This window comes from Cimex lectularius, unplaced genomic scaffold (assembly GCF_000648675.2).
Source record: "Cimex lectularius strain Harlan isolate CLEC.00 unplaced genomic scaffold, Clec_2.1 scaffold2, whole genome shotgun sequence".
Taxonomy (NCBI): Eukaryota; Metazoa; Arthropoda; class Insecta; order Hemiptera; family Cimicidae; genus Cimex; species Cimex lectularius.
The window spans coordinates 2,956,919-3,029,007 of NW_019394219.1; the positions used below are offsets into that span (position 1 = coordinate 2,956,919).

The 72,089-nt window shown below is 33.9% G+C and overlaps 7 protein-coding genes across 10 annotated transcripts in view; 2 read left to right on the forward strand and 5 right to left on the reverse strand.

Moving 5' to 3' along the window:
* The first annotated feature begins 23,875 nt into the window (after positions 1-23,875).
* On the forward strand, positions 23,876-31,489 carry LOC106666820 (neurogenic locus notch homolog protein 2). The gene is made up of 8 exons (XM_014394289.2): positions 23,876-23,916; positions 27,129-27,195; positions 27,265-27,402; positions 30,070-30,243; positions 30,301-30,563; positions 30,621-30,846; positions 30,905-31,100; positions 31,224-31,489. Exons 1-8 carry the CDS (start codon positions 23,911-23,913, stop codon positions 31,399-31,401), a joined length of 1,248 nt encoding a protein of 415 aa, XP_014249775.1. The 5' UTR covers positions 23,876-23,910; the 3' UTR covers positions 31,402-31,489.
* A 2,453-nt stretch (positions 31,490-33,942) lies between these two features.
* On the forward strand, positions 33,943-34,695 carry LOC106666737 (cx9C motif-containing protein 4). 3 transcript variants are annotated; one of them, XR_002910925.1, is made up of 4 exons: positions 33,946-34,079; positions 34,161-34,270; positions 34,327-34,438; positions 34,503-34,695. XR_002910925.1 is itself a non-coding variant. In XM_024230246.1 (4 exons), exons 1-3 carry the CDS (start codon positions 34,022-34,024, stop codon positions 34,354-34,356), a joined length of 198 nt encoding a protein of 65 aa, XP_024086014.1. In that variant the 5' UTR covers positions 33,946-34,021; the 3' UTR covers positions 34,357-34,398; positions 34,503-34,695. The 3 variants fall into 3 exon arrangements, 2 of the variants coding, with proteins under 2 accessions (XP_014249610.1, XP_024086014.1); XM_024230246.1 differs by having other exon boundaries at positions 34,327-34,398; XM_014394124.2 differs by lacking the exon at positions 34,327-34,438 and having other exon boundaries at positions 33,943-34,079; positions 34,503-34,688.
* A 424-nt stretch (positions 34,696-35,119) lies between these two features.
* Positions 35,120-36,510, reverse strand: LOC112126107 (GPI mannosyltransferase 1). Its single transcript, XM_024230245.1, has one exon. The coding sequence runs from the start codon at positions 36,494-36,496 to the stop codon at positions 35,318-35,320; it is 1,179 nt and encodes a 392-aa protein (XP_024086013.1). The 5' UTR covers positions 36,497-36,510; the 3' UTR covers positions 35,120-35,317.
* LOC106666734 lies at positions 36,311-38,904 on the reverse strand. Its single transcript, XM_014394120.2, has 2 exons — positions 38,783-38,904; positions 36,311-36,973 (listed from the first exon to the last, which is right to left on the reverse strand). Exon 2 carries the CDS (start codon positions 36,751-36,753, stop codon positions 36,556-36,558), a length of 198 nt encoding a protein of 65 aa, XP_014249606.1. The 5' UTR covers positions 36,754-36,973; positions 38,783-38,904; the 3' UTR covers positions 36,311-36,555.
* Positions 38,905-46,052: 7,148 nt separating this feature from the next.
* LOC106666735 (lysosome-associated membrane glycoprotein 5) lies at positions 46,053-50,370 on the reverse strand. Its single transcript, XM_014394121.2, has 8 exons — positions 50,230-50,370; positions 50,031-50,137; positions 49,577-49,670; positions 48,162-48,292; positions 47,960-48,076; positions 47,802-47,889; positions 47,534-47,728; positions 46,053-46,331 (listed from the first exon to the last, which is right to left on the reverse strand). Exons 1-8 carry the CDS (start codon positions 50,270-50,272, stop codon positions 46,171-46,173), a joined length of 936 nt encoding a protein of 311 aa, XP_014249607.1. The 5' UTR covers positions 50,273-50,370; the 3' UTR covers positions 46,053-46,170.
* Positions 50,371-53,285: 2,915 nt separating this feature from the next.
* LOC106666736 (mitochondrial fission 1 protein) lies at positions 53,286-55,957 on the reverse strand. Of its 2 annotated transcripts, XM_014394123.2 has the most exons (5): positions 55,879-55,957; positions 55,709-55,812; positions 53,774-53,983; positions 53,601-53,706; positions 53,286-53,521 (listed from the first exon to the last, which is right to left on the reverse strand). In XM_014394123.2, exons 2-5 carry the CDS (start codon positions 55,751-55,753, stop codon positions 53,424-53,426), a joined length of 459 nt encoding a protein of 152 aa, XP_014249609.1. In that variant the 5' UTR covers positions 55,754-55,812; positions 55,879-55,957; the 3' UTR covers positions 53,286-53,423. The 2 variants fall into 2 exon arrangements, with proteins under 2 accessions (XP_014249609.1, XP_014249608.1); XM_014394122.2 differs by lacking the exon at positions 55,879-55,957 and having other exon boundaries at positions 55,709-55,874.
* An 8,987-nt stretch (positions 55,958-64,944) lies between these two features.
* The window catches only part of LOC106666733 (insulin-like growth factor-binding protein complex acid labile subunit), a 178,966-nt gene continuing 171,821 nt past the window's right edge, over positions 64,945-72,089 (reverse strand). The window contains exon 3 of the mRNA XM_014394117.2: positions 64,945-67,142. Within this exon, the coding sequence (XP_014249603.1) occupies positions 65,622-67,139 (1,518 nt within the window). The 5' untranslated portion in view covers positions 67,140-67,142 and the 3' untranslated portion in view covers positions 64,945-65,621. The remainder of the gene's footprint in view (positions 67,143-72,089) is intronic.

A 72,089-nucleotide genomic window follows, 5' to 3' on the forward strand; every position in this document is an offset into this window, starting at 1 on the left:
TTCTATTTTACTTTTATTATAAATTGCAAAAAATTGTATTAGAAATTATTATGTTTTTTCCTGAATGAAAAATTAATTTAGGGATTTTGAAAAATAACAAAATAAAAGGTTTCAATTTCATAATTTTGTTTATTGGACACAATAATTATTTTAAACAATTAATACTTTGTATATAATGCTCTCTGTTAGCTAAAACATCTGTTCTCCTGTTTGGCATACTGTTAATAAGGTTGTCACTAATTTTATAAGGAATTTCATTGACATTCCATAGTAGTTGCAGGTCAACTGGCTGCAGATGGTGTGAGAAAAGCCTTCACTACAACGCATCCCACATGTGTCAATGGAATTGAGGTCTAGAGACAATGGATGAAGGGGCAGATGGTAAATTTCCAGGTTTTCTAAACATCGATGAACAACTCTGCCTCTATGGGGTCTGGCATCAGAAAATATCTGCCAATGAAATCCCTGGTTTGAGGGCTGTATTCCTCGATAGTTTCTTGGACATAAAGGACTGCGGTGACGTTGTGTTCAACAATATCTAGTTCCGTCTCAGACCTTTACACAGCCTCCAAGCTGCACTGAAGCTGCAGGAACTGGGGCGTGGTACGCATTCCCTGTGCTCGGTAGACTCTTCCGCGCCCGCTCTCACTATACAGACAGAAACGCGACTCATCAGCAAATTTAACAACATTCCAATAGGTGTTCTCTTCTAGGCACTCTGTGTTGATACAGGCCTTGCAAAATATCTTGTACTTCAACTTAGATTTGGCGGGTACTATGGAAAGGGTTCCGTCTTGCAGCTAACACAATATCCTCCCTTAGGGTCATAATGCGCTGAGATTCACTACCAGGCCTCATATTGGCACTTCCAGCCTCTCGGAATCGGGCTAAAGCCCGGGGTCGACGCTCTGAGAGAAACCAACTGCCTCCTCTACAATATCCACTGGCCGGTGACCTCGATGGCTCCTTCTCATAAAATAATATTGCGAATTTATTAAGAATATTGCGATTGAGTGGATACTCTCAAACGACACACAAGAATGACACACGGAAAACAAACACTTTGAGCCCTGAAGATGATCTCAATAAAGATCGAAACGTTGGCACGATAAAGAACATGTTTTTCTAAAACCTACGTCACTCCAGACCGCATCTCACGATCTCCAAATAATCATTTTTGTAACTGTTTGTTTTGGTTTGTATTTTCTGTATTGTTTTATCCAACTACAAGAATATATCGGTTAATTTAATGAAAATTAATAGAATAAATTACAAATATCCTTATTCATTTTTGAGCAGTTTAGAATATACTTCGCGCATTGAATTGAATATTATAACGGTTTCTTTTAGAACCTTCAAGTGATATTCGTAATTTTCATTAATGAAAAGTGACCTCTTTTATTCATTTTGACCAAATGTATTTGGATTCCGCTTTTACATTTTTTTTAAATCTACCACCTGCGATTAATCATCTTCCTTCTAATCTAATAAGAATATTCATCCTTGATTGGAACTTGACTGATTTGTCCAGCACGTTCTCCCATTCACCTTCTGTCACCATGTAAGGCCGTCGCCTTTCTTCCCTACGAGCCGGATCTTATTTATCTTTTCTGCTCCAAATAAACGATGTTCTGAACCAATTTAATACTTCAGTGTCGGTATGAGGTCGTCCTTGCATAACACGGCGATCACGTTCGACTTTAAGGCAGAGCCGTTAAGTCAAATCGTATCATCCTAATAAGTTACCAAAGTGAAGGTGTATGGCCATTTATCTTGTTTACTTAACGCGATGGGTGAAGGCAGACGTTAATATGCGGAAAAAACAGGCCTTTTCGGGCGAGTATGTTAATTAATCATAAGTAAAAGTAACTTCTATTGATAAAAAAAAAAGAAATAAATAAATCAGTGTATGTCACTGCAATTTCGTTGCAGATCCTTGATGTCGGTTGGATTCATAAACCAAATGGTAAAGGATGATTTCTATATACGTTTTTAATATTATCTACGATAAACGTTTGTTTAAAAGTTTAATTAATTTTTGTGATCTAAATGTGTTGGTAAGTTACCACGTTAAAAGGTGTCTACAATCGTGATCCTGATTCTTAGGGAAGAAACTAGAGAATACAATAAGTCAGAATGCTGCAGTGCTTGAAGAACCAAAACCCCCATCTCGAACTATGCATCCTCCTCCTCATCAACATCGTCATCACCCAATTGGTTTATTCTTAATCAGGTGATTAGATAACGCTGATTTGTATGTAGAGAATAAGCTAGGAATCGTATTATAAACCACAATTGTGGCGTCATAGAAAGATAGTAACTAATAAACAGATAAAAGATCAAGGATGAATATGTAAGGAGAGAAAGGCAAGGCCTAATCTCGAAAACTAAAAAGCATTCGTTTTGTTAATCGCTCTGGTTTTCACAAGTTGTAATTAACTATGTCCAATATCCAAAAGGTACTCAGAACTGGAAAACTCAAATTGTTCTATTTATCAAGAATAATCTGCTTTCGATTATAAGGCCATTTTGCCTTAATTAGAAGGTACAAACTATCTAAAATATAATATCATGTGAATATTGTATTAAAAACCCTTGAAATTTAAATCAAATGTACGTGTTACGTTCGGTAAACTTCTGTATAATGCAGATTGCTGCAACGAGAAATAAGCGAACTCGTATTATATGGTAATACAAAAGTCCTTATGCACAGATATCTTTTTATTTTAAGTAAAACATTTCAAATCTTATAAAACATAACTCTTACCTTGAAGTATAGCTCATTGTTTTCGATTATTTTCACCCATTTTTCTGCCAATGGTTTGATCTGGCACCGATACTTCTTTGTTTTCGATGAAAAAAGTCCTGTCCAGAACCAGTTTGACTTCTTAGTAGTTTTCGAAGTGATTCCCTATTAAAAAATGAGTCGTCGATCGAAACATATCAAAATCAAATTTTTTCTATATCTGGACTATATGCTAGGTGAGTCAAAACGGAAAACTCCTTGCAGGTCCGACAATTTTGCTTGGGCTTCAATTCAAAAGATGGGCAATAAGCAGTTTTGAAGAATGCGCAGTTCACGTTAACAAAAGCTTAACGGGGTACTTTGCTCTCAAAACTGGTCTAGCTGTTGTCGGTAAAGTTAGATTCCATTGGCTGACCATCTGGAATGCCACGAATCACAAAGGACTACTTTTACAAAAAAACAATATCGGCAAACCTCCAATATTGAATCTTCACCTCGCCTGTATCCACTGCTTCCTTCACGATTTCATACAACGCGGAATTTATTAATAGAGTGCTGTACGTGCGTGTGTGTCATTTTTAAAAGAAGGTCCTTAAAAACACAGTGCAACTAATTAATTATTCAGTCGTTTCAAAACACAGTTTTTGTTAGACGCGTTTCGACATTTTGTCATCCTCATTGTTAGATCTGCCATATAAAAACTTCTGTTATATCCTCGGCTATCTTACGATAAGTTGCAAAATAAGACTGACGTTCTGGGTTTATTAGCTTGCCTCATCCTGTAAGCACTCCTCCTCCTGAACGATCAAATATCAGATTCATCATCACACAGATAACATGAAAAACCTCACATTCTAATTTGGTCGTTACTGATCATTTTGGGTAGCCTATCCTCGCCGTGATGTAGTTTCGGAGATTCGATATCATATTAGGCCTGTGTGATTTTTGTGTAGTCCAGCCTCCTTTATAATCTCTTTTTATTTTTATTTTTTGTTCCCATCTGTCTTTACAATCGTCAGTGTTTTTCTGTTTAATCGTGTAAATGTGGTCCGAAATAATTCTGTGTATCTTCGGAATGGAAAACTTAATATTACGGATTAAAATTAAAATTAAAGATTATTTGGAGATCGTGAGATGCGGACTTGTGTGTTAAGAAAAAACATTTTCTTTATTGTGCCAACGTTTCGATCTTTATTTAGATCGTCTCCAGGGCTCAAGGTGTGTATTTTCTGTGTAGATGTGTCAGGGTTGTGTGTCGTGTTGCGAATGTGACGACACACGACGATCTACAAATAAACAATAATTAACAATGTGTGGTGATTAGTGACCGTTAATCAATATTTATTTAGAAATCGTGAGATGCGGTCTGGTGTGATGTAGATTTCAGAAATTAGATTAGAAATACTTTGATTGAATGTAAAAAAAAATAAAAAAAAAAATAAAAAAATATATATATATATATTGCATTGTATAAATTCACTTTTCCACATCCAAAATGTAATTGTTATATGTAAACAATGTCTGTAAATCCCAGGCCCTTAAGATGATCTCAATAAAGATCGAAATGTTGGCACGACAAAGAAAATGTTTTTCTGAAACCTACATCACACCAGACCGCATCTCACGATTTCTAAATAAATATTAATTAACAATCACTAGACACTACACATTAAAATTAAAAGTAAAATTGACTTAAAGCTTAAAGGAAGATAACTATTCAAGGGTTTGGAATATGACGAATTGTTGTTTCTTTATTACCCAAGAGATTAACACTGTATTCGACTTCATAATTTAGAGTATTAATTAATTCCTAAAAAATGGCAAGATATCTTATAGTCATTTACGAATTACAAATGTATATTTTACAAATAATACTTTTCCTAATTCATGTAATTACTTATTTTAATTTAAACAATATGTAATTTACATAATTATAATCAGTGATTACAATTAATTAATGGTTAGTCGTGTTTTTAGTACAATAGTGGAATATTGGCTTGTACTGTATAAATAATCAACATGATTATTATTTCGCACGATATAGCATGTAATTTGCATAAATTAAAATATGAATTCAATTAATTAATTGTTTATCATATTTATTTAGAAATCGTGAGATGCGGTCTGGTGTGATGTAGGTTTCAGAAAAACATTTTCTTTATCGTGCAAACGTTTCGATCTTTATTGAGACCATCTTCAGGGCTCAAAGTTTTGTCTTCTGTGTAATTGTGCCATTCTTGCGTGTCGTGTCGAGAGTGCCCAACTTGAGCCTTGAAGATGATCTCAATAAAGATCGAAACGTTGGCACGATAAAGAAAATGATTTTCTAAAACCTAAATCACACCAGACCGCATCTCACGATTTCTAAATAAATATCGATTAACGGTCACTAATCGCCACACGTTTATCATATTTTTATAATACTAGTGCACATTTTTTGTATATGCTATAAATAATCGACTCGTAATTAATTTATTGTTTAACATTGCATTTATTTATTATGATATGTTTCCAATGTTTACAGTGTTTTAAATATCATATGTAGCTTTGGATAAATAATCGTCTATGTACTGCAGGAAAATGTTAAATTAATTGCTTTATATTATTAACCTAAAAATTTCATTTTTAATAAAATTCAAAATACAAATATTTAATTGTTTTCACAAGGTTTTAGTATCTTATCTATTGCAGTTTTGTCAAACTCTTCAGAATACAAGCAATTCATGAATTGTTTTAACATGTTTTAAAGTTATAATAGGTTTTAGTGAATGTACGTAATAAATATGAGAGTAAAACAAATAAATAACTAATTTTTGTTTGTATGGATGACAGGAGAGATAGTTTAGTATCCTATGAGTTGCTTTTCGTTACGTGTAAAAATTTATTGTGAATTAATTAATGTTCGAAAAGGATTGTTGGTTTTTGCATTGAAATATCAAATGGTGGTGGATAATTTTATACAAAGAATTGTAATGTAAAACTATCTGAATATTTATTATAGCCAATTTAACCAAACTAATTATTAATGCTTAAATGATGTTTAATTAGTGATTTTGGCATTAGGAAAATATTTATAAAAGAAGAAAAAAATTTTTAAAGAATAGTATAAAGTCTACAACATTATTTTATTGTTATCTTTCGTTAAGGTTTGAACTCGAAAAGGTACGAATATTCATTTTGAAGTTTGTCAGTAATTTTAAATTTTTAAATGTATTTTATAATTGTAATAAGATCGATGAGGGGACTAGCATCTGAAATGTGTAGCCAAAAATAAACTGATCAATGGTTGGACAAGTTCAATTAAACACCTAACTGAATCCAAATCACACAACCAAGAAAAACAAGAATCTAGAAATTAAATAAATAATTGTTAAACAACTTTTAGTACACCAATGTAATTATAATGTCTATAGATATTGTGCAACAGAATACAGATAGTTTATTATTACTATATATTTTATATGATTATATTTTTTTGTTGTGAACAGCTTTCTCAATGAACATTCACGGTGACAGTAGACAATACGGTAAGTTAACCTGTTCTAAGACCGACGAACGGCAGAAAACAAAAGAGGAAATTTGATAATGTGTGGTATTAAACTTCCATCATACTTACAGAATGAGACAAAGGAAATATTTAGGTCACACCAATAGACGGACCATATCTTTTAAATAGATCAAGTTTTAAACCAATGATAACGATAATAAACAATAATGAAGAACATTGAAACGAATATTCTTGTTTTTAATGTACAGATGAATTTGCAAAAATGAGAAATGGAAACAATGAAATACTTCTAGAAATGTGGAAGTGAGTAGCAATGCCACCCGATGTAATAATTGTGCTTGAGATGGCAGCAAATATTTGGGTCCCATTTTCAGATTTTCAGAGGAAACAGAGCTGTTTTATTGTACAGTACTTGAAGTTTATATCTCCATTTGTGTTTCAAACTTGTATATAATCTGCACGTTACAAGCCATAGAAATAAACTGCTCCAAAATGAATAGGGATATTGCCCGTTTTGTAATATTCACTTTTATTTTTTTTAATTTATTATAGTGAAAAAAATTTAATTAAGGGAATTTGAAAAATAGCAAGATAAAAGATTTTAATTTCATAATTTTCTTTTTGGGGCACAATAACATTTTTAAACATATAATATTGTGTTTCATGTCCTCTATTAACTAAAACCTCTATTTACCTGTTAGGCATATTGTTAATAAGGTTGTCACTAATTTTGCTCTCACACATTTCACTCCATAGATGTTGCAACGCTGCACTTAGTTGTTGCGGGCAACTGACTACGGATGGTGATCGAAAAGCTTTCTCTACAACGCATCCCACATGCTCTCAATGGGATTGAGGTCTGGAGACAATGGGGGAAGAGGCTGATGTGAAATTCCCATGTTTGTTAAACAATGATGAACAACTTTGCCTCTATGAGGTCTGTCATTGTCATCCAGAAACCGAAAATCTCTTCCAATAATATCTCCGGTTTGAGGGGGTGTATTCCTGGGTAATTTCTTGGACATAAAGGACTGCGGTGAGGTTACCTTCAACAATATGGAGTCCAGTTCGCCTTTCATTGTAAATCCCAGCTCAAACCATTACACCGTTTCCTCCGAAGTGCACTGAAGAGAGCATGAATTGGTGCGATGTACACATCCCCTGTTCTCGGTAGACTCTTCGGCGCCTGCTATCATTCTACAGTCTTTCCCGTATACTCCGTCGACCTAAAAAGGACAATGAGGATCTTTAACGTCCGCACCTAGTATATTCGGCCTTATCGAACGTTTTGATTCTCAAGATGAGAGCTGACTCATATCCACATACGACAGAATAGTGTTACTGCCGCAGCATGGGTGTAGAGGCAGCTCAGCCCGAAGGGCCAAGACAACCTCGCTCCACGCTTGCCCATTCCGAGTGGTCGGGTCTGCATTAAGCATCAGACCGTATGCCGCGCGCAAAGGGCTACGTAAGCCGAAATACATCAGCCCGGTCTCCCGTGCACTCCCTAGATAGAGAAGGCCAATCTATCTCCGAGTTTAAAGTGGAATTGCTAACCACCCCCTAGCACCGCCTACGGTAAAAGCTATCATTATACAGACAGAAACGCGAATCATCCGTTAATTTAACATTCTATTTGGTGTTCTTTTCTTGGTACTCGCTACACCATATTCTCCTGAGTCGCTGGTGGCGAGCTGTTCCTGCAAGTCGTCTCAAAGGGGCATTCGATGTAAGTCCAACTTCCCTCAAACGATTACGAATGATGAAGGCCCAAAACCTCTTATACTTGATTTAGAATCTAGGTCTTAATGGGCTGAGATCCACTTCAGGCCTCCTATTTGCACTTCTAGTATCATGGAATCGGGCTAAAGCCAGGGGGTCCACGCTCTGAGAAACTCCAGCTGACTCTGCGATATCCACTTGCCGGTGACCTCGATGACTCATTCTCACATTAATATTAAATAATATTGTGAACTTCTGGTTCAAGATTTTTTCCGTGTTTAAAGAGAATACAACTGGATGAAAAATGGAGAAAAGGCGAGAAAATGTGTTTGCTTACAAAATTAGTAATCCTCATGTTTGCTATTCTTAAGTAAATCCGTTATTAAAAATGAGGAGTAACATTTATTCGTGGTTTGTATTTTCTGTTTTATTTTATCCAACTAACAAGAATGTATTTGTTAATTTAATTAAAATTAATAGAATAAGAATAAATTACAAATATACCTATTCATTTATTAGCAGTTTATATAAAAATAGGCCAATTACATTCGTTTTTTAATTTAATTTTCTATATACAAATTATGTGACGTCAAATATCATACCAAATTGCTTATTTGATATATTATTTTGTAATGTAGAGGAGGTTACACGTAAATTACTTATTTTTTCAAAAATTTATGCGGTTTAAGGGATAAATTAATTTTTAATTAATTAAAGGTGTTAAACTGTATGTAGTTATAAATTACGATAGACTGATTATAGGTTTGAACGATTAATAAAATAAACGTGTCAACGTTTTAACAATCAATAAAATAAAATAAGATTATTCCTGTCGTACAGGAGGGTTTGACGTCCAACTGTCCGTTGCCTATGGAAGACGAACGTTGTGTCAATTATATTGAGAAGCTCTCTTTGCTGTTTACACACGTGAAATGGACATTCCTTTAAGTTATGAATGTACTTTCCATGTACTTGTTTAGTTGATATTTCTAATTTTGTACGTTTCGCCTGGTCGGATGTCGATTGCGTCTGTTTGCTAAACAGCTTATAACAGTAATAAACCGTTTCCACCATGCCAAATTTTGTAGAAGTAGATATTTCAAAAATAATTTTTTAAACAAGTAATATGTTTTAATTATCATATGTTATTATTATAGGTTCGAAGGATTAAGAAAAAAAGAAAATCCTAAATGAAATTAACTCCCTAATGTTCGAGCCATGTATGGGAATGGGGTAAATTAGCGACGGTCGTTAAAGGCCCTTGTCTAAAATAGCAAGTCGTTAAAACCAAGAGCCCAGTATTAAAAGGAAAACGCCCCTCCTCCCATGGTAAAATGTATGGGTTCACATTATAAAAGTCGTGACCGGGATGCTCTGTATTTGAACGCAATATTCTCCCATTCACTGCTGAACCAACCCAGGTCCAACACGGCATGATTTATGCGGCCGGCCCGAAATCGATCACCTGCTTGAGAAATGGCGGTTTAACGAATGCCCAGTTGGCTCAGTCTTTTGACAGAATTGTAACTTATGCTGAATCAGGACGCCAATAATATCACGTGGGATAAATAAACTTTTAATAGTTGATGTTTCTTAATGGCCGGATGACGGATGCATGATTGGAGAATTTGTCAGGTCGGCAGGCAGAGAATGAAAAATTCGACAATCTATGGCTTTTTTAATTTTTGCGACTTTTCGAACTTATTGTAGTCCTTCATCAAGCAAAATATTTAGAATGTGGCGATTGTGAAAATTAAATGATGTTTGTGCAAGGTACTAACTAAATTTAAAAATTAAAGAATTAAAAATATTAAAATGGTTAACCCCGTGTTATTGTTTCAAAAACCCCGTGTTTTTGTTGAAATAATCAAGTTACCTTTTGGACAGTTATGACTTAATGATGAGGGCGTAAAAGGTAGAACGCCCTTGATTTTCCAGAATAGACCCAAGAGCCAAAGAGTCCCATTTCGCATCAGTAAGCTTTTTAGCGCCTATCGACTTTGTACCAAGAGCTTAGTCATTCAGTCAGAAAGGCTCTTTTTCCCCACGTGGGTGTTGCCAATTAACTTTGGCATTGCCTCAACCGTTCATTGCAAGTCCACGAGCAGTAGGGTCTGAGTTTGGTCATTCACGTTGCTGTATATAATGCCCATTGTTGGACACCCTGAATCCTAGTATACGTCTATTTTCATAATATACATATTTGCCTGCGTTGTAACTTCTGACTACTTGTACTACTCTCCGGACAGTACCTGATTAGTACGTGATGTTCGTACATCCTGGTAGGCTTAATCTCACAAGCCTGATTGGAAACGAAAAAACTGCAGATTCTTTATCTTCTAAGAAAATAATGTTTTTAGGAAATTTGTTCTTGGAGTCATTGGTGACCAAAGTCTCCCCTTCTTCCATCGTGACCTCAAAAATCTATTGCGGAATTGTCCCTTCTTTATTTTCAAGTCTTGTAAAGTGTACAACCCCAAACGTAGTATAGCGCTTTCGGCAGTTCCACTTCGCTTATTTAGAAGAAGAAGAACGCCCATTGATCTATTTGTAATAAACCATCGAACTATTTAAACATTCCTAATAATGTAAAACAGAGAAATAACCAGGAAACTTACCAAAACATTTTATTTTTAGTGTTTGGTGCAATTTAAATTTGAGTTGCACTGGCTATGATTCAGAGTCAATATGATATGCTGTTTTCATCACAAAAAACGTATTTTTGATAAACTTGAAAAGCTTTCTCCAGCAAAATCATAGAAATTAATTGAACTAGAATTTAAATTTCTCCACAAATATACTCACAGTCCTTTGGATTACTTTTCCATTGACAACATTAATTTAGGCTATTGATGGCACACAGACGGTTCAAAGATTAGAAATGGCAAGGGAACGGGCGCGCAGGGTTCTAACAGTACCACATGTCCATGGGATCCAACTATATTTAAAGGTGAATTTCTATCTATAGAAACAAGTGCACATGAGGTCACAATTTTAAGAGCCAAGCAGTACGTAAGTCTCTCAAAGCCCACGAAATCGACTCAAAACTAGTCTTGAACTGCAGAAATACCCAATAAAAGAATCCCTCAATAATTTAGGGTTTCAGGCAACGAGGTAGCAGGCATACGGGTACAAAGGCCTTTGGAACGAAATACATTCCAAATCCCTTTTGTGGCATAAACAAGAGTGACATTAATAAAGAACTAGAATCTAGTTCCTAGTGAACACAACAATACTGGAAATGTATGCCATAACAAACACAAAAATGTATGATGAAAGCCGCTCATGGGCAATGAATACGATATATGAATGAAACGATATCACACCCCTAAGAAGATATTTGGGCTTTATTAAAGAAATGAAAATTTGCCAGGAAAACCATAAGCAGAACTAACACAAAAAACGAAAGTTCAAAAGGGGGAAATCCCTATGACTCAAACAGAAGGAAAAACAGTAATAAGTTTAAAATATTTATATTTCTAAACATAAAAAAAGTACACAAAATTGTTTAATAATACAAACTGATAAATGGAATTATGACAAGAAGAAAATTGATAATATATTAGCTTATATTATTTCAAAATGGTCTGTTTAAATTTTTTGGTATATTTTTGGTATTTATTTATTATAACTTATTTATTTTTCCCATATTTACATTACAGCCATTATCAAAGTATTAAGAATAAAACTCACTAATTTTGAGACAAAAAAGATTACAATTGTATCGACGAAATTTGTGATTAAACTTCACGAAGAAAACAACTATGTTTACATTTAATTGATAGTTTGCACAGCAATGTAAGTTAAATAAAGTAATTTATTAACTGTACACTTGAGAATAGTCGCAAATTTCAGTTGGGAGGTGCGAAATCCATCTTTTTATCAACTAATAAATAACTACTGTATTTCTCGATAGTGCAACTATGTTTAAAAAATGAATGTCCCATATATATGTAAAATTTCAGTCCAACAACAATATGAAAAAAATTTTTAGAACGTGAAAATCAAAAGTAATGATGAATTTATGGTATGTTCTTGAATAAATAATATTATGTTAAAAATTTACATTATTATATTTTTTTATTTCACCACTGGAGTGGAGTGGGTTTTAATCACTAAATTTATTAAAAATGTTATTGAAAAAAAAAAAGTATAATAAACGAAAACAGTCTTACAAGTAAATTCCTGTGGAAAGGACGAACGACGTGCTCGAGTCACCATCTGTTGGTTTAAACACAAAGCCCAAGGCCCAAATTTGATATTCAGAAATGTTCATGGCAAAACAATGTTCATTTCTCTTTTTATCGTCAGATTTCACTTTATACAATTTAATCAAGAAATGTAAATGGTAAATAATTATTAAATAAAAAAGAAACTATAAAATGCTAGTGTGTTATATACCAGCAATAAATTGTACAATACTAGAAATATATTACTGAGTCATTTAAATTGAATTAAATTAAATTTCAATAGAAGAAGAGGAAAAATATAATAATATAAATATCAAAAAATGAACAAAGTTTTTGTAATAAAAAATCATTTATTATTATATTTATTTCTGCTTTAAAGAAAGTCAACATAGCTCAAAAGCCGAAGGACTTGGGTTCGAATCCCCCAGTGACTCTAACTTTTTCATCTCAAATTAGATTTAGATAAAAAGTAGAATTAATTGAAATAATTAATACGATCAATTATGTCCACTTAGCATAAATGGATTGTATTTATCATCAAATTTGAATATATGATGATTATTACTTAATAATGATTCTTAATGCATAAAAACAATTTTATTTTTAATCTTTCAATTAATTAAGGTTTTTAGTTGAGATAAAAAAATCAGTGTCACGAGCGGGATTCGAACCCACGATCTTCGGCTAGATACGCCGCTGCTCTACCACTTGAGCTATCGTGACTTCGATCCACTAGGACACCAACTTCCCATCTCAACCCCACCTTTTGAATTTTCCCTCCTTTTTGCCATTTTTCAAATGTCGTGTAATCGGATTGGATTCTCGGCGACAAATGAAATGGCCACGGAGAGCTTTAGTGAAGATATACGTCATTTAACGCTCGTGACGCTGACTTTTATATTATATTATTTTATGTTAATTGGTCAAGCGGACCACAAAAATAGTGAATTTATTTTTAATTTAATAAATTATAATTAAATGTTTGCTACATATGTAATGTATGAAGGTTCAATTTTTAGTTTTTGTTTAGTTACGTTCTTCTAAATATTTCAGTGTTTGAATTCAGATTTTACTCAAAGTAATTCTGTCTTACTTCATATTATCTTTTCTAATTAAAATCAAATTGAATTTACAAAGTTATCATTTATTACCACATAGTAGTTGTTAATTGGTAATCAAAGCGCGGTTCTTCCGAAAATTTAGCAATTGATCTGAATAGTTATCAAGAATCTCAGATGAAGAGATGTCAGGTTACTAAGAATGGTGAGTCAGGACGCAGACTCCTTTCTTTGTTTTATCACAACTTTCTTGACTTTTTAGTACTTTCCTTTTAGGTATTTCATTATTTCATAAATTTCAGCGATCAATTGTAAAAAATGTAATATTAAACTGGTGATAAGGTAGGTTGATGAGAGTAATAAGGATAATGAAGCACATTGCATTCTCTTTCCATTTCTGTATCATTACTTACTTTGCTTGGAGCTACTTCATTATTTCTTGTTTCTTTTTCATTATTGCACAGATTACAAAATGAAATTTTATTAAAGAACGTACTATTTATTGGAGATAATGGTGTTCTGATGAGGTCAGGTTAAGTCAGCAACATAAAGCTGGTGAGGCACGTCGTAAACTTCTTTCATTTCTGTGCCTTTACTTACTTTGTTTTGAGCTAATTCGTTGACTTTTTCATTATTCCAGACATTTCAAAATGAACTTTTATACAATAACGACCCCTTGTTTAACATCTATTGATTGGAGGGGTATGGTAGTGTGATGACACAAAGTCAGTGTTATAAGGAGAGTGAAGCACGGAGCTGACTTACTTTGTTTTTAACATGCCTTCTTTCCTTTTTCATTATTCCGTATATTTCAAAGTGGCCTCTTGCAAAAAAATACTATTTACTGAGGCTAAGGAAGGACTGAACGATTAACCAGCGTTATAAGGAGGGAGAGGCACGATGATGATTCTGTATCATAGCTTACTTGGCTTTTAAGGGATTTCCTACACTTACTCGTTGTTTTATAGTTTTCAAACAACTTCTTGTGAAGAAAACCTAGTATTGACGGATAATTTGATGACGCACTTTCAGTGTGTTTGTCTGCTTCTATATTCGCACATATTTCCTGTATCAAACACGAACGAGTTAAGGCGTTTCTTTTTGTTTATTTGTTTAAAATCAGGCGAAAATCCGTTGTACTGACTATATGGGCATAAAAAGGTAATATCACTGACATCATAATCTGTGATCTTTTTGGTGTTGATGCAAAGTTGTACGTAAGCCACTGAACACAGAATGATACGAATTTAGGGTTATAAGGAGGGAGGCGTCTATTCCTTGATTCCTTCTCTCGACGCGGACCACTCGAACCACATTGCCTGGGACAGCCTACGGGAAAATGGTTGAATTTTTCATTACACATCGCAATACGATTCTCCCCCCAAATTTGGATCTTTTAGTATTTAAAATTTTACCTTTAATCATGAAGAATTTGGTATTTTCTTCCAGAGACCGTTTTTCCTTGCGAGCTCTCTAGGAGTAATTCAACATAATTAAAGCAAAAATCGAGTGTTTTCATGATTGTATAAGATTTTATGAATGATTTAAATTACAAACCCCGACGACATCGACTACGAGGTCTCGAAGTACATGAGGTTGGTTAAGTTAAAATCAAGACAAATTTTTTCAGTTTTTTTCTAAAATTGATGTAAAATAGGAATACAATAGGATGTATATTAAACCAGCAATTTCAATAGTAAAATAGGTCGTTTTTTAAAAGGATTACCAAGGATAGTAGTCTCCCCAAAATTTATTCTTTTAATTCTCGAATATGAAGCTTTGTTTTATATCATACATAATGAGGAAAACATATGTATTATCAATTTGTTATATGAAATACATTACACATAACTAAAATAGTTGTGCATTATGAAAAACCAGATTTGTAAGATTTGACCTAGAACTATAACAAATGAACTACTAAACACCAATAATTATCAAGCCTTGATGGTTGGGAAATGATCGAGATGTAAGGAAACAGATTTTTAAGCACCGATTAAAAAAATTACAATGCATCAAAGGGCCTGAGGAATTATGATGACCAAACGATGCGAGTGCAATGTTCCCATTTCTAGATCCCTCGACAATAGATTACTTCATATAAACTAATCAACTAATATTTAAAAAACTAAATAACGAATAACTTCTTGCTGCAATGTTCTCTATTTATTACCTATTTCTATAAATTATAAAAAACGAAAAATATTCAATCTAATTTATACTAATTCTAAGCAGGTATGCTAATGCTATTTTAGATTTATGACAAATTTCTACGCTTAGGAGAATGTACATCACAGTAGTCATTAATATTTCAGTTCGAAGTGTTTCGTGTTGTAAATTAAACTTAGCTCTTAGGTCTATATATTTAAATCAATTTGTTACCAAGTTAAAATTTCATTTTGCATTAATTACGCTTCAAGTTATTCGTCTTTTGTAATCCTCCCCCGGACTGAGTCACACCCAGCATATCCCCCTTCCTCACAATGTTTACCTTCCTCGGCGAGCCCACGCCGTGTATTAAACTCTACCAAGGTTGTTCTGTTAAGGATACAGGCTGAATATCCAAAATGCGTAAATACCAATGGAAATAGATAAATAGGTGGGGAAAAAACACTGCACCAGTTCAAACGGACGTTAATCCTCAAACCGGCAGCTCTACCGAAAATGGATCAGTTGCTCAAGAACTGGTTTTTTTTGTCCGATCAACCCAAGTTCAAGGACGGTTTAAAGCTTTGACATCGGAATAGCGGCTCGCCCAAACACCAAATTAATCCAGAAGACCCTCCTGTTAGTTTCTATTGTCATCCCCGTTACACAACTACATGTTTCAGGCGCGTTGTCCTCAATTATATCACGTTGGCAGCAATTGTAAGACCGCACAGGGTTATACGTGATGAATCAACAGAATCTAAAATCCGTGGCCATTTCTATTAAAATGGTTCTATTGGAAAAGTCGTTGAGTCAGCATTATTATCAAAAGCATCCCGCATCGGTTCATATGGTTCAATCAAACTGCTGCAGTTAGGCAATTTGCAAAATACATCTTCATAACCATCTTATATTGTCATTGAAGAATGTCAGTTTGAAATCTGGTCATAACGCGTGACACACTCCTGAAGATACACAATCCAACAAACAGGGATGATCGCATTCGTTCATACATGACATCATTCGACTTCTTTGTCGACCTCTATTAGAGGTTTGGTCATTAGTGTCATCACCCTTCTTTTATGTTACGATTTCACAATGTGTTTCAATATTTACATATATGTATTTGTAAATTAGGATTGTAGAAAACCAGGTTGAAATGAAAAGATGAATCGAAATGCGTTTGGTCCACCAAAACAAGTAGCTTCATGGCTTGATCAATTTCGGCGAATACTTTTATAACAAATTTATGCACTTCTTGATCAAATATATTTCTTATATTCATTACAGTTCGTGGTCCGATTGAGCAATTACTTTTTTCAATTAATTAAAATTTATGAAAGGTATTGGTTGAGATAAAAAATCAGTGTCACTAGCGGGATTCGAACCCACGACCTTTCGGCTAAATACGCCTCTATTCTACCACTTGAGCTATCGTGACTTAGATCGCTAACTTTTCATCTGAACTTCACCTCTCGAATTTTCCCTCCTTTTTGCCGAAGTCACGATAGCTCAAGTGGTAGAGCAGCGGCGTATTTAGCCGAAGGTCGTGGGTTCGAATCCCGCTCATGACACTGATTTTTTTTATCTCAGCCAATACTTTTCGTAAATTTTATTTGTTATGCTCATTGTGATTTATGTTCATCAAAATGCTGGTCAAATATTATCTATGTTTTCACAAGGAGAGCATGGATCACCGATTTTAACGAAACCTTTTTTGTGACATTAGATTAACATATAATATAACATACGTATCCGAGCGTTCTCGGAAAAAAATTAAGACGGTTTTCTGTATTTGCTGTGTATATATTTTCTGTTATTCGTTTTTCTACGTATGATAAGAAAATAGTATGCAGGTTCGTATTAAATGAGATAATATAATGTACTTTTGATGTGTTATTTTATCGGCCTTCTGTTACATATGTTGTACGAGTATTTAGGAAAAACTAACACTCTGATCAAGGTATGGTCTTGAACTATTACTGCCAAGCTTTCGACCTAATTTAAGATCATCGTCGCAAAACAATCTTAAATATTTCTATAGATTGCCATATAAAGTTTTTAATTTTTAACAGGCGATCTAAAATTTTCTTCAAGTCCGACTTAGTCCTAACATTGCCAAGGAGTCCTTACTAAAAATAGAGGAGGAAATCCGCAAGGAAGAATCAAAAATTGCAGTCAAGCTTTCGGTCTATTTAATGCCTTAATCAGGACTACCAACTATACCTTAAATTAGAACAAATAGCACCAAAAGAATTGTTTTAGCGATCTTATGGACCACTGAGGAAATTTTTTGAATGTTTTTGCTGGCCTTCCCCGATACTCGCACAACATGTGCGTGATAATATATGTATGTACAAGTTTAAAAAACCAAAAGACGTTTCCAGTACAGTAGTTCCAAAATCATTTTGGTTAAAGAACCCTTAAACACGAATTTTCATAGTATTTAAAATTAGATATTTATTTATTTTATTTTATTTTTTGGCTGGATTGTCTCGCTGATGTCCTGTGTTCCACTTAACAATTCACGTTAAGTTTAAACACGTTCGGATTTAATCCAAATTCAGCGTTAGTGAAACTGTTAAAAAGCTTCATCTTCTTCTTTCATACTTGTCATTAAGCTTTGGATTTTTACGGCAATACTAGTAAGAAAAGTAAGATGAAATCAGCAAAAACTCCTTGCCCCTTTTGTTTTCTTTATTCCTTTTCTAATTTATCGATGGAGACCCTTTTTGTGCCATTATGTATACTTTATAGGGTTCTAAACTACAGTAATATTGCGTTTCGTTGGACTTGTTTCCAAGACATCACCATCTTTTGATTTTTCAAAAGCATTTGAAAGGCAAAATTTGAAAGGGTTAAAAAAACTGTTTTCTCAAAAATTTGTATTCAGGGGTTATTCACGAATAATTAACGGTTAAAACAAATATCAACTTTGTTTCTTGCCAAAAAAATATATATTTTAACCTACTTTGCTACGTCAATAGGTCACAGATTATGTTATGTTGTGTTATCTACGGTACCCATACTATGCCTAACTGCCAAATGTGATTCGTAACCGATGATCGAGGTTTTAAAAATATGGTTCAAAAAATCCAAACCTTCGAACCTGGGTTCGAATCCCGCTTGTGAAACTAACTTTTTGCTTTAAACCAAGACCTTACATAAAGTGAATAAATAATTTAAAGAAGTAATTTGGTCAATCAGACCACTAAGCAAAATGGTTTAAAAAAGTTTCGTTAAAATCCCCGTCCGTGGGGCCCCTCTTGTACTAAAGATTGAAAGAGTATGGCAGTGAAGAAACGTTTATCGTCGACTTCAAATTGATGTTCTTGTTTCTTGTAAAAATTGAGAAAGTTTGGCATTTTAGTCATGAACGCATTTCAATAAGGGTTTAAAACAAAATCTGAACTACGCATAACTATTGAATATGAAAAAGAGGTCTCCGAGGTATTGAAGTCCAAACATCGATAAAAGCTCCGATATCAAGAAGTTTTTTTCTCGACTGTTCTTCAATCCTCTGTCCCTTTACGTAAATACCCTTGCGCCTCAATAGGGTTTCATTTGACGAGAAATTTTATGTAGATGTGACTTTAAGATTGGAGAGGCATGCGCTCCCAATAAGAGGACCCCTTGGATTTATTATACATAATATCTCGATAACGTAACTTAACTAAACACTAAATGAAACTTAAATCGATTGCTGAATAATTATTGTGTAAGCACTTTCGATATTTTTTACAAATCCATGACAAATAAGCGCCAGTGTGTACGGCTTTTTTAAAAAGTCGTTCCAACCAAAATTTTCCGCTTAAAATTTTCTAATCTACGAACCAAACTTAAAAATTCGATACAAACACTGACAGGTAATCTGCTCATAATTTCTCATACGTTTATCAATACATTCCTCCCCCCAAACAAGGCACAAATTTCTTTTTAAAGTATCCTCAAAACGTTTTTTTTTAATATTTATTAATTGATCAACCTAATTGGATAGCAATTGAAATAAACTTTAGGGATAGATCATCCTTAAAAAGTTCAACAAATTTGTGGTTAATTACTGACAGTTGTATTTACAGTTAAGTTAAAAGAGAGTGAGAGTAATAAACAGGGGGATAATAAAAAAAAGAGTGCGACAAAAAACGAGGTAACGAGACAAATATGCAGTTGAAGTGACCAAGAAGAGTATGAGAATACAGAAAAAGACAACGTAAAAAATAAAGAAACAGATGAATGAAATATATAACAGAATAGAAGAGAAGAAAAGAGAGAGAGAGATAGTGAAGGTATAGAGAAAGAGATTGTGTAGGCAGAGATACGTGACAAAACTGGTGGGATTTCTCTTTCTCTTTCTCTTTCTCTTTCTCTTTCTCTTTCTCTTTCTCCCTTCTATGTAGAGATTATAGAAGCTTCAAGAAAAATTCAGACTGAGATATAGAAAGATAGGTCGAGAAAAAGAAACAGAAATAGTTAGAGAAAGAGAGACAAAGCTTGGATAAAGAGACAAAAAGAGGGTGGGGGAGATACAAATAAGAATAAATGAATAAGAATAAAACAGAACGATAAAGCGAAAAAGAAAAAATATAGGTATAGGGAGAAAAAAAGAAAGTGTGAGAAAGAATAAATTATACAGACAGACTGATATTACTATTTTTTCTTTTATTTATTGTAATCATATATGACAATTTATGTATGATGATTTACAAGTAATTTAAAACGTAGAATGCTACACTTGCTAGGGTTTAATTGTTTTTGAAATAATATAAATACCTTCAATAAATTTTGTTGTGATTGGATGGGAAATGTGGGCCGCGCGAAGCTTCAGAAGTCCTTGGCAGCCGCCAACGTCAGGATGATCCGGGTGTCGTTCTCACGATATTGAAAAAAAGGATGAAATCAAATTCACTGGGCGTGTCTGCAGAACTTTGTTGACTTGCGAATCAATCATTTATGGTAACGATCAATTTTGTTCAATTTATCTGATATTTGATCTCACAAAGAGAAGATTGAAAAATCTTGTAACATATTTACAGTTTCCCTTGCTTTAGATATATTAAAAAAAATTGAAATTAAATTATTATTAAAAACATGAGTGAAATCTTCTATAAAACATATTATACTATTACTATAAAGAAAAATGTGGAATCCTTCACACGAAATGTCGGTAATTCATGGTCCTGGCCTAAAAATTGTCACAGCGATTCGTTTAACACTACAATACTAAACAAGAACGTTTCATCAACAACAATAAATACTTAGCACTATCTAAAGACATATCCAAACTAATAGAATGTGCTAGCTGATTAAATATTTGGAAAATATTAAGGTAGTCGTTTGCCAGATAATAGTAAAAGTTATTAAAGTTTTAAAATGTAAATATATATTTATTTTTTGACGGTGAGCCTCCTATTCAAGAAATGTATGGCATCATGGTACCATCGGCGTTTCAGTCGAGAGAAGAGATTATCTGGATGGTAGTGGAACTAAGCTGACCAAGTCATTGGGATGTGTGGAAAGGGATCGATGGAATTTATTGTAATATTTGCAGAATTTGGAATTTTTGGAGAAAGGTCTCGTTGCAGGGTGAGGTTTGATACATAAAAAAGAGGGTTAACCATTTATCTTAGGACTTTTGATTGGAATCTTTGGCTGCGTTGGATGTTGGAATCATTGTTTGACCCCAGATATGTTCACATAGGATTGAGGACCATAGTGAATATCAACCCTTTATAGTAGTTCATGTGAGATGGGAAGTTAGTGCGCGAGCGGATCGAGGTCACGTTAGCCAAGTGGTAGAGTAGCGGCGTATCAAGCCGAAGGTCGTGGGTTCGAATCCCGTGGCACTGACTTTTTTATCTCAACTAAAAACCTTAATTAATTGAATGACTTTTATAGTAAGTTGAAGTTTGCATCGTCTGCCGAGTAGTGGTGATAACAGTTTATAACGTATGGTTTAATTCGTTTCGTTTTAGTCTTGTATGCGGATTCGAAGTAAGTAATTTGTCCAGGTGAAGTCCTAACTAACGTTCGCGAGATGTTAAGTTAATGTATTGACTCTTCGTGTACTTCTTCACTTTTTGGACCAAACAAACATGTGGAGTGACTGTGCCTTTATGTTGCGAAAGGATTGCTGTATCGTCAACAAAAGTGTAGAGAATTGTTTCTGAACGATAGAAATATCATCACTATATATATATCGTTTTAAAAGAAGTTAATAGACGTTGAGAGAATTTTACACATTACGGGAAGGTGACCAATAGGACGGGTGATTCTCTCTTTAGAGCAATTTTCAGTGAAATGAGCACCCACACATTTCTCGCAGTCAGGCTCATCATGACAGGATGGCAGTAGGCCTTGACTGACCCATGACCGTAATGACATCGTTTGCACTGAACCATTTCTTTTCTAATACGAGGTTCCCTACTCTAATTTTAGTGTAAAGGAGCGTGTTTAAAGTGTTTAATATTTGCATTATTGGGCTGAGAAGACAAATCAACGAAGAACAGAGGCAGAGCCTTTCTACTCACCGGATGCTGATCATTTGTCACTTTCCTTGCTGAAAGGCTTAGTTTCCTCCTACAGCTCCCTCCTACATGATGAGGGTTGGTGGTGTAGAGTGGCGTAAAAATCCGAACGCCATTCTGTAGGTTGAGTCTTTCTTCAGCTAATATTAATGGTAGTCAGTATTTCTATTTTTTAGGGATTCAGCGAGCTTTCTGTAGTTTTCAGACGATGCAATTTAAACCTACAACTTTGATCTTAAGTTACACAAGAATTCAGTACATACTATTAAGGTTCAAGGTTCTTGCATAATTATATGCATTTTTCGAATAAATAGGCAGTGTCTTACAAAGGCGTGATAGGGGCTGAGACAACCATCTCGTCTGCTTCATTTATAGCCAATGGAGCAAAAGGGGTTGGAGGAATTAGAGTAATTACTCCTGGCGGCCCCACAATATCATGTTTTTCACTTGTCGGTGGCACATGATTTCCACGTATGAAGTTGACGGCTGAGAACATGAGGAGGCCGCATTGAACAGCATTGACAATACTTTAAGGCGTTGTTTGTGAAGCTGATGTACCTTCTTATCATTTAATCGTGGCTTGGTCACCATTATAGACGGAGTTTTTTTAACAGGCTAGATTCAAACCTCCCTCTCACTAAGGAAAAATTTCGGTAGTACTATTATCTTAAATAGTTTACCAGGATTTCATCGTCTCCTAGTGAGTTCTTCGATGTAAGTCAGCGGTAATTTATAAACCACAGGGAAGGAGTCACCCCGAAGTGCCTTTGCCTTACTATACGCTTGCTCATTTCCTATCGTTCCGACGTGAACCTTTAGCCATTTATCTTCCATTCTGCTGTATACTACTTGCTTAAGTTGGTACAAAATTAGCCATATTTCACCGGCAACTTCGTAACCGGTGCTGTTGGACAGATTTTTTCTGCCCCTCAAATTTCATTTGAGACCTTGACAAGGTCCCAATTTTTAATTTCGTATTCATTGTTCCAAACACAATTAATTAATTTGAGCTTGTATATAAATAAATAATAATCGTAATAATCGGTGAACAGCAGTTTTTTTATTTTTCCACTACTAGAATTGCAGTATACTTCACTTAATTTATATTCCAACAGTTTCAAAAACCGAATAATTTTCTTGAGTTAAATTCCAGATTAACATTGCGTTTCATAGAATTTGTTTGAACGAGGGTTCGCAACAGCAGAGATTCTTTCAACCCTCAGGGTGCCGGTGTTTTTGAAAAAAAGCGAAAATTTGTAAGTGGGTCGGGTTCGAATGCAGGGCCACTGGATTCGAACCCGGGACCTTTACGTTACAGTGATGGGCGCCGTGTCAACGCCTAAACCGTTGCGGCCACCGACGCCCCCTATATGTGTTGTTAATCACTATTATTATGACAGTTAATTATTAGGCTTTTTGATTATCTTTAATGTAGTTTTTCTGTTTCTCTTCTAATAAAATAGGTGTGAATCTTTCATCTTTTCCGTTTAATGAACAAAACGCAATACATAAGCAAATTTTAATTTTTATATTCCTTTTCAAGTCATTAAGTCCCATTACGTTTTTTATCCTTGAGGCTCATGATAAATTTATAAATTAACATTTTCGCAGTTTAGATGATCAGATTTTATACTTAGTCATGAAAATCATTAATGAATAAGATCTGAATGAACAACTGAATGTTTATTGAGTCTATCATCAACCCTTCAAAATTATGGAACATATAACATGTTTTTAAACTATTTATTTAGCGAAATGAAAAATAGTTCTGAAAAATTTATTATTGACAAAGTGTCATTAATTGTGGATTCAATTGTCCCCGGTAGTCTATCCTGGTCCGCAATTCCAGCAAAGTAACCGGTCTTGAAAAGAAAAAAATCTTGCCAAATCGGAACAATTAAATATTAAATATGAACCAAGTCCTTGTTTGCACCTCCACGCTCGCCGTCGGGAGAGGGCGAGCTATAAAACCAGGTAGCGGATATCAGAACCTGACCAGTCAACATTCAACGACATGCAGGTAAACTTGTATATTCAAACCAACTCACTATGTATTTTCTCTAAATATATATTAAAAAAATTTCTAAATCTCCTTTTAGTAACAGTATTAAAATTTAAATTTAAAAGGCAAAATCAATAATTGAGACAGAAATCACTTTTGTTAATTGCTTTCACCTTAATGTTTCATGAATGTTTTATTATTTAAACAAAAATTAATTGTACGTTACGAACTTTTGATTGGAGAAACCCAGAAGAATCTTAGAATGTTATTTGTAAACATAGAAGTAGATTGGTATCACTCTGGATGTACCAACTTCATTCTGGTCCGACCATCCTTGTATTTTTCTATATTTGTATTTAGCGTTCTGCTTTATGTGCAACAACGTTGAGATCTCAAAACTAAGAGAAACAACGAGAATTGGACCATCCTGACCTGGACATTCCGCTGTCTTGAACCAGAACACACACAAAAACTTCAACATTTTAAATTATCGTATTGTCCAACTAAGTTATGTATAAGTGAGCTTAATATTACCCAAAAAAAATTTTTAAGTCTCTCCATAATAGAAATAGTTTAAAATTGGTCCCACCCTGTCTATTACATATTTTATTTGCGTTATATTCTTTATCGGCCTTTGTATTTTTGTTGTTTTATTTCACTTAATTTTAAATATTTTATGCTGTAAGTATTAGTCAATTGGCGTAATTGTTACTGAAAATACTTCAAGGGCATTAAGGCAACGACAGATACCCTTATATGATCGGGACGGGCCCGTGCTTAGTCATGTCACATGATTCGATTTTTTTCAACTTTTTACGTTTTTTAGTACATGGCTTGAATTAATCGCATGGGAGAGTGAGAAAGAGTGAGAGAGAAAGAGAAATAATGAAATTGAGTGAGTGTGTTAAAGAAGGAGAGAGGAGAGAGAAACAGACTTACAGACAAATAGAGAGAAGACAAAGAGAGAGAGAGAGAGAGAGGAACAGACAGACAAAGAAAGGGATAGTGAGTGAGTGAATGAGAGAGAGAGAGAGAGAGAGAGAGAGAGAGAGAGAGAGAGAGAGAATTAAATCACATTAAATAAATTAAGGTATTCGATGGATAGGATAGAAAGAAAAATAAAGAGGTAGACAGATGGGTGGAGGGTTAAGAGTGCATAATGTTTGTACAGATTTTATGTACATAGATTATCTAATTAAATCATTAAATAGACAAAGAGAATCACATAAAGAAATGCACAGAATTTCATCAGTAACCAATAAAAGGAGGATGACAAGAGTCGAAATGCTAGCATATATTGAGAATTAATACATAGTGTTATGTTTAAATGGTTAAATACTGGATTTTAAAAAATTACCGCGTAATTGCATATTTTAAAATTAATATATTTTTCCTATGCTATTTCTTCTAGTTTTTTGAAGTTGAGATATCAAGCTTTTGTCGATTGTTTGTTGATTGTTTTAAAATGACAATATGATATTTTTAGAGTTCAAAATTGTATTAGTAAACAATGGCGTCTTGGTACAATATGTAGGGTGGTTTTCATTTCATTTAACGATATTATATTATATAATATTTAACACAGCGTTGGCTTTGTCTATTTGATAAAATTATGCTGTAAAAAACTGTTATGAAAGATAAATGACATTGATTCAAATGTATAAGATTTAATGATTATTTTGAGATCGTGATAATTAAACACATTTCTTCCGTATGATAACATTAACATAGCCTTCAAAAACTATGAAACTATTCGCACCCTTTTTTCCAAAATTAAAGGTCCCACACGAGTAACAAATAATTCTGATGTAATTTACAAAATCAATTGTACAAATTTTCCTACAACATATCTATGAATGCAAAAACCCAAATAACATCCAACAGCAATGGCTGTCCACCATTTTGAACACCAACACAATTTCGATTTCAACAATCATAAAATTTTAAAAACAGAACAAAACAAACATAAGCGTAACTTTTTAGAAATGGTTTACATGGTGAACAGCCACATGTAAACTCAGCCGCAGCTACGCTAATATCATAAATCAAATTCGATATTAATAACATACATATAACACACAAAACATAAAATACAACACATAAAACAATGATTATTCGGAGATCTTGAGATGCGGTCTGGTGTGACGTAGGCTTAGAAAAACATTTTCTTTTTTTCTGCCACGTTTCGATCTTTGTTGAGATCATCCTCAGGGCCGGGGATAATTTAAACAATTTTTATAAATCCCATTTACTGTATTCTTAGCATTGAAAATATTAAAGTTGAATTTAGGTTAAAACATCAAATAAATATCCAAGCAAATTTAAAATGCGATTTCCTAGATAATAACTGGTGAATTCGTAATTAGCAAATTCGACAATTCAATTACAGGGTGATTGTATAATCGCGAATTTCCCCGTTGCAAAATTTTCTCTCCTGGCCAAAAAAAGCAAATACGTGGGCAAACAAAACGGCTTTTGGAAACATATTGTGAAAATAGATTTAATATTCAAATTGAATTTATTCTCTTTTGGGCGGGCCTGTGGGAAAGTCAAATGATTGCATAACGTACGATTTATGAAGCAATAAACTTTTGTTTTAAACTGTGTTAATTATTTAATATAATTTTCTGTTTTTCCTTTAAATTAAACTGTTTTTATATATTTATAAACGTATCCATGTTATATGATCTGTAACAAAATGGTAAGGTTTTTTGTGATGGATCAGATATACGAGTATTATTTCATGAAATAGACTTGATCCATCATTTATATAAATTATATATATTTTATATAATTTTGTATATTACTTTTATTTAAAACAACTTTAACAAACTGAAGGTCTTATATCATGACTAAAATTGATTGTCAAGCTACAATCAAGGAGTGGATAAATCGGGCTCACAAAAAAAAGAACAAAGCTCAGAATTAAACCGTACTAAATTATCCACCTCCGCCGATTTCGAAGGCCGGATATATTTTTTTTTATTTCCTGTTCGCAGGATCTTACTATTACGCATCTTTTATGATAATAGTTTTGCATTATTTATTTACTAAGTGCGCGTGGGTGGCAAGGGCAGGGTCGAGCCACGGCCTAGACCCTCATCCAGTTTTCCGTGTATGGGCAAGGATATTTATAAACGGGTGACGTTTACGATGCAACGGGCCGGTTCGATAAACTAATAAAAAACCTTCTAAATTTTTTATACTGATCCGAACGTTTATTTTTCCAGAATTTAAAGACGTTGCGGGACGTTTCGCTTCTCGCTGTTGGCGTTTTATACCTAGTTACGAAAATCCGTAAGTGCCATACTTTAACCAAAGTTAATGAGACATTTCTTGAAAAATTGGTCTGTTTTTGTTTTTCAGACGCCGACGATATCTGTCGCCCGAATCCCTGTGGATCCAACACGCAATGCCTCCCAAGGGACAACCGACCAGTGTGCGTCTGCCTTCCAGGATATTGGGGCAATCCATTGACTTACTGCCAACGTGGTGAATGCGCAGGTGAATAAATTCAAATAGAAAAGATAACAAGAAGGTCCGAATGTGTCGGGTAAATTTCATAGAATCGATATAGCCTCGCTCCCACATGTGGTATATGTGTCGAGGAGAAACTCGTTCGCAGAAGACCTTTGCCTCCAATCTTCTGCCAGTTTTATGTTCCTCCTTATAGAGAAACGGTTGCGAGGTCACCGATTGCGTGGGATCACACTCCTTATCAATAAAAAAAAGCCAATTCTTGTACTGATTGTTTTCAACATACAAATTGAAATAAAACAGCCACTTCCCTCCGTCTGTGAGTTTATTCAGCTTGTTAGACAGTTCAATTCGTCAAACTTAAGTAAAGACTTCACCTTCATCAATACCAGCAAAACAGGTAGCTTTTCAGTATGAACATATTAGAACAAAATAAATAATAATTTTGAATATCCCAGTAAATCGGAAAAGAAAGTTGACGATTCAATACTTGAAACCCCACAAAAAGCTACTCAGTATTACAACCTTAGCTAAAATGGCCAAGGTGAGTGAACCCACTGTAAACTGTTTCTGGCGTATTTTATTAAATAGCCAATTCCCAAATGAATAATTACACCTTTTACACAAGTATCTCAACACCCGACAATTAAAAAATACTTGATTAATCAAATTGTTCTTAATGAGATTTCATCCTGGAGTCTTCGAGGTGATGAACTATAGTCTGGTCGTTTCCGATAATTTGGATATCGTGACTGTTAGCCAATGATTATTTGGAAATCGTGACGTGTGGTCTGGTGTGACGTAGGTGTTAGAAAAACAATTTCTTTATTAAGCCAACGTTTCGATCTTATTGAGCCCTGACGGTCACTAAACACCACACTTATCCAAATTATCGGAAACGACCAAACTATGAGTTTGGATGATGGATCCTACCCTTTTTCGTCCTGTCTAACTCGTTTCGGATACGTGCTATTCTGATGGTGGATTCTCTTGTCTGGCTTCACTATGTCTTTGAATTTGACTTTTGACATCTTTACTATTATTATTTGGAGATCGTGGATATTTTGTGTTGATATCGTGGAATAATTTGGATAAGTTTTGTTCTGTCAGACACATTGGCATGTCGCTATCAGTAAAGATATAAACATGGTGAAGCAAGACAAGAGAAGCCACCATCAGAAATGGCAAATAACCGAAACAAGTTAGACAGGCCGAAAAAGGAAAGGATCAATCATCCAAAGTCATTGGAAACGACCGAGCTACAAATTATATCTTTATCTATAAATATGACATAAAGTGGCATTAAGTTTAAAAATGAATTTCTTGTCATAGGGGCCAACGCGTTCAATCTACACCAAATCGTTCATCCAATTTTCATCCTATTTTACGAATCGGTTAGGAAAATAATGATAATCAACCAAAACTCCTCATACTTTTGATTTTGTTTCTCCTGTTACAATTTTTTACAGAGATTCTATCAGAGCCATTACGTACATTTATTGCGTTTCAAAATTACTGTAAGGTTTTGTGTGAAACGTAGGTTTCAAAGGTGTTGGTTCACCATTTTCTAAATAATTCGGCTGCATGGAAAACGAAAATGTTAAAGAAAAATATTTTTAGCAAAAAAAATCAGATTCAGTGGTTATTTGTGATACAAAAATAAATCACCTTTTTTTCTTGCTAAAACAAATATTTTAGCCTACGTTCTAGATAGGTCATAATTGTGTATTTCAATGGTTCGTTTTGGACGTGATGATCGAGCGATTTCTTAAAACGAGTTAAAATATTTTTGTAGCAACAAACGGAAGTTCATATTCGTTTTTTGAACCCCCAAAAACCCCTGAATACAAATTTTTGGAAATCCAAAAAACAATTTTTTTCCTCAAAATTTCTCCTCCAATTTTTTTTTTATCGAAAATCATATAAATGGCGGTGACTTTGAAACAACTTTACCGACTTACTGGAAACTTTACAGGGGCTTAGAACCCTACATACTACAAACAATGTTATAACTTTGGCCTCTGTAAATAATTTACAATCGGAGATATAAAATAAGGTGTTGAGGTGTTTTTTCTTATTTGATTTTTCTCACTTATAATGACAGAAGAACTAAACGTTATTTGGCACAGACGAGCAATCCAACTTTTCAATTGTCATAACGTTGAATGTGTATAAAATTCCGAGAAGTTATGACTATTTGGTATGTATCAGCTTTACAAGGTGCTTAACATGAATCTGATTTTTAACGATTTTTTACTTTCCTTACTCCAATCTAATTTTGGTTTTTGTAACTTTTTATGTTTCACCTCATTTATTCCAATCCTTCATATTATTTTCTTATCCGAGATTAAAAGCAAATCTACTTATATATAATAACTTTAAAATCCATACATAATGAAGGCAGAAAACATATTTTAAAAATTGCTTAATTTTTTTTCTCTCGACTCCTAGAGCCCATGTGTCTAATATTTTTCGATCTAGTATGACGAATAATGTTTCATCAAAATCGTCTATCCCACGTCCTTAGCCTCCTCTTGTGAGTTTCACAAGCAGATAGCCAAATTAATATTCTGTTGGCTGCAGCAGAGTTAAGGTAAAATGAACGATAAACTAGTGTACATTTGCTATGCCTTATGGTTAATATTTTTCATTCTAAGGTACACATCTGATATAAGAAAATTTGTCAAATTTCAGAAACTGCCGACTGCGGAGGAAACAAGGTATGCCGAGATTACAGGTGCGTTGACGTATGCACAGGTCAATGCGGTACAAACGCTCAGTGCACACCAAGGAACCACGTACCGGTCTGCACCTGCCCTGCGGGTTACACCGGTGATCCTTTGACTCACTGCCGTCCATTCCATCCACGTAAGCTAACACCTTACTCTAGTAAAAACAACAGACGGTAAAACGTCAAATTCGCAGAGGAACTTTGCAACCCAAGCCCATGCGGGCGCAATACTCGTTGCGAAGTGGTCAACGACGTGCCTACATGCAGCTGCTTGCCGGGCTACGTCGGACAACCTCTCTCCGGTTGCCATCACGAATGCGATTTGGACAGCGACTGCGGCCCTCAGTCTAAATGCGGAACTGATTACAAATGCACACCCGTCTGCACAGCCGGAACTTGCGCCAATAATGCACGGTGCGATGCATCAAACCATAGGGCCGTTTGCACTTGCCCTCCGGTCAGTATACAACTTCTCTAAGTTTACATTTTTTTATTTATAAATCTTACACTTAAGGGTACTTTCGGTGATCCTTACACATCTTGCAACCTGGAATGTGAAAGTCATTACGATTGCCCTTCGGGCCGTCCGGCCTGCAGCGCTGGAAAATGCATCGACCCGTGTGCAGGGCAGTGTGGTGTCAACGCAAATTGCAGAGTCAAAGACAGGACGACGCCGGTTTGCAGCTGCCCGAGACACATGACCGGCGACCCGTTTGTGTCTTGCAGGCCATTTGAAAAATGTAAACTAAGACTTAACAGAAACATATTTGGATAGTAAAAAAGGATTTTTGTCTCCAGCGGATCTGTGTATTCCGAACCCATGCGGTACCAATGCCCAGTGCACTCCCGGCCACGACAGATCTGGTAACGAACGTCCGGTCTGCACCTGCCTTCCGGGATACCTAGGAGATGCTTTGACATCCTGTAGGAGAGGCGAATGCTCATCCGACAGGGAATGCTCGCACGATAAGACATGCGTGAACTATATGTGCAGGTGATTGAAATAAACGCCATAAAACGTTGAGGACAACTAGCTTACATTAATTTTTCTTTGTAGTAACAATCCATTTGATCCATTTTTACAAACGTTAAGTTAATATGTAATCATTTTTCGAAGATCAACGTGCGAGGTCGGCTCGTGCGGACATGGTGCGCAATGTACTCCGAGGGACCACACTGCCGTTTGCACCTGTCCTCCAGGAACGACAGGACAACCTTTGACGTCCTGCAGAACCATCCCAGCACCCGTGGCCGCCCGCAGCAGGAACGGCCGCCTCTACTACCTCCGTCGATGATCTTTTCCATCTTGGAACATTTAATAAATGTGAAAAAAGTCGATGTAACAATCATTTATAAGTATGTAATATAATAATTAGTACAAAAGCTTTATACCTTTATGTAGTTTTTATAATTTTTAGTGTGTAAAAAATCCTTTTAAAGATAAACAATACAAAATATCAAACATGCATACTTAGCACTTGCAATTTGATCCTTACCGATCGTCTTGGTCTACCTATCCTCGCTGGATTACCAGTGTTAGACGTTTCTTGGCATTACGCCATCTTCAGTATAACAAGTCTACTATCAAACAATATCAATTATTTTGACTATTGTAGTATTGGATTGAAGCCCAGTTTTGAAATTGCTTCATAATTAAATTAAAGTAGTTTGGATGTTTTGGTCATTCTGTCGCGTCTCGTCTTCTAGCCTCTTCTATGGAGGGTCTAGGGATATAAGCAGGCTAAGGCATAAAAAAATAGTCCATCAGGTTCGTCCCCCCCATAGACCTCAAAACCAAAAAAAAATCATAGTAGAAAAACTATGTTCTGACTGCCCTTTCCTCCCATAAAATCCGAAATTCTCAAGATAGCGCTTTAATTCATGACCTTTATGGATATCAAACCGCTGACATCCATACACATCCTGACACCTTTATTTTTACCGTTGCTGATGAGTGATGACACTCCAATCTAACATGCAGCAACACCTTTACCTAGTCGAACAATGGTGCAAGAAAATAGAATCAAAATCAACACAGAAAAATCCATGAAAAGCCCTCCGAACCTATCTTTCGCTTTCACAAATCAGGTGCCATATTAAAGGATGTACGTCTGTCATATTAAGGGACTAAGCTGGAATCAACATGCTAATTGACAAGATCTGATAAGACGATAAAGGCCCTTTCAACGTTACTACACTAAAAATCAAACAAGCCTTTAAGAAACAAACGACTTACTTACAAAACTATGCTAAAACTTACTCGGACATATAGACTGGGACTTTGAGGCACAGCCAAACGTTCCATCATTCAACGAATTCAAAAAGCTTAAACGAAAATCCTGAGAAAAATCCTCAATGCGCAATTCTACGAATCTAATAAATCAATGCACAATGACCTCAATATCACAATCTTGATCAAATATCTTAAATTCCTCAAAACTCTACCAGACACTCTTAATCCACTCATCCAACAGCACTCATACTGTTACACTCTACAGGAAGGTTAGAAGCAAAGGCCCAGTGATCTTCTGCCCAATGAAGACAGCGAAACAAACTAAGTTTCAGACACACCGAAGATAGCGAAATACCAAAACACGTCTTGCAGATCAATTCAGGGCACACTAAAATGATCGGGAGGGATCAGTTGTACAAAAGTAAAGTTTGTTCCTACTTAAGTATTTTCTTACTATTTAAGTAAATAATATGAAGTGCTACCAGTTACTAGCTTTTCAAATTTTTTGTTCCTATAGTTCCTTTATTTATTTTGTTTACCTCTGAGCACTATTGCTTGTTACCCACAGAAAGTAGGTACTTATAATATTTAACAAAAGAAATAATAATGATAATTATCCTTAAAACCTAATTATAAACAATTAATTAAGGTTTTTAGTTGAGATAAAAAAGTCAATGGCACGAGCGGGATTCGAACCCATGATCTTCGGCTAGATACGCCGCTGCTCTACCACTTGAGCTATCGTGACCTCGATCCACTAGGACACTAACTTCCCATCTCAATCGCACCTTTTGAATTTTCCCTCATTTTTGCCGTTTTTCAAATGTCGTGTAATCGGATTGGATTCTCGACGACAAATGAAATGGCTACGGAGAGCTTTAGCGAAGTATACTTCATTCTAAATCATTAAATTCGCTAATTTCGTGGTCCGCTTGACCAATTAATATATTACAATTAATTAAGGTTTTTAGTTGAGATAAAAAGTCAATGGCTTTGACATTTGAAAAATGGCAAAAAGGAGGGAAAATTCAAAAGGTGGGGTTGAGATGGGAAGTTAGTGTCCGAGTGGATCGAGGTCACGATAACTCAAGTGGTAGAGCAGCGGCGTATCTAGCCGAAGATCGTGGGTTCGAACCCCGCTCGTTCCATTGACTTTTTTATCTCAACTAAAAACCTTAATTAATTGTAATATATTAATTGGTCAAGCGGACCACGAAATTAGTGAATCTAATTATAAAGATGGTGGCAAGTCGAAATCTGGCAGATCAAAACGTTCGTAAATGACCAAACTACAGGTTCTTCACCTCGCAACTATTTTAGGGTTAAAGTGCAGCAAAATCGGTACTAGATTTTTGAGAAGGCAAAGGCCCCAAGGACTTTGTACCTTTTATCAAATATTCTTGCAATAGCTTTGTCGTAGTTCTTGTCTTTTAAGTCTTGTGGGTTAGTCAGTTGTCTAGGTACATCCCTCATGGATCTGATTTGCGATAGGGAGAGAGAAACAATATGTAAAGCATCAGTCAACAATCATGATTTTCATTGATTCACCAATATTGCTGTTGATGACGTAACAGTGCTTGACTCGCTCATGCTCAAAACCTTTTTTTTTTTTATAACCATGTTTCACGCCTTCTCTACGAATATATTTTCTCCTGTCAACATCTACAAATGATTAGCCCTACATGAAACCTAAAGACCCTTGCAAAGCATATGCATGCAAAATACAGAAATGTTTACACGGTAATTTAATTTTTTGTTTATTATTTTTAAAAAATATGAAATTTTCTAGTAAATATTAAATACATATTTATATTATTTTAGAAAATAAATTCCAGGAGAATAAATGTCAAGAATTCATTGAGTATTTAAGGGAATGCTGTGTCATTTGGAAAGACCAGTCAATATCATGTTCTGGCATAGACATTTCAAAGGTAATGATTTATTAGAATTTTTTTTATTATTGTATTTTATGTTTCATTTATTGTAGGCTGTGAAAAACGAAACGAAAAAATCCTAAACTGCCTACTGTCTAAATAGCACTCAAGAAATGATAAGGGTTGCAAGTATCTCTTCTCATAAATAAATCATTTAATACAATTGTATGTTTTATTTAACTTTTTTATTTAAATAAAGTGAAATAATAAGCATTACTTTTTTTTTCAGGTGTTGCACATTATACAGGATGAAATTTGGAGAGTAGGCCTGTCTGTGATAGTATAAATGTGTAGAATAATTAAAAATGTGAATAAATAAAGTAATATTGCATCACGTTATTTAAATGTTTTAAATTTTAAATGACTTACAACAAATGTAATCATGGAAATAAACTCACCTTGCTTACAAAGCGTAGAACCGATAAAACTAAATTCTTCATAACACCGTTTCAGTATTTCTCATCTTTCAACTCTGGTCAGTTGCTTTTTTTCTCTTATTTTTATGATCTAAATAACCTAGTAATAGTTTAGGTAAATGAAGATATTCATACAAGAACATTAAAAATAATATAACTTGTGTGGTAATATGATGCGTGTCTGATACCAAAACCAGCAAGAATAGATCAACCGGGATGATCGCAAGAAATCTGGTTCATCTTATTGAGCTTAAGACAATTTTCATTAATGTTTTTTTATCGTACATTTTAATTAAAATCAGCACTTTTAATTTCGAAAATCCTTGGTTTATTTAAATTCAATACTTTCACAAAAAAATGTCTTTAATGAACATTTTCTACAACAGAAATTTATTAAACAGGGCAGGTTTGTACATATAATTAAATTACATACGTTTTTCAAATTGTTTCTTCGTTTGCTTTTTCTTCCATGCAATTTATACACATTCAACTCTTTAGTAAAAAAGATTTCTTTGTTGCTTACAATTTACCAATTTTCTGTTGGCACTGAACTTAGTTTTAGCACTTGTTAAAACTTCAACACTTCAAGTCCATTCTTCAGGAAAAAAATTCCAAACAAAATAAGTAATTATTTAGATTTAACTTTTTTAACATCGTAACTCCTTATAAAAGAAGTAAGTACGATAACATTCGCCCAGAAAAAAACAAGGCACTGGATCCAAATGTACAGATATGTATCCATAGACTTAAACTCGAGCAGATAGGCTGGGAGGAGCCAAGCGGCTTGTGAGGCGAACCAAAAATTGCTGACGAGGAACAACTCTTTCCATGAGCAGGTCATCTTCGGCAAGCACAACGGTAGGAGTGAAAGGTACCAAATGAAATACTGGCAGGTCACGACCGAATTGAACATGACCAAAACGAAAGCCATGCTCATTTCACAAAAAGCCAGATGCCTCGGAGTACTGTAGAAATAAGCCAAGGCTAAAAGTAATACCACTATTGGTAAAAGGGTTATTACCTTATTGACAAGAATGGGATCAGATCCATAATTCAGGTAGTTCAGATAGAAATATACAGAATAGTTGTGACGGATGTCAATTCTTGTGAGATGATACAAAAAGCTTTCATATAGAAATTCATAACCATACAGTAAATAACAAAGGCCTGTTTGACCAGCAAAAGCTAAGGCACAGGAAGCAACAAATAAGATACGAGATTTGTTTGGAAATAACATCTGTATAAATTTATTCTCATGGGAGTCGATAATTGAAATGTAAAGGGGTAAACTGAAAACAATAGGGTAAAGTCGAATGTGAACTGCAATTCCATGTACAACTCCAGCCCAGCTAAACCATTTTCTATTGAAAAAATACAAAGTCAGTATAACAAAAAACGCAGAAACGGAATCAGCATTGCCTCTTGTCGTAATTACAATTGACAAAGGGTTATACAACCAAACTAACGCAAATCTTTTACTTCTTTCTTTTGTCAAACCTTGCAAAGCTAATATTCTACATAACAAATAATAAACGGCTAAATCGATAAAAGACAGCAATATCTTTCCGAAACAAGGATGATAGAGAACATTAGGAATCATTAAAACTGCTATTAAGGGAGGATATCTATAAGTGGCTGTATCATAAGGAGAACCACCTTTAATAATATTTCTAGCTGCATCTGTAAAAACTTTGTAATCGATATCTGTAAACTGTACTTCAGAAATGGAATCTTGAATAATCCCATATGTAATAAAAATTACCCTAATTGTAAAGCCAAAAAATAAATGAACATATAAGCTATCCATACTACTTTTTTCTTTAAAAACTTGTGTTTAAAAGAAACAAACACAATCTATGTTTCAAACTACAATCTGATTTTTCTCTTTGCAGCACTTTTTTTCATACAGCTGATAAAATCGTTGAATTCTAGTTGACAGTCACTGCGTTTCAAATCGTTCATCTTTAAAACACAGCTCGCGTAAGTAGATGCTTCAATTTTGCAGTCATTGACGATGCTCGGGTAGCTGCTCATGCGAAATTTTGCCCTCCTGACCGCCTCCATTTTGTCATTGCGTATTATTATTTTGGCAAGTCTTTGATCGGCTCTGGTCTCCTGATAATGGAATAAATGTCGTAGATAGGCTTGCTGAAAAATATTAATAAAGCCACTGTTGTAATCGTAGTCGAAAAAAGTAGCGGATTCCTTTGAGGCCAGGACAAATCTTTGTGCAACTTCCTAAATTTGTGCTTGTTTATGTTTTCCTTCCACATTATGATATATCCTAAAACAAGAAATAGCCAATTATTTTCACACAATAAATTAAATTAATAATTAGAATAATTGAACAGTGGGCATATCCAAAATGTTACTTTATTGTGATAATGTTTATCCAAAGATTAACACCATCTTTCCCCTTCCTTTTAATCAGCAATAAAAATCCTATAAAGGGACGCACCCTCAAGGATGTAAATCTGCCTGACTTATTACCCAAAAAACCATCCAGTTGTAAAATAAATTAGTATTAAAATAAATACTTAAAATACCAAATATTGCTGGAAATAATGGCTTATTTCATTGTCCTGATGGTTACACAGTAAGCCCATAGTGTTTTTGATGGAAAATTTAATAAAAATTTAACGTCATTACAATCTAAGAAACTACCATTAACTAATTTAAACAGCAATATTTAAAACATTTTGTTTTACTACTGTTACACAATTATATCTGGTATGTACGTGAATCATGGGTCTATGTTTTTCTTCATTCTTTTAAAAACATTTGGGAAATATAAAATAAATAATATCAATAATAATGAAAAATATAAAAAATTAGTAAATCCTCTTTTGACTTTTTGATACCTCCAAATTTCAACACTTTTTACATGCTACAAAGATTTATCGATAATAACTGAAAAGATCAAAAACTAAAAGACCAACTCAGTCCTGGATGGTGTAAATGTCCAAACTTAACAAATTCATAAAGCAATAAACGTAGAAGCCAATTAATTGGATGAAATGTTCAGATATAATGAACTGTTCACTATAACTGATATATTGCTTATACATCGCTTATAATGTGCAAAATTATATGATAGTATTGTATAGTAGTAAATGGTTGTAAATTGTATAGTAGTACATTATGAACTATTTATTCTGTATTTCCTGCTGCAAGTATGTTATACATGAAATGTGTGGTGATTAGTGACCGTTTGTCTATGATTATTCAGAAATCGTGAGATGCAGTCTGGTGAGATGTAGGTTTCTGAAAAACATTTTCTTTATCATGCCAACGTTTCGATCTTTGTTGAGATCACCTTCAGGGCCTGGGATTTACAAACATTGTTTAAATTTAACAAACATGTAGGATATGGAAAAAAGTGAATTTATACAATGCAAATAAAGATTTTTTTTCATATTCAACCAAAGTATTTCTACTTACACAGAAAACAAACACTTTGAGTGAGTAGAAATACTTTGATTGAATATAAAAATAAAAATAATAATAATAAAAAAAAGATCGAAACGTTGGCACGATAAAGAAAGTGTTTTTCTGAAACCTACATCTCACGATTTCTGAATAGTTATACATGAAGTTTTGCAATGTTGTGTTTCAAGCCTGATGAAATGATAAGATGACAACAAATTCATAAAGCACATAAACGTAGAAGCCTATTAATTGAATGAAATGTTCAGATATAACGAACTGTTCACTATAACCGATATATTGCTTGTAGTGACTACCGCTTATAACATACAAAATTCTATGCCCCCCTGAAGTATGTTATTGATACTGTTATTTCCTGCTACAAGTACGTTATATGTCTTTTGTAATGTTGCATTTCAAGTGTGATAATAAGATGACAACAAATTCATAAAGCACACTTTTAACGTCTGCCAAAAGTTCAATTTGACGAAAATCGCTCTCGTTTAGAGCTTTTTCAATTCTTACGCCATTGAAACAATTGATTTAAGTTTATTTATCTAGGGATAATTTTAGATCGAACCATCAAGGGTGGTTAGGGCGATTTGAAATAAAAATTGAATTTGTCAAACGTTTCACGATTATAATTATAACTTATTTGGCCTGTTACCTCAGAGTATGTCAGCATAAAAATACTCCGCCCGAGTCATTATTAGAAATCAGTGGCTTTCAGTAATACTCACAAAAAGCTATAAGTTGAAAAGCAGTCGGTGAAAGCTGGTTCACGGTTCATCTAAGCGGGGAGGTTGCAACGACGGTTACATCCACCATCTCCAAATAAGAGAATTATACCGTGAGGCTTCGGCCGTTTTGGCCCAGAGATGGTGCGACAGTCGCCTCAAAGGTGGAGTGGTTAGGGATGAATTGGAAGTAAGCTCATCTTTAATTAGTTTTTTCCCTAACCTAATAATGACGTATTAATTACCTATTCATAATAATAATAATAATCGTCCGCCCCGAAGTGAACATTGCCTGCAGAAATTGTTAAGCTCGTGAAGGCATCGCGTACGCCACCAGAGCCCCGACCTTCTGAAGAAGAGGCATTCAAGTAAGAAACTTTAATTCAAGTTCCTAACAACTGATTGGGAAATACGCTAGCAAGTTCTTAATGCCCTCGAGCTAACAATCTATAATGACCATATTTTGGTAAAAGTAAAAAAAAACCTTTTGAAAGGAAGGAATCAAGCAAACTAGGTAAAAACATTTGTTAAGCAAATATCCATTTTAATCATTATGCATAGGACCGATAGACAAAAAACATGGCCACCCTTAATTATTCAGAAATCGTGAGATGCGGTCTGGTGTGATGTAGGTTTCAGAAAAACATTTTCTTTGTCGTGCCCTGAAACCTACATCACACCAGACCGCATCTCACGATTTCTGAATAATTATCGATTAACGGTCACTAATCACCACACATTGCCACCCTTAATATTTTTAATTATCTCTTAGACAATCCTACATCGATTATCATTATTATTATCTATTATTACTATCTATTACTACTATCTATTATTAGTATCTGTTACTACTATTTATTCATTTTTCCCCACCCGGCTAACTGCTTCGATCATTGCCGGTACCACACGTATATCTTTCTCACATTTTGAAAAATCTGCTCTTTCTACTGACAACTTCTTTCTAATTGGCTACTCATCGGACCTTACGGTTTCTGTTGCATTTCTCTTTGTATCCCTCCACATGTGGTAAATTGAAGTATTTGACCATTTACATACATACACATTCATAATACACATCTATACTAATAAACATAGTTTCCTAATATTACAACTAAAGTGGAGGTCGGTAAGATGGTTCTAATCCTGCCGACCTTCTTCCATTCACGCGAATAAATACATTCAAACGGTATGTACAAATTCCACTCATTCATAAAACTAATCCTAAGGTTTTTTGACGGGCCTGTCTCGATATTCCTCGACAGCCACGTCCATTCACACATAACCTGTCACGCTAATAAATACGAACATACTATAAAGGACGCAGCATCTCGGTAGTATTATTACAACCAAGACGCTGTCGACCCTTCCCACAATCATACTACAAATGTATTATCACTAACCTAAATCGGTTGGCCTGTGAGTTACTCGATATTCAGTCACAGTCGCACCCATGCATGCTAAACCACTTGGGCTAATAAATACGTTCGTACAATACAAGGGGGTGAACCACATGTGGGGGTTATATGTGGCTGTAAGCGTTTATTGATTTTAAATATGTCATAAGTCGATTTTTATGGTTGCTGTTATGCCTTAGAATTTTTGAGATATCGGAAGGTAGGTCGCACCTCTTTCTGTGTCGTTCCAGCTGTTTCATTCTTCTAGGATGTGCTTCCCTGTCACAACTGCACCACACAGAGGACATACCCCGGGTCTCTTTCTAATTAAGAGGTGGCCATGCGTCAGCCTCGTGTGACATATCCTCAATCTTGTGAGGATAATTGTCTTTCTTTTCCATTTCTTCCGGGACCCAGGGTTTTGTTTTTGGTTTCACTATTTTCAACTTTTCGGTCATATTGTCCCAGCGGATTTGCCATTCACTCCAACTTATCGTTTTCATTGCATTTTTGATGCCTGCTGGGCTGATCGGAAAATCCGGGTCATGTGGCATTTTAGTGGCTTCTTTTACCGCTCTGTCGGCCCCTTCGTTTCCTTTTACGCCGACATGACCCGGGATCCAAAGGAAAGCGACCTCACGTTTCGCCTCGTATAATTCCTAATGATTGTCTTATAACAATATTAAACTTGTACAGAAATAATATTCAACATATAAATTAACATTTGTGTGGTGTTTAGTGACCGTTAGTTGATGATTATTTGGAGGTCGTGGGTGTGACGTAATTTTAGAAAAACAATTTCTTTATTATGCGATCGTTTCGATCTTTATTGAGATCATCTTCAGGGCCTGGGATTTATAAACATTGTTTAAATTTTACAAATATTTGTAGGATGTGATTTCACAGATTAAAAACCAAGAAACACAGATCTCGCAACCTCAACTTTACATCACACCTCTTCACGCAATAATAAACACGGCCAAAGGACGACTTCACAGAATTATTACCCTAAGCCATGAATCATTTCACCACAATAACATAAAGATATCCCCTCCATAAAATCACTACCCTAAACACATAATCAACAGAATAATCAACAACTACAACTCAACACTAACACCATCTACAATTACCAATAATACTACAGCCAATCTATCAAGTGCAGACAAACCAACATACATTTCTATGCCATTCTTTCACGGCATATCACATAAATTAGACACATTTCTCTCTTCCGATAACTTTAAAATAGCTTTCAAAAACTATAAAACAATTCACACACTTTTTTACAAAATTAAAGACCCCACACCAGTAACAAATAAATCTGATTTAATTTACAAAAGCAATTATTTAAATTGTCGGGCAACTTACATCGGTATTACATCCCAGTATCCAAATAAGAGAGTAAAGTAACATATCTATGATTGCAAAAAACCTAAGCAAAATCCTACAACACTGGCTACCCACCATTTTGAACACAAACACAATTTCGACTTCATCAATCCAAAAATATTACACACAGAACAAAACAAACATAAACGTAACTTTAATGGTTTACACCAACTAAGATAGACACAGCATCAATTACAGAACAGTTACATGTAAATTCAGTCGCAGCTACGCCAATATCATTAGTCAAATTCAATATCGATAACATATATATATCATCATCACATCTCACAAAACATTTAATACAACATATAAAACAATCATCACATTCCACACATCAAACATCATTACATAGTCTAATTCTTCAACAATTTGGCTTTCCTTGCCCTTATTATCCCCGTCTATATAATCCTGAAAGGATAATCAGGCCGAACCATTACCCAGGTTTTTCCCTTTGTCGGCTCCTTTCACCTCAAAGAAGCCGACTCCTTACTCAAAAATATCTTTCTTTCCAGACTTCCTTCCCCACTCCTTCAAAATCCAACGTATATAAACATAAAACAGCAATACTTCAATGGCACTCTCTACACGACACGCAAGAATGGCACAATTACGCAGAAAACAAACACTTTGTGTGAGCAGAAATACTTTGATTGAATGTAAAAAAAATTTTTTCCTTGTATAAATTCACGTTTTTTTCTACATCCTACATGTATTTATTAAATTTAAACAGTGCTTGTAAATCCCAGGCCCTGAAGATGATCTCAATAAAGATCGAAACGTTGGCACCATAAAGAAAATTTTTTTCTAAAACCTACGTTACACCTCACGATCTCCGAATAATCGTTTCGATCTTTATTGACACTTTGAGCACGATGTCTCAAGTAGTAGAGCAGTGGCATATTTAGCTGAAGGTCGTGGGTTCGAATCCCGCTCGTGACACTGACTTTTTTATCTCAGCCAATATCTTACATTAATTAATTGCAAAAGGTTATTTGGTCAATAGGACCACGAAATCTTACGGATTAGATAAATTATGATAATAAGACCATTGTCCGTCTCTTGAGTTACTGTAGGGCAAAGGGGCAATCAATAAAAAATTGTATTCATACAATAATCAGGATTATGGAAAACTAATAAAAATAGTATTAACATTTCTTAATGTGTATTCCTGTTTATATTTTGTAAGATGTATTACCGAATCAGCAATTACCGAGTATTAATGAGCTTAAAAGTGTTAAAAGATTTGTGAACATGATGTGGTTAGTTCAATCATCGACCAAGGTATTTGAGAAAATAAAAAAACAAACAATTAATTTTACATTGAAATAAAAGATTTTTTCCTCTTTATTCTATTCGCTTTCTTAAAGTAAAATACAAGCAGATCTTAAGACATACATGGAAGACAATATTTAAATTATTAATTAGAGTTGTAAGTTTAGTATCCTTATGCTACTATATAAATTCAACGTATGCAGAGTTGCGATATGTATTCAAAAAATGCTTTTAACTCTTAAAAAAATATTGTTTTTCTGTTTGTAGGATATACTGATTGACAGTGATTAATTTTATAATTTTCAGTGATTACTAGTAACTTCTTTTTATTTTAGTAGGCTTTTTTGACATGTAGTACCTATACATTTGAATCGTATAAATAAGTCAATTAAGTATATCCTACTAGAAATATTAATACAACAATATGTATAACATTATTCTATTTTTTTGTTATACAGTTTTGCAGGAAATAACTTTTTTTAAACATAAAGTAAAAATCTAATAATACTTTATATTATTATAAAATATTCATTGAAGAAATTGGGCAGAAATTTTCTTTACACTTTTTTTTTGCAAAGTAGATAACAATCAAAATTGATAATAATACAACCATAGCATTATTCTAATTGAACTACAATTTAAATATTTCATCTGTTGAAATATAAATTATTTAACAATTTCACTTTTAAACAGATAAATTGAATAAATTGGACAACAAATTAACTATAGTAAGCTAGTTTTAACTGACTAAACAGCATAACAACAAGGCTTTTTTTTTAACACATTGAGATCGTATTACATAAAAGTTTTAACATATTTAATCACCCCCTCACACAATTGAATCATATTTTATTATCACTCGCATTTAAATTGGAAATTAATTATAATTTTCCAATGTAACTAAATATACATATATTTTTTTCTCGCTTTTTATAAGCAATTTCCTTCAGTTACTTGCACTATATTTATATTACATAACAGATTTTTAAGTATATCGTACACCATAATGGCAATTAATATTTTAGCAATACAAAAATTTGGGGTTTGGTTTTCTCATGTTTGAAATTTTTGAATAGTTCTGATTTAACCATTTTTCAAACTATTACCGTCCTATCCTTGTAAAATAAAATTGATTAAAACCAAATCAAAAACATTTAGACATTAAAGAAACCACCAAAAATAAATTGAATAAAATTGTGCAATAAATGTGCATTATATTTTAAAGCTGTTAAGAATTAATTTAAAAAAGCTGTGCAGTCATGTGCTCGAATTTCTCTTTTTAAAAAGGAATTTCTATAACTAAGTAACAATTATTATTCTGCATGATTTACACTACAAGTTTTTATTGTTAAAATAAATTAATAAAAAGTAAACAACAATAAATTGGAATGAAATTATATGGTTAAAATAAAAATTAGCATTCTACTCTTATATGCACAATTTTAATTTTTTAAAATTATTTTTATTTAATAAATGCGAATACGAGTAGACAAGTTCTGTAATATCATTGCTTCATGTTATTAAATTTAAAAAATGAAAATAATGATTAACCCTATCAGTCTGGCAGATGTGATAAGAAAAATGAGTAATAGAATGTACTATGAATGGTAGGCCTGCTGCATAAAAAATCGAAGGGCTTAGGAGAAATTTTGGAAGCAGGATATAATACTGACAAGGTTGCAGATAGGTCAAACCGTCTCAACCACAGCTGATAGAGTGAGAGAGTCAGAATCTTGTAGGTGAAAGTTGTAAACATTGCCCACTGCACTTCTGGTGATAGAGGGGGACCTATAGATTGTTTATTAGCAGTGTAAGATGTGCTCTATCCATCCTTGTTGTATGAAAGTTGTATTTTATATTGGGAAAATTTGCATGGCATAATGGGCCACAAATTGTACCGTCAGATAGCCATAACATGAATATTTAAATTTGGCAAGAAGTAAAAGAATAGAGAACAAAGTGAAAAACAATTGGAGACAACACCCCACACATGGGAACATTAATACGCAAGGTGCCGGATAGCCATAGGTGTTGACCACCAAAAATAAAAAATAAAGTAAAAATAATAAACTAAAAACAAAATAAAATAAATAAAACAAAATAAATAAACAGAAACAATTGCTTAAGGAACTCGATACCATGAATATCCTTTTAACATCCCTCTGTCATGTTATTATAGAAAAGTTTGCATCATTTTTGAAAAAATATAAATTTTACAATCTATACAATACCAATTTTTGCAAATATGAATTTTTAATTTTTTTTAAAAGTACAAATGAAAAGTTTGTTCTTTGGAAAATTAGTTTACCAAATTTTCCAAATAAAGCATCCTAAATTTGTACAAAAAAATTTTTTACAATTGCAAAATTCTAGCCATGACTATTAAAAAACAAATTTAATGAACCTTAATGTAACAAAAAAAGAACTTTTTGCCTAATTAATTTTATCTTTACAATAGGCACACGATGGAAAAATTATAACGATTTATAAATATCTTGGCTTATCACATTAAATAAAGTTTCAATACTACTATTCTCCCCAAAAAAAAAAATCTTTCACCAATGAATACCTAACATTTTTCTCTGTTTTAACAATAATGTTTTATTACTCTAAAAGGGAAATTTCACCTTTCTTTTTTAAATATTATTACATATCTGTTTTTTATTCATTTTTATAAGGAAATCATTGTAGAGGTAATCAAACTAATACTGCATTTTCAAGATAAACTTCTTGTCTTCTTAATAAAAAAAAAAAGATTAACAAAAACTGTAGTAGCTTGATCATCTTCTGACCATCCTTGTTGGTTTTGACTAACCGTTAAATATGGCAAAATAAAACTACTCAAACCCAGGGAAATCTAACATGATCAAACTACATGTTCATTGCAAACATTGCAAAAAGAACCCCTCTCAGATTTCACCACGTCCACAAAATACTAGTTTATACTACCCATTGTTTACCAACCATTAAATTTTCTTCTCATGTAACATAAGTTTCCTCGATAATTTTGTTTAACCTTAACTAAAACAGTAAACAACAATAAAATTTTACAACATTGAAAAAATTGCCTATTTAAAATTTAAACATATATCGTTTGATCAACACTTTTAAAATTTATTTTAAAAAAAACTAAGTGAATCAATTCAAATGTTTAAGAATAAATTGTCTTAAAAAGCAACAAAAACACATTAATAAAGAGGTTAGATTGTAAATCCAATAAAATTTGGAAACTATTGGAAAGCAAATCTGTGATAAAAGGCCTACTCCATTGTGTCATACTGGACCTTCTCAATGTTGAAATACCGGTAAACAGCATATCCGACGATCGTTATGAGACATGCTGAGGCAAGCATGCTCCCGACAACTAGGGGTGCTGTCTCGCTTCTGTAAGATCCGGCACCGGATGCCGAACACCTGTATTCTGAAAGTGAATAATTTAAAAAATAATTAATTACTGTATTGTTTACTGATAACAATGGTTAAAAATATTTTTTTATTGCTGATCATGAGCGCTATTAAGTCAAATGATGTCTGTTGGGTTGTATGGTTTCCCTGTCAAAGGGATTTAATCAAATCCCTGAGAGAATTTGATTCCTGTGAGATGTTAAAGATAATTGAAGTATTAAATGGACTTAAATGGAAACTTCATTCCTCATTTATTTTTATTGGAACAAGTGGATTTTTTGCATCTCAAGTTGCTTTTTTTGTAGGCACTCATCAATTCATTTTGAATTTACTTTTTGTTTTTATAAGAACGATCAGAATAATTTACAATTAATTAAGGTTTTTAGTCGAGATGAAAAAAAGGTTAATGGCATGAGAGGGATTCGAACCCACGACCTTCGGCTAGATACGCCGCTGCTCTACCACCTGAGCTATCGTGACCTTGATCCACTCGGACATCAACTCCCCATCTCAACCCCACTTTATGAGTTTTCCCTCCTTTTGCCATTTTTCAAATGTCATGTAATCGGTTTGGATTCTCGACGACAATTGAAATGGCGACGGAGAGCCTTAATGAAGTGTACTTCATTTTAATTCATTAAATTCACTAATTTCGTGGTCCGCTNGGGGTTGAGATGGGGAGTTGATGTCCGAGTGGATCGAGGTCACGATAGCTCAGGTGGTAGAGCAGCGGCGTATCTAGCCGAAGGTCGTGGGTTCAAATCCCTCTCGTGCCATTAACTTTTTTTCATCTCGACTAAAAACCTTAATTAATTGTAAAGTATTAATTGGTCAAGCGGACCACGAAATTAGTGAATTTAATCAGAATAATGATAATTTTTTTGCAAATTCGTGTAAACTCAGCTTAATCTGTGGGACTGAATTGATGCATATGGCTTTAACTATTTGAAGGGTGTTTCTCTAACTACATGCTCTGACTATAATATTAACTGAAACAAATATAAAATAAATTGTTTTCATATTTAGTACATTTCTCATAACGTTGACCACATTCATTGGACCTCTATCTGCTTAAGGTATATCAATCAAAATGGTGGAACACAAACATTCGGTCATTGTAAAAGTTAATGATTTGAGATATATCATCCCATTGTATATTTAGTTTTTTATATATTGTTAATTTGTCTAATAATTCTAATTTATGTTCGAATGGTTTACCTGGGCCAAATTCATCATTTTTGAAAATGAAAGGTTCAATTTTCAGTTTCCTCAGATAAACTTTTGCAGTTGTGTCAGTATCAGGGCTGGAAAGGGCAATTTCAATTTCTCTGTCACACACATACGACTTTCCAACAGGGGTCGGAAAAAGGAGTTGTCCGTTGCCATTAGAATTCGACAATAAATAAGTTCTGCCTGGAAAAAAATTAATTAAACTAAATAAATATCGTGTTAAAATATCTTTGATTTAAAATTGTATCCACCTTACCTGGGTTTTTAATGCGATCAAAGAAGTGGTCAGACGAGTCAAACTTGAGCTCAAGTTTTGAAACAAACCATCTTTCACCACCGGGAGTCTAAAAGAGGAATAACAATTTAACAATTTGACTGCTAAAATTAAAAACAAAATATATATAATCAAAATACCTTTGAGAAATATATAATCAGTACAAAAGATTTCCACTTTAAAATTATATTCTGTTTATCCTCATTACTGCAGTCACCATTTACAATCGCTGATGTTGGTATGAACACATCCTTTTCCTGAAATATTGTTTTTTCAATTAAAAAAATATTTTTAACATTCAAACAATAATCGAAAATTTTGAAAATTATAATTATCTCTCACCTCAACCTGATTTGAAGTTGTGGTGAATTTAAATTCCACCAAAGCATCTGTCTGAATCAAAATACAAGTTCCTCCTTCATCAGTATTGAGCCTGTACAAGTCCGTAGAAGATCCAAGAACATCATGTGGCACTGGGTTTGAATAAAAAAAAGTGTCACTCTAAAAATTTTTAATGTTAAAGTTTCACTTAACACTAGGGAGACCAGAGGTTATAGTTAGAACCACTATCATGGGACTGTAGACCCATCCAACAACTTATTTAGATTAACTTTCTTACAATATTGATTTATTCTTAATACTATTTATTACTATTTACTATTTATTAATCTGTGGAATAATTAATTATAATATTAATATTTAAATAATATGACAATTATAATAATTAATTAACTTAAAGTTAAATTTTAAAAACTTGTAAGTTATAAGCAGTTATTATTAAAAAGTACAGTATATTAGACAAAAGTGGATACAAAACAAGGAAATTGGTTTTATATATAAAATTTTCATATGATAATTTTTAAATCTTTTTCATACATTATTCATACATTAATATCAAATTATATTTTAGAAAATGGAAATAAATTTAAAGTTTAAATACACATATAATCTATATAAAGAATAATAAAAAGGGGAAGTTTGGTTTGAAGAGAGAGGTTATTCAATCCCCACTGGCTCCATGTAGGGAGGGTGTAGGAATGCCACGAAATATGATAATTGTGCTTGAGCATAGTATCATTGCTGTTTTATCACATATATTTTATAGTCGTACATTTTTTTTTACTACTGTTTTATATTTCTTGTAAATATAAAAAGTGAATGTATTTATTAGCGGGAATGAGCTTTATAGGGCCTATGGTGGAATATGATTACATAATAGACCCTCAATTAGATTAAATAGATGTAAATGGCATTTGTGAAGTGTTTTCCTCCTTAGAAGATAATGCTTCTACATCTTTCCATACAGCAAAAAATTATTTGGGTTTGGAGTAATGGTTTTATTACTTTTGACTTAGGATTGTACTTGAACAAATAACACTGATTTAAATACTAAGTAAAATATATAATACTCAGATATTGAGGGCTGGTAGAGTATTTAATGAGGAAAGTAATGAAAGGGATATCCATAATGATGGTCAATCATTAAATTAACATTGTTTAAAAAAAATACTAACTTAAATATTAGTATAAAATAGTTTAAACTAATTTTAAATACAGGAAAGAATATCAGAACAAAGAACCCTAGGGTCTTTTATTATTGTCCTACCATAGGCCTCTAAAAAATAATTCAAAATTAAATTCATTTCAAATTTATAATTTCCTCACTAAATAAACAAAATCAAGAAGTGAAATAAAATAAGCCTTTGCAGTATGAAAGTGTGTGCAAACACATCCATCAAATGATAACATTTACTTACCTGTTAGATTTGTTTTACTGCCGGTTTCTTTAGTCTTTTGAGCTTTACGGTTTTCAGTCTTGAAACTTGTTGTACTTAAATCTAATTTTTTGTCCTGAAATTGACAATAAATTCAATTATTTTATTTGAATGTGTTTTATTTATTTATTTATTTAAAAAAGTGTGAATATATAATTTGAAGAAATCTACAAATGTCTTTAAATATTAGTGAAATATTTGTCTAATTATTAAAGTACAACAAAAATGAATTAGCAATTAATAAAAAAACAAAAAAAAACAAGGAGACATGATTTTCTTCTCTTATGATTTGATCTGATCCTTAATTACAAAAATTTTCCCCATTTCGGGTAAAAAATCAACTTATCAAAACCTGAAATTGAGTTTGGGGAAATCAAAATAAATTTATGGATATGATTTTTTGCTGTAAATTTTTCTACAATAAAAACAAACTTACACGAAACACATCTCTTTCTTTGTAAATCGGCTGTTCTAGGCCTTCTTCAAATGCGGTGTACAATCCTAATTCAATTGGCGAAGAACAAACTAACCCGAGGGATAAAACTGCAAATAGAAAAATTACAACCGGTCAACTATTGCATGAGCTTTGGACATAATTCCTTGAACAAAATTAATAAAACATTTGGGTATGTTACCAGAAAGAGACACAATGACTGAGGGGTGCTTGTGATTAACCATGTTGGTGACTGCTATCCTATTTCATTCAAAGGGCACAACCTAGGACACAATATTGTCTAAGGAGTGGGTGGGATGTGGAATGATCAATACACCCTTTCAGTTCCACCCCCGTACAGGGCATGCCCTCAATTTTCACAAAATTACCTCTTTTATTTGATATAAACCATTTAGCCATGAAAGAGAATATTGTTCAAATAAATTAAAATTAATTAAACAATTCAATGGTGACTGTATGACTTTCTTATTTAAAAAACAAAACTCTATGAGAAAGATGTTTCTCTTAGCAAAAATATAAATCCATATTTATTTTATTCAGGTGGTCATATTTTTGTTGGTGAATACCATGATATAGTTCTCAGTGTTTTTCATATTGCCTTTCACTTTAACAATACATTTTAAATTAAGAAATTTCGTTTTATACTGCACCCTGTTAGTATCGTTTGTTATAATTTTACTCTAAAAACAAAAAATGATCAGGGAACAGGTTAACTTGTCGAGCTGTCAAGAAAAATAGCCCCTGAAAAGGTATTTGAATTCTTTAATTAACAATTTAAAAAGTTAACAGTAATTAAAATATTCACAACTTTCAAGTATAATGAAATTAAAAATTGAATTTATTGAGAATGAAATTAAGTCTTCTTTGCTGTGCATATATTACATTAGTGCCGGTTCATGTTTTATTTGCCTTTGGTAATAGTTGTATTTCCTTTGTAAATAAATATAGGAAATATCTAAGTGTCATCAAAAACTAAATAAATACAAGATGATACGATTATACTCAGCAGTTGTTAAACCCATCATAACCTATGGTTGGTGGTTTGGTGGATAAAGACATTTCATCCAGGAGCGATCGCTGGAGCAAAACCCACACTGCTGCTCTGGAAGTCCTCCAGAATCTACCACCACTACATTTCTTCATCCAGAGAGAACTACAGCCACATGTGAATATATGTTAATGCGGGGACAGTCTCCATTAGTGTACCTGCATAAAAGAGAGCAATTAAAGCTCAGAAAAACAGGCAGACAAGTTTCTAGGGATGCGTGTTGACTTGAAGATTCCAAAAATCATATTTGATTGGAAATTTCATTTCAAAATATACAGAACAGACTGACAGAAATAGACCTAGTTAATAACGGCTATATTTGGTTTACAGATTGTTCTAACTCTGACTAAAGGTCAGGATTTGTTATGTATGGATATAAGCCAAGGATTAGGATACTGTCTTTCAAGGGGAGACTATGGCTATTAAACACTGGGCCAGGGAACTAACTAGATACTACCAACAAAAGAATAGCCATCTACTCGGGCAACTAGAGAGCACTAAAGCTGTTGGTCAACCAAATTAACCTTCTTTGGGTATCAGGATCTGTAAATTGGACAAGGAAAGTTCAATCAGGATACCTACTGGCCCTAAACCCTTGTGGCGTACCAAAATGAGTAAATCCATCAGACACTGGACTTCTTGTTCTTGGTCCTTCAATCTTGAATGAAGTGTCCTACATTGCAGATGTTGCCAGTCGTTTGTAGTTTACCAAAAAGTGAAGAGTATTTTTCATTTCAAGTTGCCAAATTTATAAAACTCACAATAAAAGAGTACTTAAAGTTCAGATTGTGAGATAGATATATATTAATACCGATATCAGGTATACAGATGGACCAAGTATAGGCTAGGAGCTGTTATGTACAAAAACCAAGGACTAGAAATCATATAAACCTTGGGCAATATGCCAGTCTTTCAGGCAGACATTGAAGGTGTGCCAGGGAGATCAAAAGGAGGCTGGGTATTGCAACAAAATAATAGCTATCTGCTCGGACAACCAGGTAGAGTCCAGACCCCTTTGGGACTGAATCAAGTCAGATATTGAATGTGACAAAAGCATTACCCCTGTTAATGAGGACATGAACTATCGACCCCTTATATCCTTTTGCAGCAAATAAATGGCCATGTTCATTAAAGGACCATAACAGAAACTAACAGAAGAACTATTAAACCTAGGATGTATTAGTACTGCTGCTAAAATATGCTAACACTGCAGACACCGGAAGCATATGCGTATACCCAGAGAAGTTGAAAATGAGCATATTTTGCAAGGAAAGCAAAAGAGTGGAATCTGTTGCATCTTGGTTGGTGCAGGCTGATATTCTTACCCCTGGGAGAGGAAAAGCCATGGCCTGAATGATTCACATAGAGCCCTTAACAAAGCTTTGAGATCTGATAAAATGCCTTAAGGTTAATGAAAATTTTTAAACAATAATTGTTCCAACGTTGTTGCTCAATTGTTATAAATTTCTGCTTGAAATTAGATTTATTTGGGAATACTTATTTCTCTTTTGGAACCATTGCTTGCATACACTTTTTTAAAAAAATAAATTAGGTTTACTTCAACTTATAACAAAAATATCATCATCGCCATTGATGCCATCGTTCACTCAAGTAGAATTGATAAAAAAAAACTTCTGTGTGTGATTAGTTCAGCTGAGGAAATCCTCCTTGAGGGAGTGCTTTGTCCAGTTGGGTTAAATAGAAATTTGGTGTGAAATATTAGCGTCTTATCCTGTTTTGTTTTGCAATAAAATTAGAATAAAATACAACCATACTTAACACATAATTATATTTATGTAAATCTACAATTCACTTAACATTATTTAAGAATGAAAAATGATACATCTGAAAAATGGGAAAGCAATAAAAATATTTTGGTAATCAGTGTCCACAAATATACAAAAAAAAAAGAAAAGAAAAAGAAAATTGAATAAAATAAAAGAAATAAACTAAAATTGCTGTTATCCACAAGGCTTTTTTTTCTTCATTTTTTATAAAGATTCATTGATCTATACAACTTTTTTTTCCATAGGCATAAATATTATAAATTAATGAATATAAATATTATAAAATCTTTTATTTAAACGAAACATAACAAAAATTAGTTTTGAAGCCTATATTCTAATATGAATGAATAATAAATAATAAACATGTAACAATAAAAAACCTGAATAGAAAAAACAAACAAAGGACATTGAATTTTTATGCAACGTTACTGAACAATGTGCACACTTCTATGACTATAACAAAAGTATTATTTTTGTCCTGTGGAAAAATAAATACGCAAAAATAGGCCATAATTAAAACATGTAATAAAGAAGAAGAATTCATGATTTAGATCCTTTGACCAATGCGATGCCTAGAGTGAGCAGGCCGCCTGCAGCAAGAATAGCACCTCCGGCAATCGCAAAGCCCACCAGTCCTTCTGCAATGGAATTTTTGTTTTTATGGTCACTGAAATTTATAAACATTAATTTTGTTTAGTAATTACAATTTATACAAACCTTTTTCCATCCTTTTCCTAATGACAGCTTCTAATCTTTGTACTTGAATGTTTGCTGGTTCAATATCTAAAAATGCTTTGACATACCTTAACGCAGTACTGTAATCCTTAAAACAATACAATAAAAATAAATAAATAGTATGTACATAAAATTATTTTTGATTAAAAGCTTACCCTTATCTTAGTTTTTCCCAGGGCTAAGTAGTACACATAGTCCCGCTTCTCTTCTTCGCTTCCATTTTCATACAGGCTTTCAAGTAAGCAGATCCCTTTCCTGATGTCAGCAGAGTACCTGCTTCTCACGAGGCAGGTGGCATACTCGAAGGTTGCTTTCTTTGTCACTTCTCCATCTTCAACTTGTTTATTATATACAGCTTCAAAATGCTGCAATAAATTAGATAAACAATTATGCATTAATGAGGAAAAAAAAGAAAGAAAAATAGCCATTTAGTCTTAGCAAAAGAGGGCACTATTGATAAAATAGAAATAGACCAACTGCTGAATGTATCGAAATTAAAAATTAAATTTAAACAAATAGCTATTTTTAATTATTTTAAAATTATTTCTTGATAATATGATATTACATACTAATTATTAGTTATTGTTAAAAATGTTTACATACATGATCATGCAAAAACTCATGTAGCTCAGTATCAAAATATCAAGTGATTTTGCACCAATTGTAATTAAATTCTTTATGTAAACAGCCCTGTTTTACCCAACAATCAGAATGGAGACCAAAATTCTCCCTGCTGTGTTCAAGCACAATTCTCATATCATATGTCAGTCCTACATACTCTCTATATTGACCGATGGAATGACACCGCTCATTCAAGAGGAAACATTGATCAACTTTTATCTACATGCTAGACATATATGCGGGATTTGGCCTAAAGTAGGAGTTCGTTTGTCAACCTCGTATGGCCTATTCTTAATCGGGTGAGGATGAACCCCCTTCTACAATTCAAATTCTCCCGAGGGCCACCCTTGATGTATTGAAGTTTCTCTGCAAATCTGAACAAATGTATAAGCAAAAGAACACTAGTTTATTTATCGAATTGAATTTTTTCAGGTTTTTTTTATTTTTAAGTTTAAGACAGACAGCATTTTATTATTTATGCGAGCAACAGTGATTGTCTAAAATAAAGGTGTCAAATAGAAAAATATCAGGCTAATTGAATCGTACAATTTAAAAAAAGATTTTGCTTGGTTATCTCAGACTAGGTATAATCACTAGAGTTAAGAATAACTTTTTTTTTAAATTTAAGCTCTTATAAAGTGTAGCAAGCTTATGCAATATCGCGAGATTCCCTCCTGTCATTTGGTGGTTACCAATAATTTTGGTCTGCATATCCTCGTAGGGTTGGTCGGTCAGAAACATTTCGACATGTTGCCATCTTCAGTGTGTCTGTCGCCATATCTGACAGAATCACAGACACACCAAAGATGGCAAAATGCTGAAATCAGTGCTCGCCGAGGATCAAACTACAGCAGACTCATTTCAGTCATCCCCTTATTTCAGTTTTACAGAATGTGAATGTGGTGAATCATTATGTTCATATGTTGCCATTATATTCTTATCAAAAAAGAAAACCCTGAAATATGTACATTTCGCAATGTCGCAATATACTGCAATTAAATATTGAAATAAATTCATACTTTGAACAACTCTATTATATGAACTATAACATATTTATAGGCATGATAACATGAAAGGACTTGTATTATGTCTGGCTTCCAATGTCTAAGGTGTAACAAACATTCTTTGATGTGTTGAAGTGAAAATCACTTCCTTATTAAACAATATTAAGGCTTAATTCACTGAAGAAAAATGGTCGAAGATGAATCATCATATTAAGGATTGTTTAAATAGATTTAGACTTTTTTATTCATTTCTTATTCGAATCAAAATTCTATTGAACTGTCGTAGATGTCATGGATGAAATCATAATTGGCGATAAATGGTGTATGATCGACCAAGGGTTGGTGGGTCACCAACCAGCCTTTATTTTCTCTTATAAGTAGAAATAATCGTTCAGAGCTTTCCTGCGTTTTAACCAACAAAAATCACCGAATGTGAAGAAAAACCAAAGGGAAAATGTAATATACCTTGAGGATGTCCGAGGAGACGACTTCATTTATTACTTCTTCCATCGTGAAAAATCAGAATCATAAAAATCCGCTTCCTCTCTTCCTAAACTTCTTCTCAGTGGCTAACAAAAACTAAATGATGTAATCCTACTGATTTATCAACAGAATTTCATGTAAATACTAAATACCAATGGCAGGAGGAGGCAGGAGTTGATATCGAACGGGATGAGGGTCACCGAATCGATTTAGATTTTTTGATGTACGCTTTTTTAATAACTAGATTGGTCATCGGATATGGTAAAACATTACTCTATTATAAATATTTCCATTTGAGAAATGCTAATTTTATTTGGAAAATAGGAGAATTGTATTTATTGGGCGGAGGACTTGCTGCGATATCGGCGACGCGCTTGTTCCTTATGCACACTATGGAATTATCAACTATGCGTGATGTCACTACAGGAAAGAATCAGTTCCTGGCTGAAGTTATGCTTATTGTAGGTTCCAAAGTATGCCCATAGTTTTTCAATAATTCGATTTTATCACTCTTTGTATTGAAGTAATTTTTATTTTCACACTCGGAAAAAGATTAGTAAAGTCTTAGTTTTACAAAGTGATCTGCTTATGTAAAGTGTAGTAAAAATGATTCATTATCGACGATTAATGGTGTTTTTCATTATCGCAAAGGGAAAACCGTAGCACATATTGATAGGAGAAAGCAAGATTTTCTAACAAACAGAATGAAGGTCGTCAAATTTGGATTTTTTGACGTACGCTTTATTAGAAACAAGAATGATCATTTCGTATGGTAAAACATTATTCTACTATAAATATTTCCATTAGAGAAAAGCTAATCTTATTTGGAAAATAGGAAAAAACAGTATTTTTTGGGCAGAGCACTTACCACGATATTAGCGACGCGATTGTTCCTTGTGAGTGATCAACTATGGGTGATGTCACTACAGGAAAGAATTAGTTCGTGGTTGAAGTTATGCTTATTATAGGTTCTAAAATATATCCATAGAATTTTTCAATAATTCGATTTTATCACTCTTTGTATTAAAGTATTTTTATTTGCCCACTCGGAAAAATATTAATAAATCGTAGTTTTACAAAGTGATCTGCTTATGTAAAGTGTAGTAAAAATGATTCATTATCGACGATTAATGGTGTTTTTCATTATCGCAAAGGGAAAACCGTAGCACATACTGATAGGAGAAAGCAAGGGCCTCTATTATACGGAATGAAGATCTCCAAATTTGGATTTTTTGACGTACGCTTTATTAGAAACAAGAATGATCATTTCGTATGGTAAAACATTATTCTACTATAAATATTTCCATTAGAGAAAAGCTAATCTTATTTGGAAAATAGGAAAAAACAGTATTTTTTGGGCAGAGCACTTACCACGATATTAGCGACGCGCTTGTTCCCTTTGCGCACTACCTGTGATGTCACTAAAGGAAAGAATCAGTTCCTGGCTGAATTTATGTTTATTGTAGGTTCTAAAATATGCCCATAGTTTTTCAATAATTCGATTTTATCACTCTTTGTATTGAAGTAATTTTTATTTTCACATTCGGAAATTATTAGTAAAGTCGTAGTTTTACAAAGTGATCTGCTTATATAAAATGTAGTAAAAATGGTTTATTTTCGACGATTAATGGTTTTTTCATTATCGCAAAGGGAAAAACGTAGCACATACTGATAGGAGAAAGCAAGTTTTTTATCAAACGGAATGAAGGTCTTCAAATTTGGATTTTTTGACGTACGCTTTGTTAGAAACAAGAATGAACAGTCGATGTCGTGCGATCACACGCGATGAATTTCCTGTAATCCCGAATCATTTTGTGTTTCCTGCAATCGGGAAAAGCTTTTTTGATCTTTTGGATGTTGACATATTAATTATAAATTTTTGTGACAATCTGGTTCCAAACATTTTAAAATCATCTCTGTATGCAATTTAAATTTGAAGAAATACATATAAGTTTACAGTAAAAACAAAGTAGTTTCTTTCAAATTGCGCTGTATATTTACTACCAAGCACTTACCTAATTATTACCGATAATTTCTACTAAGTTTAGGAATGACTTTCTTTGCTAAGTCTTTTGCCCGCTTGTGTCAAAATGTGCGGCCAAAAAGTTAAATTTGATTCAATTCCGCAATTGCTCAATTTTTTGTAGTAGTTTATGATTTATTTTGACTATCCATATTTGTGTATCGCACGCGATATATACTCTTGATCGCATCACTTTTAAATCTGTTTGAATTGCTTTTCGGCTAGATTGCGTAGAAATATCATCAAGACAATTGGAACAACAGAATGCGAATCATGTATTCTTGCTTGTTTCCCGTCTATGCCAGCAGTCTCACTACAGAGAATATATATAAAGTGGGAGGTTTATGGGTCGACAAACAGCTGAGATCTTCGCCCTCCCTGTGTTTTTCTTCTTTTTCTCTTCTTTCGCGCGTATTTTGTTTTAAACTGCAGCCATTTGAGCGTCTCGATCTGGTTTCTGACTCTCTGCTTTTAAATGTACACCACGTCCATATCCTAAATTACTAGTCTCTCGTTTGTACCTCAGGTTGGCAAATACAGAATAGAAGCAAAACATACAATACGTAATTATGCGGAGATCGTGAGGAAGCGGTCTGGTGTGACGTAGGTTTTAGAAAAACATTTTACTTATCCTGCCAACGTTTCGATCTTTATTGAGATCATCTTCAGGGCCTGGGATTTATAAACATTGCTTAAATTTGACAAATACAAGTAGGATGTAAAAAATTGAATTTATACAATGCATATATACATCACCACAAACATAGATATCTGGTCACATCACTCCTCCGGAGTACTCGATGTTCCTACACTACAGAGGATGCATCTTTCAAGTAAAACAATAAATTTCCTAACCGTTCGTTTTCAAGTCGGATTGTCTTAACTTATTTATAAGTTCAAAAATTAATAATGTACTTTTATTGTATGAAAAAAGCTTTTTTCCCCAATGTTCCAAGGGGGGGGGGCGGATTTTATGAATACTACTAGCTTATTAACATAGCTAATAATTTAATAAGTAATATTTTCTGAAAAACTAATATAGGATAAAATAAAAAATTATTATTAAGCAATTTCACATCAATCCCTTGTGTGAATATATATNAATTGCAATATTTTCACAATGTAATTGAAGCTTTTGTCTTTTTGACAATTTATTTCTGAATAATTATTTACTAATTAATGGGTCTCATAGATTAACTATACATTGACGTCACAATAGTCTATTCAAATCCGCGGAATAAATAAAACGGGATTTCATTTGTTTCAATAATATAATTTTTGCATCGTTAAATTAATACAATTTAAATTGTTTAAGTCCTAACTGAAGTGCTACATATTATTTTTCTGACTGATATTTCTGACCGACAATTACTGATTGTATAGTACTTTCGAATGTTTTTAATGTATAATATATTCAGTTTATAATATTACACGTATAAATAAATGAAAACTTTGAAACTTTGAACGTTGCAGGTAAAACAATGAGGTGAAATTTACATGTTCTTTTGGCTAGTAAGGGCATGATCAATTTTCTGGCTGAAATTCCAGCCTGAGGGAATTTGAAATAAGGTATTTTGATATTAAAGTAAAAACAAAAATGCTATTCATAAATATTAAATATAATGGTTTAGAAATAAGTTTGTATTAATATTATACCGTGAGACGCATATGGCTTATTACCACGAGTACTGTTAAATAATAATTATATTATGAATTTAACATTTTATGGACAAGTACCTAAAGACGTATTTAAATGATTTTTCAATCTGAGGATTTTCGGGTCTGAGTAGACTTAAATCAGTATAAAACTACCCAAAATTCAGGGCAAATTAACACAAAATAAAATAAAAAAATCGTTGGCTAATAATTTTATTTGTTTTTTATTAATTTATTTAAGTTAATTCACTAAAATAAAAACCTCTATCGTTTCATTCATAAATTTTTATTTTAGGACAAAGAGAAAATTGATTAATTCGGAATTCACTTATCAAAATGCATTTTTTTCTTATTTGAGGGACTGTTAAGTCCTTTAACCAAGAGGAGGGGGTTAATTTTGGAAATGAAGATCCTTTCATTTATTTTTATAACCTACGGTAAATAGTAATGAAACTTTAGATAGATAGAACGGATAGAGGGCGAGAGAGAATGAGGAGGAAATTGAGAGTGGGCAGGTTTCAGTATAAAAAAGGTATAACGATCAAAGTATTTTCATTAAAATCCAACGCCCTCTAAACTGACATTTAACAGCATTTCAATCCAATTTCTTACCAATAATCCATTATCTGTCGGTTATACAAGTCTGGACTGGCATCCATTGAATCTAATGGCATAAAATCGATAAACAAAAAACACACGTCATATTAATTTCGGTATTTTGTATTCAAAGGGTGATCCGCTAATCACTCTTCGTAAAAACGTTGTATAACATTTTGCCATGGTTTGAAAGGTTTTCAGCTTATTTCATAATATTAATATCACAATAAATAAAAAATTCCTTCTTAATCATAGTAACCTATTAATTCTGTCAATATTGTTACCTTTTTGTTCGGTTTCACACACACACGCGCGCACACATACGCACATATATATTTGCATATTGTATCTTTCTAACAATTAATTTCATACTTACTCTGTATTATCAACCTGAATTGTTTACGTTTTTATTGTTTGTTTCAGGTAAGCAACATTACCAGTCTGAACTCTCAACGTTTTCACCCTTTTCACTTCTCAGTACTTTTTTCCCTTCTTTTGTATTGTTTACATCTTACTTATGCTCTTAAGTTTTATCTTTCTACCTCTCCCCCGGTCATATCGTCATAACTTTATTTTTTGTGAGATTTCTCCATGAGGTCCGCCAGATGATAACCTGTAATTCGATCGTTACCGATCACTTTGGTTGTTAGCGCTCACATTTATACAAAGATATTCACATACATTCACTCATTCTGAATATATATTATATATTATTTCATATTTATTATATACCATTCGGTCAGTATTGATATTCCTTCACCACCCTTTTTTTACACACATCGTAAAACTAATTTATTTGAAGGTCAATGGAATACTCAGTATTCCACCATGGACCTAGGACACATTCACTCTAATAAATACATTCATCCATAAAAGGAAACACAAATCGACATATCTACCACGTACCATATAATATATGTAATAAAATAGTCCTGTTTCCTCCACAAATCCGAACAGGGACACAAATGATCAACCACATTTCTCATTTCGGGTAGCACTCCTAATTGCTCTTTATGGGTATCTAGAATTATCTTCTATTTGCAGCTAAGGAATAACATCCTCCAATTATGTCAAACACATTGAGCATCCTACGCGAAGTTTGGTCCCATAGTAAGGGTCAATGTGTCTACTTCGAATGGCCTATTCTTAGTCGTGTGAGTATTTTTCCTCTTCATCCATTCAGCCCTCCGATGACCGCTTCTCCTAATAGTATTTATACAAATATTAAACGTATTACCTTTCTTGTATATCTCTATTAATTATTTTTGATGATACTTAGTAACCTTTTATAATTTTCCTTGCTTTAGTTTGTGCCTTATGTAGTCATATTTGTCATTCTGTATCTTCATGCATTTTTTTTACGTTCTATGGATGTCTCTCTGCCCTTCTCCCTCTCTTTCAAACTTTTGATTTATATATATTTTTTTTTTATGTTAGTCTTGCTTTATAATTTCTAAACCTTGTTAGAATCACTCGAGGTCTTTCTTTTTAGTCATCAAATTCTTCTATCTAGACTAGAAATTCTTTCTCAATTGAATTTTTAGTTGTTTAATGCCCCTTTTACCTATTTATCTAATCGTCATATTGTAGTTTCTATATCCGCTGAATACTTTAATACATTCTTCGTTTCCATTTTCTCACTGTGTACAATTACCTACTTTTAGATGTATCGGTTTATTATTTATAAAAAATATTTAATTTTTTTATTATTTATACTATTGTCTTGAGTGCTTCTTTATATATATCGTTATTTATGATACATAAATTTAATTTCCTTCGTTTATTTTGTGTCTAACGCATTTTATCTGTCTGCTATGTATGTCTTATTTTCTGTGCTTTATACTTTCTAGCCTTGTTCGGATCACCTAGATTGTCTTTATCTTTTCTCTCTCTTTTGTTATCTAACTAGTCCTCTTTAAACTATTTATCTAGGTACCATCTAGGCTACTATCTAGCTACCAATCTATCTTACCTTTTTCATCGCTCTCTCTCTCTCTCTCTCTCTCTCTCTCTCTCTCTCTCTCTCTCTCTCTAGCTTGAACTCCTCATTTTTCATATTTTATATTTTTTTCTTAATCTGTTTACAGTAATAGTGCTTTTTACCCTTGTTCGAATGATATGGAGATTGTTTTTGTTTTCTTTCCCTTTTGTTATATAGCTATTCCACCAGTAACTATTTATCTAACTGCCATCATGTAGTTTCTATAGATGTTTTCCTTTCCTATTTCTATTAACCATCCGATCATGTTTATTTGTCCGGTAGTACACATCTATATATACCACTCATGATCTTCAATACTTTTATTATTATTTGATACATCAGTTCTTTTCCCAATTTATTATGTACTGATCTTCATTCGTGGTGATATTACTTACTACTGTATTCCAAGTAGTAGCAGTAGCACTACTTACTACTGTATGCGAAGTACTAGCTGTAGTAGTACTTACTTCTGTATTCCAAATATTATCAGTAGTATTACTTACTACTGTATTCCAAGTAGTAGCAGTAGTAGTACTTACTACTGTATGCCAAGCAGTAGCTGTAGTAGTACTTACTATTGCATTCCAAATATTATCAATAGTATTACTTACTACTGTATTCCAAGTAGTAGCAGCAGTAGTACTTACTACTGCATTCCAAGTAGTAGCAGTAGTAGTGATTTCTAATAATTATCGGGTCCAGGAAACTCCTCTATTCACTCCCCAGCATCCCACCTCTCATGCTAAATAACCATCCCATTCCCTTCTGTTCCTTGGTTAAGCAAGGACGTCTTTGTCCAAAACCCTTCCTGGCATCCTCACATTTCCCAAATTTCCCGCCATTGCATTCCCTCCCTCAGCCTATTTCGTCGGTCCTGGCTTCTCTTACCTTTCTCCACCCGCGAACTCCTTGTATCTTCCCTTCTTCGATTACAGCTGTGTCTCTGTCAGCACACGGAGGTCTCTCGGAGGGGGGGGGGGGACGGGCGAGTGAAGCGTATTCTGAATTGTTGGGAAAGATTCGTGTTCGGCACCCCACGGGGGTCCCGGGTGTCGGGTTTGTATTCCCAACTTTCCTGGCTTTACCCCTCCTTCCGTGCACAGTATTTCCTAGGATGCTTTCTTTTCCAGTCCATCCCCCCTCGTCGTCCTTACATCACCCAATCCCTCCAATTCAACTCCTCACATCACACTCGTAACACCCGCTCATCCCCAATTGACCTCATCCTTCAGCACCATACAACCTGCACCTTCGAAAGATCCTTTCTAACCCGAACCCCTAAACTATGGATAATCCCACCCGTATAATCACCTCCTCTCCCTCCAAGCAGAGACCTTACATTAATATTTAATATTTTTGTTTAATATTCTTGTTATTTTTTCTTATGGCCTGCCTTACTGGTACATATTGTGCCAAGATTTCTATCTTATTTTAATTTAATTTCATAGAAGGAACTTCCTTTATCTATTTCATGTATATTATGCTTACGTGACACCAGTCCCAGAATAAAGTTATGTTTCTTCCACTAGTTTTCGTGGTCCCCTTGAAAAATGGCAAAAAGGAGGGAAAATTCGTCACATTGACTTTTTTATCTCAACTAAAATCCTTAATTAATCGAAAGTTATTTTTCTTCTTCTTCTACTACTTTATTCCAAATAGTAGCAGTAGTAGCACTTGTAAGTGTCTTTCCGTTTCACTTACCTATTCTCTTTAATTTGCAATATATATCTTCTCTGTTTTATATTTTAGTAACGCGTGCTCTGCTTTTTTATCTGTATCCGCAAAATGTCTTGAAATTTGTTTCTAAGACTATATGTTATACATCATACACTACTACAAAGTAGAAACAACCACTTTATCATCTTACGTTAAAAGGAACGTTTTCTGTTGGACGTTTTCGTTGGATGGAGATAGTAAGGATATTTCAAAAATAAAATAAACTTTACAAAGGATCAATTTATTTTGCAGTCAAAATTAAATGTACAACAGTATCTTAAAATAGAACACAGTCACTTAAACGCTTGATACAATAAAACAAAAAGTTAAATAGAAATTTTATATACTCTTTTCATTTTTGTTGTTGTTGGAAATTTGGAAATAAATCAGCGAAAAACCATTAGATAAAACGCCTTTGCTGATTAGCGATTATTCGCTTAAATATACAATATTATGTTCCTTAAAGCTACATGCTCTTAAAAAGTGACTAGTATTCATGACACAAACGAGTTAAATGTAATATAAATGCAATAAGTAGGCCTAATCTAGTATATTTCCTATTATTTTTGTCGGGTTTGCACAAGGGATTCCTTTTGCGTAGGGTCATTTACATAGATTTTAATTATTCATCTTGTTTATATATTCAAATTGAAAGCGTGTGAAACGTGTTAACGATTATTTTTTTTATTTATTCAATCAAAAGTCGGACAATTTCATTTCACCCTTGGCATTCCGTTGTAACCATTAAAAAAAAAATTAATTCGCTTTTTCACTTTCCGCTCGTCAAAATATATTGGTAACATTGGAGGGTTGACATAATTAGTTTATTGTAACATCACAATGAACAAGAGCATTTCTTCCTTTTTATTCGTTTCAGAGTATTGAATGTTCTACTTATTTATATAAATAGCACATGGAATATTTTACACTGAAAATTAAATACATTCAATTACGAAACAATTTTTGAGTCTCGTAAAACTCTGTTAAATTTCAAAAGTTGCTACATTTATAAAGTACATAATTTATTTACAAGTGCTTATATTGTTCATATTTATACAAGACTAAATTTACAAAGGAATGTGAAATTCTCGAAATATTAAATACAGTAAAAAATTGTTTGGTTTTTTTAAAATTCAATATATATATATGTAATATTTATTTTTATGTAATTTTATTTAACAATTACGAAGTACAAACAATGTAAATAAAAACTTCGATTTTATCCAAATTGTAATAAAAATATAAATTACAAGATCCTAAATCTAATGACTGTACACAATTTACAAAATCACCTTTAAGGCGGGAGTTTTATTTCGAAGAAACGATATATTTGCATTTGAAAATCTTTTTACATTTCTAAGAAAATATTCTAAACTTTGAGAGTTAGTTTATGGTATTGAGTTCTGATAAATTAGGGAGTTGAATGATAGTATTTTCTCTTTTTTGAGTTGACTGGATACCGTACAGCGTTTAGTTCCAAACATAATTTTATTGTAGAAACCACAGTTAACTCGCTTAGTAAGTCTCGAAAATATTCCTCCGGTCAAACAATTTGGAATGTTGTGAAATGACACGAACTGTTTTTTCTTTTCTTTCGAGTCTTAAACGTCAATATAAAAATTTGTGAAGAACGAATCTATAGACGTTAGTAGTGATTGGGATCGAGAACGTGCTCAAATATTTTAAGGGGTGGTGTTGTGAGGGCGTGCGTAATGGTGGTGCCTGCTTTGTGTGGATCGAAAAGTGTTGCAACTCGCCATGTACAACTGGTCGCCAGATATGTACGAAAAGCCGGTTGCGGGTGCAGTTCCGGATTGGTGACTTCTGGGCGTCCTCCTGGCCTCTTTCTCCGTCAGGTAGAAGACGTTGGGAGGTGGTGGAGGCGGTGGTGTCGTGGCGGGCCCGCAACCGAATAGCTCTAGCTACAGTTCCGTCACGGGTATCGGCCTAGGATAGGTCGGCTGGGGGATAATGTAGTTGGGGCCGTCTTCGTCAGTGTAAGTCTTTTCGTATTCCATCCCTTTTCTCGCCATGGCCCGTTTGTTCCATTTGTAGTCTTTTAAGGCGTCACTGACTCGCCGTCTGTAGTGATAAATCAGTATGATGATGACGGCCATGAAAACAACGATAGCGGCGCATACCCCGCCGATGACCGTATGAGGCCAGGCGCCGTGTAGGGTGCATCCCAATTCGTCGGGCGTCAAAGTTTTGAGGGATTTGTCTTTCAGCGATAAAGGTTGCGAACACAGTACTTGGCTAGAATTACGGCTTACTAGCAGCTCTCTCAGCCACATTATTTTGCAACTGCACTCCAAAGGATTTTCAGACACGTCCAACTTTCTTAATTCTGGCCACGCGACCAGAGATTCGGGAAACGTAGTAAAAGCGTTGTCCCTTAGTGATAGATGTCTCAAGTTGGGCAGTCCCGCGAGGGATCCTTTGTCCAACGATGACAGCCTTTTATTGCTGTTGAGAATAAGAGTTTCGATATTCAGATTTTCCGCCAGAGCGCCTTTTTCGACTTTTTCCAGAAGGGAGGCGCCTGTGATATCCAGCTTCCTCAGATTTGTGAGCCCTTTAAACCCGTCGACTTGGAGAGAGGAAAAGTCGTTCTGACCGATCGAAAGTTCTTCGAGACGGGTCAGGATGCTCAATTGTTTCGTCGGGACTTTCGTCAATCTGTTGTCTGTTAGGACTAAATTTCTCAATGCTGCGAGCCCGCGGAAAGCGTTATCGCTTATGTTTAACAAACCCGCTCCACTGAGATTTAGAATCGTCAGCCGGTTGAGACCTTTGAAGGAGTCATCAGGTAACGCAGTAAAAGCGTTGAGCCCGACGTGCAATTCGGCCAAACTACTGAGGAGGGGAAAGCAGGGCGTAGGCACCACCCTCAGTTGGTTATCGTCCAAGTAGAGGACTCTGAGGGAGTTCAACCCTTGAAAGGCCGTCGCGTCTATCCTGTTGATTCGGTTTTGGCCCAAATTGAGTTCCTCCAGTTGTGGTAGCGCTTTGAACAGCTTATCTGGAAGGTCTTCTAGAAAATTGCCTTTAAGGTTGAGGACCGTCAACAGTTTAAGCCCGTCGAAGGTTTTGTTTGTTATGGCTGAAATTTTATTGTGGCTGAGATGAAGTTCGCCTAATTTTTTCTGAGATTCGAAGCTCTTCGTTGGTATCGACACCAATTGGTTGTACGAGAGATCAACGTATTGCAGCTCTCCGTAGAACTGGAAAGCGGCGTCCACTGTTTTGACCTTGTTGAATTTCAAGACGAGCCTCTTGATCGATGGGTTGAGCGTGATCGGTATGACGTCCAAGTTTGCTTCGACGCAGGATACAACTAAGGTATCGTCATCGCAGCTGCAATTCGCCGGACAGAACGCTCGGGCAGAACCAATACACGTAAATGTGATGATCCACCATAATCTTATAATCCGGTCCATATCCTGAAACACATAACAAAATATTTAGTAAATTATAATTCGGACGTTTTTCAATAAGTAAAGATTTAACACTTAAAGGTCCGACGGACATTGTAAACATATTTTGTCTTTATTTGAATTGTTTACACTGTTTTAAAGCTTTTTTCATTTATTTATGTATTTTACAATTGCATATAAAATGCACCACGCCACACACTCTCTCTCTCTCTCTCTCTCTCTCTCTCTCTCTCTCTCTCTCTCTCTCCCGATTTTGAACCGTCAGGTTTTCGCAAATTTTACTTTTGTTTGTTCAGAGGATGGGGATCAAAAACTTTTATTCAGAAGACTTTTTCAACAAAAGTGAACAGAGAAGCGACAATTCTTATTTTGACCTTTTGGGACGCGTAATGCTTCCGCTTTCGATAACCACGTGTTTACCTCATCACGGAAATTCAACTTTTCCTTCCACAGGTGTTGTAGCAGTCTCTCTTCGAATAACATATTGAAACAATAGGTCTATGTATGGTAAAATCGGGAGAGAGAGTGATCGGTTTATTCCACGAGCACGTTTTTTGCCCAAAAATCGCGAATAACTGGAAAACGTTTGAGAAATCGGACAAAGTGGAAGATGACCAATGAAAACTTTTTAATATTTCCTATCGAGTGCTATAGGCCGTCGCCCCAAGGACGATTTCCTGGCTCCACAGCTCAATTTGAAATTTTCGTAAAAAGTGCAAAAATTAAAACGTTCCCGAATTTTCGAATTTAATGATGAATGACTGAAGCTAGGAAAACATTTGAAAAAGCCGTAAAATTTTCTAAAAAAATGATACCAACTGAAGGTATGTGACTTTCCAAAGTTGGCCATTTTTTCGTGCAAAAACCAGGTTGTCATTTAAAAAAAAATTAATTAATTTTTTGATGGGCGGTGTACTCTTTGAAAAAATGAAAGGAATCCTCACCGGGAGTTAGCCAGATCTAAAGCGAGAGTTGAACTCTATTCCTACAAATATAGTTTATGTCCACCCTAAACAATTGCACTACTTGGTCATTAAACCCCCCTTACATCTCGCAGGTTAAAATAATTTTGCGTTCATAAAGTCTCTCTCTCCTAGCCCCAGCAATGGGAATATAATTAGACGAAAGGGACTAGCTAATTGTTGTATTTATTTTAAGTTTTAAATAAAACAAAATTTTCAGTTATATAACTTGAATTAAATTAACTGATATGGGATTTATTACAAAGTTAAATACTGTGGAATGAATGAGGCAACACGAACAATTAATACGATTCATTAAATTTATATAAACGTGTGTGTAATTAATCGCATTAAGAAGTACTCCGCTATACGATTGGTGCTTTCATTTATTTATATAAAGGTACTTTTTATGTTTTTCAACCGTATTCCGTCATTTTTTTTTTTTTTTAACAGAAGTGTATATTTATTTTGATAATAATGAAAGGAGTTGGAAAATCTTTGTATATCTAAAACTTCTCTGGATTATTGATTTGCGTTTCTTTCTTTGCGATGCTTTTAGCAGGAGAAATGTTACACTTTCGTCTGACAGTGTAAGAATGTTACAGCGTTACACTTACATTGAAAAGGGGGGCCCAGGCTGTACTTCCATATTCCATCCCACGGAGCCCCCTACCTAAGACTGTTTTGAAAAGAATATCCACCACGGGGTGCGCTAAAATATTAAAATATACACCTCGGGGAAGTCCCGCCGCCATTTTGAGGGTGCATTGTTGACACTGCATCCGTTATTGAGGGGGTGACCTAGGGTTATTCTAACAGGAGGGTGGACCTGCATTAGCTCTTTACCTACCAACGCAAACAGGATTTTGTTGTTTTTAGTCTGATGATTATTTCCCACTCTCTGTCTAAGGGGTTCCTCCCGGTAATTGATTCAATTGTACAAATCGATCGATTTCTAACGACGTTCAAAGGCATATTGTTTGAACAATTAGTTAAACAATCGATACCTCACAATTGAAAACAAATAATAACAAAAACACCGTAATTTAGTCGTTTTCTAGTCTGCTTTCAATGTTTTTGTGGGGACCAGTTTCGCCATTTCCACACAATTGTTAACGAAATGTGAAAAGGCGAATCTCACACATGTCCACTAATCGTTATTCTATGAAATTCGCTTTATGCTGTTTAATCACCAGAACTTTCTTTACTCTTTTCTGTTGGTGATGTTCATGTTTGCTTGTGCGTTTCTCAATATGCTTTATATTTTTATTTTGCAACTTATATGCTTTTTTATTTCTTAGCAGTTTTCTTCTCACTCTCTCACATACTCTATTACTGTCTCGTTTTCTTATTGAATGTTAACTTTAATCCGCTAACTTTTTCTACATAGATATATAAATATTTATCCCCCTGACAGTCTATTAATGTTTGAATTTTCTCATTATTAATACATTTTATTTCGCTTTACATTCAACGACTATCTGAATGAAATTATCAATCATTACATTTATTGTTCCATTTACCTGGGTTCGATGTACCTTATTTTGTAAATATTTCGAGTCGTTTTATCAACTTATTGTTTAAGTTGCCAGTGTGTATGTTGCTCTTTTTCTTCCCTATCTTGTATTTTATAATTTTCATTCTTTTCAATCAGAAAATTTTTGCATTTTTGTTTCTCTACAACCTCTCTCACTAATCTGCTTATCTTTCTACTTTTTAACCTCTTTACCTTGTTTTTATCTCTTCCTATCTCTATCACTCCATCTGTCTCTCTCCCTCTCTCTCTCTCTTCTCTCTTTCTCACTCACTCACTCTCTCTCTCTCTCTCTCTCTCTCTCTCTCTCTCGCTATCCCTCTATTTCTTTCTTACTTCTCACTCGTTCTCTCTTCTTCACACGCTCCTTCCCTTCCTCTTTCTCACTCTCACTCGTTCTATCTATTCCTCTCTCTCTCTCCTCTCTCTACTCTTCCTCCCTCTCTCTCTCTCACTCACTCTCTCTCTCTCTCTCTCTCTCTCTCTCCCTCCCTCTCTCACATCCTTCCTCCCTCCATCCCTTCTCCCCTCCCCAATTCTCTCTCCCATTCTCACACACACTCACTCTCTCTCTCTCTCTCTCCCTCTACCACTACCTTTCGTTTTATCTATTCATTTCTCTCTCTCTCGCTCTGTCTCTCTGTCACTCAATTTTAAAGCATTTACCCTATTACTACTACTATATTTACTCAAGCTCGTGGGGTCTCTCTCTCTCTCTCTCTCTCTCTCTCTCTCTCTCTCTCTCTCTCCCNTCTGTATCTTTCTAAGCTGAAGGTAGAAGCAGTTCTTTACTTTTCAGAAAAGTAGAAGAATTTTTTGTTGAGTACACAAACTTGAATTGCTATACGCACTGTACCGTTATTTAACATTTGCTTCTATATTGTATTGTATAAATTGATCTATATGGCTTTCTTTTATTATAGATATTTCTGTATATATCAATGTATTTTTTATATATTTATTTTTATATATATTGTATAATTTTTCGTTCCTTATAAACCTATCTTTTGCCTACTGACTTAGCACAGTTTAATTATTATGGTTGAACGTTCTCTACTATTTTCCTTCATTCATTTTTCTTTTACCTCTATCTACATTTTATATATATTTTGCATATAGGATTGTGTACCACTTTGTCGCTTCCAATATTAACGTATTTCTATGATTTGTTTATATTATGTGTGCTGAGTATTTTTTCATGTTTTTATTCCTCCTCCGTTTCCCTTTTTGTTCTTAGTATAATGGAATATTTTATTTATTAGTATTTTATTTTGTTTGTTTATTGGTTGAGTTCCTCAAATAATAATCATAAATGTATTAAGTCTCGTTGAATTTTCTTCCAGTGGAATTGGTAAAATAAGCAACAAACACTAAAGTACGGGAAGATTTATAGTTCTGACGTGTACACTTAACCTACTTAAGTCTTTATAGGTAATAATTTTTCTTAGTTGGTTCCGACAGCTTTATCAATACAACATTAACGTCAAATCAAAATGTCTGAATGGATGTTGATATGAATGACTTTTCAGTCGTTTTTGGCACGTGGCACATAAAGAGATCGATGGACGGATTTCAACACACCGGCGTCGTTGGCAATCGCGCGAGTGACCGGGTCGTTAGAAATTACGTTCTATTAAGGGCGAAAACCCCTTCCCCCAACATCAACATTAATATTCATCTAGCATTTGTGGGGATCACCTCGAACCCTTTCCTAGGCGAACATCTATTAATTCACATTACCCAGTAGCGGCTATGCGCAGAGACAGTTGTCCGGGCAGATGGTGTATAAATCTTTCTTAGAGCTATTTGTCACATGAAAAGTCAACCGGCTTTAGAAACTCCCTTACTTTCCTTTTATGAGCTATTGTGGGACTTGACGCAATAAACTTCTTTTAATTTTTTTCCCTTTCTTTGTACCCTCTACCCACTTAACATCTCTTCCGTCTAATTTGATCATATTAATCATATTAACATATCAAATAACACGCGCACGAGATTTATCGCCTTAATAAAATCATCCCTACGACGCCTGCAGCAATTCGATCGTAGGGTTGAGAATAAATTTATTTATATTAACTGTATTAACTGACAATAAATTCCTACTTTTTTAAAAATTGATGACGAACTTATCATTTTTATTGTTTTCATCAAAAAATTATGATTATATGATAATTTATGCAGACGTGACTGTGAACCCAGATTACAACCTTCTTTGACATGGATTGGTAAATTTCCAGCTTGTAAGGTTTAGATCAATTTTGTCATACCATTGTAAACACGTAAATGAATACAAGAAAAAAAATATATACAAACGTTAACTAGATATTAATATACACGGTAATTAGAATAACAATGGTCGTTTTGTTCCTTTTGGTCGGGCTACCTCGCTTCTTTCCGAAATGAGAAAATATTGGTTCATACCCCCAGAGGAAATATTACAAAAAGTCAGGAATAATA

Bases quoted from the DNA above. Each gene is read 5' to 3' on its own strand.
- LOC106666737 (XM_014394124.2), top strand. From the start codon at position 34,022: ATGAAACCTAAAGACCCTTGCAAAGCATATGCATGCAAAATACAGAAA. The intron at 34,080-34,160 runs GTAATTTAATTT...ATATTATTTTAG, and splicing joins AATACAGAAATGTTTACACG to AAAATAAATTCCAGGAGAAT. The intron at 34,271-34,502 runs GTAATGATTTAT...TTTTTTTTTCAG, and splicing joins CTGGCATAGACATTTCAAAG to GTGTTGCACATTATACAGGA.
- LOC106666736 (XM_014394123.2), bottom strand. From the start codon at position 55,753: ATGGAAGAAGTAATAAATGAAGTCGTCTCCTCGGACATCCTCAAG. The intron at 53,984-55,708 runs GTATATTACATT...AATTTATTGCAG, and splicing joins TCTCCTCGGACATCCTCAAG to CATTTTGAAGCTGTATATAA. The intron at 53,707-53,773 runs GTAAGCTTTTAA...TATTGTTTTAAG, and splicing joins TGGGAAAAACTAAGATAAGG to GATTACAGTACTGCGTTAAG.
- LOC112126107 (XM_024230245.1), bottom strand. From the start codon at position 36,496: ATGGATAGCTTATATGTTCATTTATTTTTTGGCTTTACAATTAGGGTA.
- LOC106666734 (XM_014394120.2), bottom strand. From the start codon at position 36,753: ATGGAGGCGGTCAGGAGGGCAAAATTTCGCATGAGCAGCTACCCGAGC.
- LOC106666735 (XM_014394121.2), bottom strand. From the start codon at position 50,272: ATGGTTAATCACAAGCACCCCTCAGTCATTGTGTCTCTTTCTG. The intron at 47,729-47,801 runs GTAAGGTGGATA...ATTTTTTTCCAG, and splicing joins TGATCGCATTAAAAACCCAG to GCAGAACTTATTTATTGTCG. The intron at 46,332-47,533 runs GTAAACCATTCG...ATTCACTTTCAG, and splicing joins AAATGATGAATTTGGCCCAG to AATACAGGTGTTCGGCATCC.
- LOC106666820 (XM_014394289.2), top strand. The intron at 27,196-27,264 runs GTAAGTGCCATA...TTTGTTTTTCAG, and splicing joins ATACCTAGTTACGAAAATCC to ACGCCGACGATATCTGTCGC. The intron at 30,847-30,904 runs GTAAACTAAGAC...TTTTGTCTCCAG, and splicing joins TTGCAGGCCATTTGAAAAAT to CGGATCTGTGTATTCCGAAC.